Source organism: Lindgomyces ingoldianus (genome assembly GCF_010093535.1).
Source record: "Lindgomyces ingoldianus strain ATCC 200398 unplaced genomic scaffold BDR25scaffold_19, whole genome shotgun sequence".
In the NCBI taxonomy this organism is placed as follows: domain Eukaryota; kingdom Fungi; phylum Ascomycota; class Dothideomycetes; order Pleosporales; family Lindgomycetaceae; genus Lindgomyces; species Lindgomyces ingoldianus.
Window position 1 is genome coordinate 921,331 of NW_022985180.1, and position 62,430 is coordinate 983,760.

Sequence of the window (62,430 nt, forward strand, 5' to 3'; positions counted from 1 at the left end):
TATAGCGTTATTATATATTATTATTATATATATTATAGTTGTTTAAATTATAGTAATTACTTGTTAATTTTTTTTCAGCTTATATAGTTTTTTTTAATAAAAAAGCTTTATATATTACTAGGGACATAAGAATTATTATATACTATTATAATAATTATTACTTTTACTACTTAAAATCTTTTTCTATAAAATATCTATTTATAGAAATAGTAATTACTACGTACCTCTAGTAATAGTAATTACTATTACTAGAAAAATAGTAATTACTATAGCAATTACTAGGCGCTTCTAGTAATAGTAATTACTATTACTAAAAAGTGGCAACCCTGGGTTGCCTAAAACATTAGCTATCTAGCCTATATGTTAGAAGCTATGTGTACTTAAAAGCCCTCTTTTTTTATATAAAAAAAGAGAGCAGTAGTTAATACTAAAAAGATCTTTACCTGCTTACCTCTTAGTACGCCTCTTAGGCGTACGTTTGTTTAATTAAACGTAGGTCAACTAACACTTTAGTTAATAAAAAGTCTCTAAAATTTTATTTATAAACTAAATAGTTTAATATAATAACGTACTTCACAGGCAAGTTGCTTACACACCTAAGTTGCTTACTTTTACTAAGACCCTACTACACTACTTTTCTTACACTAATGTATTTCTAATAACACTACTTAGATATGTTAAAGGAATGTTAAATGCAGCTTACACTTTAAGCTTTTAAATAAAATATAACACTTATTAAGTAACATGCTGCAGCTATTTATAAAGTCTTTTAAAAAAAATAATAAGTAACTAACATACTAGACAACTTTTTTAAGCTAATTATATAGCTAACTTATAAAAGCTAGATAATAATAAAAAGTAGGTAATTATTTAGCATATACTTAAGCTAAATACATAAGAATTTCCTCTCTAGCTAGTAGCTATAGCTAATATAGCTAATTTTTTACACACTAAGTATAATATAAGCTATATTAGTATAAACTAGCTTAATATATTTATTAAGTGCTACTTAAAGCTTAAAGTAAAGTTTAAGTGTAAGTATAACTATAAAAAAGCTTTTTATAAAAATTTTATAGTAATTTAAAGCTAGTTTAACTTTATAAAAATATTAAAGCTAAGTATAGTATCTAAGATAATAACATGTATAACTTTAATAAAATAAGTGTTAAATAGGCTCTAATAGCTAGCTACTTATAGTATAAGCACTTAAGTAGTAAGAGTAAGAGTAGTGTATAGTGCGCACAGTGTATAAGGTAAGTAAAGTAAAAGTAATATGTTTCTAGTTCTATTACTCTTATCTTTTCTTTATATAGAGGAAAAGAGGGATATCTAGATGTTTGCGCACAGAGGTTTGCGCATAAGCATTATGTAACATAGATACATAATCCTGCTTATGCGTAATTACTTATATCTAGGCTGTAACGCTGCTGCTGTATACAGACACTAGCAACTTTTTTTTTTATCTAAAAAGTTACTGTTTATATATATTACTTTTCTTTTATTTATGTAAGTTTATCTAATTATATTCTGCCTTTACTTTACTTTATTTGTTAGGACTTGCCTTAGTAATGCTGTATATTAAGATAGGCTAGTTACACTATATAAATAACTTTATAAATAGTGTAAAGTGTTTTAGGCTATTATTATCTAGCCTTTATATACTTACCTTATAAGTAATTTAGTAGTGTATAAACTACTTTATGCAGAGTTTTGTGCTAGAATAGTGTAGAATCTTTTTATAGGCAGGTGCATAAAAAGGTGTATATAATAAGGTCTTTTTTTTTCTTTACTTTTTCTTTTTTATCTTTTACTTTTTAAGCTCTACTATATAATTCCTTAGCTCTTTTCTCTTTTTATATAGTGCTAACAGTAACAGATACTCCCGCCTGCACACACACACATAGATACAGAGAGATGTCTCTCTAGCCTTCCTCCTCTACTACTAGCGCTGTTAGTGTGGGCGTCTTTAACGTCCTTATGCAGTCTAGCAGCTTAGGGCGTATTTATGTTACCTTTTTAACTAGTTCTGCTACTAATTAGTAGTTTATTTAGTGTTTTAGCATAAATATATAAATTCTTTAGCTTTTCTACTTCTTTCTTATATAAAATGCTAATTATAGATAGGCTAAAAAGCAGTATGTAGTAGCTTTACTATTTTATAATATTAATATTATTTTACCTACTAGCACTAATCTGCAGCTATAGGCAGTAAAGGTTGTGTATTATAAAGAGTACTTCTATGTAGTCTTAGTCTAGAGTTGCAGTTAGGTCTTAGTAACTTTATGTGCTTATTATTATAGCAGCACTACTAGTGCTTTTTTTTTTATTAAGTGTTATATGTTAGCTAACTTCTAGGCTAATGCCTACACCTTATATGTATAGTAGAGCTGTAGTCTGCATTATAACTACTATATATAAGGGGTAGTAGCTTTTTTTTCTCTATATACTAGACAAATAAACTGTCTTTTTTATATATCCTTTTTTTCTCATCTTATAATAAGAAAAATAAGTGCGTATAATAAAAAAATAAAAGAGATAAGCTTTATATAAAAGTGTTATTAGTTTAGTTAGTTTAAAGCATCTTTGCGCACAGAATCTAGCTAGTCTACAGATGCTTCTATCTAGATAGAGAGGTAGTTAGTTAGGACTAATAATTAAAAAGCTTAGTTTAGTGTTTTCTTTATATATACATCTACTAAGTTGTTTTTACTATTAATTTACTTTATCTTAGTAATTTCCCTTTTCTTATATAATTTATAAAGTAACATAATATTAATTATAAGTTGCTTTTTACTAGTAGTGCCTAGCTTAATAAGGTAATTATATAAAAACTTTAAATTTATATAAATTACTACTAAGATTAGTAGTAGTTTAAGTGTTTATATAATTTACTATAAAGTTATACTAAAGGTAATTATGTTATTAAACCTTTTAACTATTTTATATAGTTTGCTAGTAAGGACACTCCTAGTTACTCTTTTACACTTAGTAGAATTCTAGTGTATAATGTTGCCTAGTATTTTAAAGTAGTTACTTTACTTTATATAGTTTTTATTACTTAATATAATTAAAATTTTTAGCTATAAGCTAAAGTTCTTATTATTAGTAAATAATTTATTTATAAAAATAAACAGCTTTGCACTATTAAGCTGTAATAGTAGAAAGGTAAGACTATACTTACTATTATCTATCTACTATTAAATTTATGCGTTAAGTGCATTAATGTTATTATGCAAAGGGTCTGTAGTTTATGCAGCAATAAAAAAGTTAAATGCTACTTTTAGTTAACACATAAATGCAATGTATACCTTTTTTTATATGTTACTTAACATATTATTATACAGCATCTTTATCTTTTAGGTTAATTATATAAAGGTAGCTTACTTATTCCTTTTAAGTAAAAACTACTATGTTATATGTAAGTTTAATTTTTTACCTATTAAACTTAATAAGCTGCTTCTTTACTAAGATAGTTTTACCTTTTATGTAAAACTTTACCTTTTATAGTTTTTTTTCTTCTCTTTATGTAAAATTTTTTATTATAATGCTTAAAGTGTTATCTATTTATAAGCTAGTAATACTAAAAGTGTGCTTTTTTTTATTAGTAATTAAAAAGTAGGGGTTGTATAAAAAGATGTGTATACGCAGCTTTTTTTTATAGTAGTTATAGTATGTCTTAAACTAATACAGTTCTAATTTAGCAGCTTTATATAAGGGTTGTACAACCTAGAGTATTGTATTTAGTAGAAATCTCTAGCGCATCTTTTTTAGTAGCTTTGTATATAGCGTGCGTATAAGCTTATCTATTAATTAGATGTATACTTATATAATATTACATAGTTTAAAATGTATTTTATATGTAGCTTTTAAGCTTACTTTTATAGCTAAAAGTAGTTTTTAGCTTATTCTTAAATAGTTAGTAACTAAGTAAAAATTTCTCTCTTTTTTTTATTTAAGTAGCTAGTAAACACTAGGTAGGATTTTTTATATAGTTAAGTTATTTTCCCTTTTACTTTTTATATAAGGCAAAGGTTAAAAATCTAACTTTTATGCTTTATTAAGTTATACACTATAACCTTAAAAGTGCTATTAGTAATTAAAGTGTCTATTTTTATAGAGTCTAATTTCTTAAATAGTTTTTTAAGTGTAGTAATTACACTGTCTATATAAAGCTGAATAAATAAGGCTTAATTATTATTTTTTCTAGGTTAAGAATACCTAGTCTAGACTTTATGCAGGTTTCTTTTACTTTTTACTTCTTCTAGTATCTATATCTTTTTTTTGCACTAGTGCAGCATTGCTATCCTAAGGGGCTTAGTCTGTAGTAGGCTTTAGTTCTGCCTCTATAATATTTTTATAAAGCTGTTTTTTTTTTCTTTTCTTTAGAGAATCTCTTTATACAGAGATTAGTTTATTTAGGTTATTTATTATAAGTAAGTTATCTTTTTTTATAGTATAGTTTAACCTATATATATTAGAGCTTTAGTAGGCTATTTTTTCTCTTAATAATAATGTTTCTTCTTTTAATGCTTTTAATTTTGTATAGGCTAGTCTAGCCTTTTTTCTCTCTTTATGCTATAATTTTTAAGCTAAAAGGGAGATTAAAAACTTTATATGTTATAAAGCTATTATAAGTGTTAATTACATAATTAATATTTACTTTTACATAGTTCTTTTAAAGTATCTTTATTACTTTTTATACAGCGCTTGCTTATGTAATAATGTTTAGTAATAGTAGAAAGTCTAGGTTAATTCTTAGGTATGCTTTAAAGACTAGCAGCGTAGGTACTAGACTGTGCAGGCTAGCTATGTTGTTTAAAGCCTTAACTGCTATCTATAAAATAGCCTTATTATTTATACAGTTACCTAGCTTAGTCTTTAGAATGTTAAACACTTATTAAAAAAGTGTGTGCGCGCGCTAAACTTTTCTAACTACTTAATATGCTTCTATAGGCATCTGCCTACATATAGCTTCTATAATCTTTGCATAAGCTTAGAAATTCTCTAAAGTAAAGTTTATACTAGAGTTATGCATAATGTAGTCTAAAGGTTCTTAATAAGTGTTAATCTAGCATTTGCACAGTGCATCCTAGGTATCTTGTGTAGACATAGATTTTAGGAATATAGTAGCCTAAAATAATGTGTCTATATTAATAACATATATGTTACGGCCAACAGTCAGACTGTAATAACCCAACTGGCTGTCCCACACAGCCCGAACGACGTCGGATGGAAGACGCTTAGCCCCGCGCTGAGCGAATCACGTGACAGGACGGATGAGGAATGGCTCCGGCTTTTAGACAAAAGCCTAGCAGAACGCATTATCTAATAAGACATGCAGGCTTGCAGGCCTGCAGGCTATGCAGGCTATATAGAAAACAGCATGCAAGCATGCAAAGCATGCAAACCCTATGTATATAGTCTTAATCACAGCTATAGTTAGAGGGCTATAATTACTGTTTAGTTTATTATCTACCCTTACTTATTTAATAAACTAAGAAGTAGTAAAACTTTTATAAAGAGGACATTACTAACTTGTATATCTTGCACTATATATACCTCCCTTTCTATCCCTACAGATTAGGTTTACTGGCTCTCTATACAGCTGCTAGGTTAAACTATAAGCCTGCCTACTCTACCCTCTCTACATCCTGTACTCTGCTTAACAGACTGTACACCTAATCTAGCTAAGTTCTTCCCTCTCTGCTAACATACTCTAATAGGCTGATGTACTCCTAAAAATACTATTTCTCTAGAGTAAGAATTATAATAGTAATTACTACCCCCTGCAAAGTATAGCTACTACTACCTTAGACATTAGCATAACAGGTGCTTTAGCTGCTAGCACTGGCTAGACCCCTACAGCAACTAAGGAAGCACAGAATTAGTAAATACTTTATTTTTAAAATAAGCTTAAACAGCTTAAACAACACCTCTAGCTTTAAGCATAATAAGGACCCTTAAACATCTACTAGATCTAGGCCCTTTAGCTAAAAGTAGCTAACCTTAGAAACATTACCTAAGAAAAAACTAGTATTAAATTAAAAAAAACCCTACACCTAGCCCCCTCTAAAGCATTTAATAGTTCTGCTAAGAACTTAAAACCTTTCTTTACTAAATGCCACCTTTACATGTAATATAACAAAGGCGCTTTTAAAACAGATAAAGAAATAATTTTATAAATAGGCCTACACTTAGAAGAGTTACCTGCCCTTTAGTTCTAACTTTATACTAATAATTAGATAAACTATAAGGCTAATAGCAAACTTTTACTACTAGAAACATAAAAAATCTTTAATAGTATTAATTTATTTAAGGCAGCCCTAACTATAATCTATAGGCTAGTTAACAAAGAAAAATAAGCAGTTAATAAAATAGATGCTCTCTAATAAGGCAATAGCTTTGTCTAACAATACGCAGCCTACTTTAGGGAGCTGCTAGCTATCTGCAGATAGACAGATAAGAAAGCTATAAAATAAATGTTCTATAAAGGGCTCTTAGACACTATTAAGAATAAATTTACTTATAATAAAAAGCCTAAGTGCTTTAAGGATTACATTAAAAAAGCACTTACCTACAACAAAAGACATGCTAAATAACATAGTAAAAAAGAGAAAGGCTAGACAACTATAAAACCTAACTAGTTTTAGAAAAAGAAAGAAGTTCTATAAACTAACACTAAACCTATAGATCTTAGTTACGCTAAACATATGCATAGTTTCTCTAAGAAAAAAAGCAACACCTCTAAAAGTGTAAGGCCACCTCTAAATAAAGAATAAAAGAAATAGCTTAAAAAAAGGCATGCCTTAACTACAGAAAAGTAAGCTACTTTTATTAGAAATGCCTAGACTCTAAACAACTAGAAAATAAAGATAGTAGACTAACTATAAAAGTAATGCATATAGAATAGGGCCTAACAGAACAAGAGATCCTAGACTAGCTAGACAAACACCTCTGCTAGTAATGCAGAGACAATTACAAATCTAAAGGATGCCTAATAGAATACTAGGAAGTTAAGGTACAAGACACTAACAAAGTCTTTAAGGCACTAGAACAGGCAGCTACTTACAAAGGATAGTAAGGTTACACCTAAGCAGCAACATATATTATAAATGTTAAAGAAAGGAAAGAAAAGTTTTCTTTAAAACAACTAATAACAGGAATCTCTACTTAAGAGCTAAGGTATTAATTTACCTACAAAGACTGCTAGAAATGCAGTAACACACACTAATAAAAAGACTGCAAAAAATTAATGTACAAAGTACACATTAATAATAATGTTAAAACTTATAGTATACTAAAAGAAATTGCTAAGACACATTACGCAGTTATAAATAAAAAAAATAATAGAAAATGTTTAAAAAAATTCTTAATAAAAAAAAAGGCCCTAACTAGTAATACACGCTACTAATAACACCTAAACTATGTTAAGAACAAACTAACACACCTCTCCTAGCGTTAGCTATTACCTGCAAAGACTTAGAAATTTAACAGGATAAAGGATACTGCATTCTTTGTAAAAGCAGATAACATAATAAGTTCTAATGTATTTACTAAAGTCACCTGTTGCAAATTGTTAGAACTAAAGAATACCTTAGATAGACACAAGTTTAACTAATACTAGTACAAAACAACCTTAGGGAATGTCCCTATACCTAGTACCTATGCAGTAATAAGTATTGCATTAAACACTAGCCAACTAAGCACAGGACTAGCTAGTAGCCTTGCAGAACATAAGAAAACACAATTAATAACAACACACTAACTAGCACAACATCTACTTATAAAATGCCACATTGCTTCTACTATTAGAACAGCACAAGCTATAAACAAAAACTATAGACAGAATGTAACAACAAATTAGCATGTACATTCTATTATTTTTAATAGAAGGCACACTAATAAAACAACTAGATGCTATACTACTATAAGATAAAAAATGCTTAGTGTACTGTACTAGAATGTATAATACTAGGACACTAAGAATATAAAGTATAATTAGACTAAACTATAGAATATAAAAACGCAGCTAAAGCTATTAATAAAGACAATAGAATAAATTACAAAGAAACACTTTATAAGCTCTGCGTTCTTATTACAGTAAGATAAAGACTAAGTTAAAGCCTAATAACTAAGATTACCCTCTAATAACTAGGCTAGAAATAGAAAGGACTTGCCCTAATTAACAGTAGATGCACGTTTATAGCAATTAATTTAAGATAGGTTAACTAGAACAATATACCCTTCTAAAAAAAAAGAACTCTTTTAAGGTATCTTTAGCTAATGCCTTATTAATAGAATACAGGGTAGGATAAATCTAACTTAAAACAGAAGAACTTATTACTAAAGCTAAAGAAACTAAGGATTAGATATCCTTTAATATATTACTATTAAAAGGCAAATACTAGGCAATACTAGGCTATAACTAGCTTTATAAACACAATCTAGCAATTAACTAGCAAACTATGTCCCTAACTAGCTAAGATAATATAAAAGCAGCATAATTAGCATCTTATAAAGACCCTAAAAAAACCTACTAACAAAAGCTAAAAATGTTCCCCTGCTAAGAACTAAAAGCCTAGGCTGTCTACCTAATAAAAAAAGAACTAGAAGAAATCTCCTTTAAAGAATTTAAAAAGAAATAAGACTTTAACTAGGTTAAAATCTACTAGATAGCCTAAGAAATAAGCAAACTACTAAAAGAATACTAGAATTACAAAGACATGTTTAAGACTCCTAAAGACCTAGAAGAGCTGCTACTGCATTAGCCCTAGGACTACACTATTAACCTTAAACTAAACCTGTAGTTAAAAACTTATAAGCTACAACCTTTAACAAAAGCCTAAAAAGATGCCTTATAAGAATATGTAAATAGGATGCTAGCTTAGGGACACATTAGAGAAAGCAATAGTCTAATAGCATTAGCAGTAGTCTTTGCTAAGAAAAAGAACAGTAAGGTAAGAGTATGCTAAGATTATTAAACTCTAAATAACAACACTATAAAGAATTAGTATTCTTTACTAATTATTTAAGACATTATAAACTAGCTTAAAGGAACTAAGCACTTTACTAAGTTTAATATCTAGGATAGATTTAATAAGATAAAGATTAAAAAAAGACATAAATAAATAATAGCCTTTTAAACTTTAAGAGGACTATATAAACTTCTTATTATGCTATTTAGACTAACTAATGCCCTAGCAACTTTCTAAAGAGTTATTAACACTACACTTAACCCCTACTTAGATATATTTATACTAGTGTACCTAGACAATGTCCTAATATACACTAAAAATAACTAAACAGATTACATATTTAAAGTAAAACTTATACTTAACTAACTTTAATAATATAGACTTTACTTATAACTAGAAAAATATAAATTTAACATATAAAAAACTAAATATTTAGAATTTATTATTAATAGTAAAGAAATAAAAATAGACTTTACTAAGGTAAATAAGGTACTTAACTAGCTAACACTAATAATAGTAACAGAAATTAAAGGATTCCTAGGCCTTACTAGCTATGTACAAAGGATAATTAAAGACTACTTAAAAATTACGCTCCCTTTTATAGACACTACCTTAAAAGAAAGAGCTACTTAGAAATTCTAATAAACATTAGAAATAGAAGAAGCCTTTTAGAAACTAAAATAGATAATAATAAGCTACTCTGTCCTTACAATGTATAACTCTACGCTAGAAACAAAAGTGCACACTAATGCTTTCTTAAGAGCAGAAGGAGCAGCACTTTTCTAAAAACAAGAAAATAGATAATAGCACCTAGTAGCCTACTACTTAGCAAAATTTGCACTATTAGAGCAAAAATATACTATTCCTAATAAGAAATTAAAAGCTATAGTAAATGCATGTAAGAACTAGAAAGTTAAGCTCTAAGGCTTTAGTTAGTAATTTATAATTCTTACTAATTATATAAACCTTGTTACCTTTCTTACTACTAAGAAACTCTTACTAATGCATGTATAATAAGCTATAGAACTTGCTTAATTTAATTTTGTTATTAAACATGTAGCTAAAAGCAGTAATTAGCAGGCTAACGCCTTAAGCAGACGCACTAACTATTTTAAAGAAAATAAAGAAAATTCTAAAAAATTTATAATCTTTAAAAAAACTCTAAAAGGACTAATTTATAAAAGACCTAACTAAGAAGAATTACTATGCTCCTTTATAATAGTTAAACAAGGATAGAAGAATTTAATAAGAGAATATTATAAAGCCCCTATGTTTAGACACCTAGGAATTAGATTATTACAAAAGAAAATTAAAACTGCTATACTTTAAAAAGTACTTTAATTAAAACACTTGTGTACTAAAGTCCTATAGGAATGTAATACCTGTAATAAGAACAACCTACAAAGGCATAAACCTTATAGATTAATCTAGCTAATAACAGCACCTAGCTAACTATAGATAATAGTAACTATAGACTTTATAACTAGGCTACCACCCTTACGCGAGCCTAGCACTAAAAGACTCTGCAATATAATTGCACAGGTTATAGATAAAACTACTAAGTTTATTTATCTATAGCTATTAAAAAAAACTATTATAGCTAAAAAATTTATGTTTAAACTAGAAAAAAATGTTTTTATAACTTATAGCTGCCCTAAGATTATTATCTTAGATTATAACAAAATATTTACTAGCAAATTTTAGACAGCTTTAATTAAACACTTTAGAATTAACTATAGGCTTTCTACTACCTATTATCTACAAACAGACAGACAAACAGAAAGGGTAAACATAGAAGTTAAAAATTTTTTATAAAAATATATCTTATATAAATAAATAAATTAGGCAAAATAGCTACTAATAGCACAGTTTGTTATTAACACCTTAGAATTAGCCACTACTAAGAAGACCCTGTATAAAGCTAATTTTAGTTACCCTCTATAATATAAGCTTTACAGCTTACAATTAACTAATCCTCTAGAAGCTATAGATTGCACTACTAAACTTTTAGAACTACATTAGAAACTTACTAGAGAAGCCTAATTAGCCTAAAAAGCTATAAAAAAAGTAGTAAATTAAAAAAAAGAACCTACACTAAAAATACACCTAATAATTATATATATCTAGACATAAAAGACCTTAAAACACTAAGACTTATAAGAAAGTTAGTAAAGAAACACATAAGACTATACTAAGTTATATAAATATGCCCTAGCATTTGCAAACTTAAGTTACTAAAGGAAATGTAAATACACCCTTAGTTCTATATCTTTAAACTTAAGCTTGTACTTAAGAACATTCTACTTATAACTACAGAATAAAAAGAGAAAGAAAAAGAATATAAAGTAGAAAGAATTTTAAACTATAAAGAAAGTAAATACTTAGTAAAGTAGAAAAAATAGCTTACTAGTAAAAACACTTAAAAACTTATTAAAAGCTTGTTAAACACTCTTTAGGCTCTTTATAAATACTTAGAATCCTTTTTAAATAAAACTACCTAGAAGAAAGCTTTCTAGACTAGAAGACACTATTATTAGTTAAAACTACAGCAGCATTAGCTAGCTGCAATATAGAAAGTCTGTAACCCTTTAACATAGGTTAAGGAGGAGGAAGACTAGCTGCTTTTGCCTTAAGCGCTTTAAGCTTATCTAGTAACAAAAGGTTTTTTTTAGATACTTTACCTTTTAATTCTTTAACACTTTTAATTGCTTTTAAGCTCTCTTTTTATAAGAAATAATTAATTAAAGATGTTTTACTAATTTTTTCTTTTTGCGCATTCTCTTTTTTTAAGCTGCCTCTGCCTCTGCTAACAGTCTTTTACGCTCCTGCTTTAAATAATTCTAAGCTGTGTCTAACATAAAAGCATTGCAGCAGCTGCCCTTTTGCACACACTTAACACACTTATCTAATAATAAGGATATTATGTAAGAGGACCTGCTTAAACAGCATGCACTATAAGGACGCATCTTTGTACAACAAAAAGGATCTAGATAAGTAATAGTACAAAGGCAACAAACAACAGCAGAAGAACAAGAAGCCTAGCAAGGCATAGTTAAAAAGGATAGACATAGGATTAGCTTTTAAAGAAAAAAACGCACTAGCTAAAAAGAAAATCTAACACTTATAATAAAAAGAACATAACAGTAAGAACGCTAACTAGGAGGGAAGCCTGCGTGTTATAGCTAATAGTTAGACTGTAATAACCTAACTAGCTGTCCTACACAGCCTAAACAACGTCAGATAGAAGACGCTTAGCCCTGCGCTAAGCAAATTACGTAACAGGACAGATAAAGAATAGCTCTAGCTTTTAGACAAAAGCCTAGCAGAACGCATTATCTAATAAGACATGCAGGCTTGCAGGCCTGCAGGCTATGCAGGCTATATAGAAAACAGCATGCAAGCATGCAAAGCATGTAAACCCTATGTATATAGTCTTAATTACAGCTATAGTTAGAGGGCTGTAATTACTATTTAGTTTATTATCTACCCTTACTTATTTAATAAACTAAGAAGCAGTAAAACTTTTATAAAAAAGACATTACTAACTTATATATTTTACACTATATATACCTCCCTTTTTATTTCTATAGATTAGGTTTACTGGCTCTCTATACAGCTGCTAGGTTAAACTATAAGCCTGCCTACTTTACCCTCTCTACATCCTGTACTCTGCTCGACAGACTGTACACCTAATCCAGCTAAGTTCTTCCCTCTCCGCTAACATACCCTAATAGGCCGACGTACTCCCGAAAATACCATTTCTCCGGAGTAAGGATTGTAACAATATAAAACATCCTTATTATTAATTTATACAACATTAATAATAACTTTATAGTTAAAGTATGTGTTATTTTTAATTATAAACTTAAATCTTTACAGAGCCTAGTTATATAATTAGTAAAAGTAGTAAAACTTCTTAATCTTTTCTAATACTATAGCATTAATGTTATAGCTAGCGCTAGTTAGCATCTTTTAGAGTCTCTTTATACAGGGGTGTCTAAATTAGTAGTAGAGGCAGTAGAGTTCTAATTTAGTAAAAAAGAACATAAACTTTTCTTTACTAACATTAAAAAAAGTGTCTTTTTTTTATATAATAAAAATAGTAGTTTTATTTTTACATATAATAATATTTAAAATGTTGTTAAAGTATGCTCTAAGTTAATTAGCATCTACTAGTAATAGTAAAAATAGTGTTAGAGTCTTTAAAATGTAGTATGTAACTAGACTAATTAAGTTCTAGATTTATATAGTACTAATTAATCTTTTTAGTGTTTAGCTTTTAAAGCTAATATTTATTTAGCTAGGTGTTTAATTAATTTTTATATATAACGTACTTCATAGGCGAGTTGCTCACACACCTGAGTCGCTTACTTTTGCCAAGACCCCACCCTAACAAACTCTATTATAGCCCATAACAACCCGCTCTAGCACTATATAGTACAGTACAGCCTAGAATATTATTTAGATACTACTTTTACTTCTTGCTTACACATTTGTGTGTTATGCTTAGTCTAATTACACTATCTGCAGCGCCTTTAGAATAGCTTACTTACTTTAGCTTACACTTACTTCTTTGCCTTTTTTCTATTACTACGCGCCTTAAACTTTTTTAGAGCTATTAAGTGTAAGCTTTTTTAAATTATTAAAGTTTTTTCTGCCTTAATCTACTTTCTTTTATGTAATTTATATTATGTGGCAGCCTTATTAGCTGCTTAAAGCTTAGTAATTTTCTATTATATTAACACTAGCTTATATATAATTATTACTGCCCCTTTTAAGACTTTTTTAAACACTTTAACTATAAAAGTTAGTAAACTATTTATATGCTTTTAAATTTTTATTTTTATAAGTATTAATTATAACTTAAGTTCTAAAGTATTACTTAAAGTTTATAACTACTAAAGCTTATTATATATAAGTAGTAGTAGTAATAAAGTGCATAACTTTACATTAAGGCTTATTATAACTTATTATAGGTTAAAAGAAACTAATCTAGCGCTTTAAAACTTTTCTTAAATATTACTAAAAGTAATTATAGCATTATAAGCTACTTTAAAGCATAGTAAAAACTTTATTTTTATAATATAAATAATTTAGTTATGCATAAAGTTTTTAGCTTAGCACTTATACACTTTTTTTAAAAAAGTAAAATAACCTACATTAAGTAGCTATAAAAAGTGTAATAAGTAAAAAAGTATATAAATAGTAATAATCTTATTATCTTTATAGTATTACTAAAAATAAAGTAAGTTATAGCTTTTATAGCTATTAATAACTAGTAAACAGTAGCTGCTAACAGTATACTTTTTTATATATACATTAAAGTGCTTTAACTAGTCTAGACTAAGCTAATTAGTAGTTTAGCTATGCTTAAAAATTATAATAACTTAATTTTAAAGTAAAATTTTTTTTATACTAGTTTAAAAAGTAGTTGCTACTCTAAAAAATAATAAAAAGTAGAATAGCCTACTTTTTAGTATTAATGCTCTAGATAGCTGTTATCTACTTCTAGTTACTTAGCTAGACTGCTTTTAGCTATTTTTATCTCTTTTAACTTATAATAACTACTTTAGTAGATATTTAGCCTATTATAAACTTTATTTTATTAAAGTTATATATGTTGTTATTTTAGATGCTATACTTAGCTTTAATATTTTTATAAGGTTAAACTAGCTTTAAATTACTATAAAATTTTTATAAAAAGCTTTTTTATAGTTATAGTTATACTTAAACTTTACTTTAAGCTTTAAGTAACACTTAATAAATATATTAAGCTAGTTTATACTAATATAGCCTATATTATGCTTAGTGTGTAAAGAATTAGCTATATTAGCTATAGCTACTAGCTAAGAGAGAAATTTTTACGCATTTAGCTTAAGTATGTGCTAAATAATTACTTACTTTTTATTATTATCTAGCTTTTATAAGTTAGCTATATAATTAGCTTAAAAAAGTTATTTAGCATGTTAGTTACTTATTATTTTTTAAAGGACTTTATAAATAGCTATAGTGTGTTAGTTAAAAAGTATTATATTTTATTTAAAAGCTTAAAGTGTAAGCTATATCTAATATTTTTTTAACATATTTAAGTAGTGTTGTTAGAAATGCATTAGTGTAGAAAAAGTAGTGTAGTAAGGTCTTAGTAAAAGTAAGTAACTTAGGTGTGTAAGCAACTTGCCTATAAAGTATGTTAAGTTTTTTTATATATACACCTTAAGTTAGAACTTGCTAATAGTAGAGATTTTTACTGCGCCTATGTCTTATAGTTTGCCTTAGTATACTATATAGTATTAGTTATTAAGGATAAACTGCTTAGCATACTTTTTAGGTTTAATGCTATAGATGTCCTCTTCTATTGCACAGTGTAAATAAGCAGTAAAGGTAAAATAGTTAATAGCTTTTTTAGCATCTTTACTCTCTTATTTTATTTTTTTTATATTATGTAAATTTTTTTTTTCTTAGAGTAACTTTTAAAGTCTTAGATGTACAAAGTAATAGCTTTATTGTAAAGATGGGATAGTAAGTAGCACGGATAGCACTGAGAGCAAGCTTTCGGAGAAAGATAGGAGTGTATTGTAAGAGAGACGAATCGCTGCCAAGCTTCGCTTGTCAGGATTCATGCTTATATACGAAGCACAGGTCATACGACCTCGAAACAGGTCAGGTGAGGCCATACTGGCCCGTTCTAGGACATCCGGCCTTACATTTATATAATAAAGTCTTATTATAAAATTTTTTATATAAGGTAATGTACTAACGTACTTTATAGGCGAGTTGCTTACACACTTAAGTTACTTACTTTAACTAAGACCTTACTATACTACTTTTTTTACACTAATATATTCCTAACAACACTACTTAAATATGTTAAAAAAATGTTAAATATAGCTTACACTTTAATCTTTTAAATAAAAAATAATACTTTTTAACTAACACACTATAGCTATTTATAAAGTTTTTTAAAAAATAATAAGTAACTAACATACTAAACAACTTTTCTAAGCTAATTATATAGCTAACTTATAAAAGCTAAATAATAATAAAAAGTAGGTAATTATTTAGCATATACTTAAGCTAAATATGTAAAGATTTTTTTTTTAGCTAGTAGCTATAGCTAATATAGCTAATTCTTTACACACTAAGTATAATATAAGCTATATTAGCATAAACTAGCTTAATATATTTATTAAGTATTACTTAAAGCTTAAAGTAAAGTTTAAGTATAACTATAACTATAAAAAAGCTTTTTATAAAATTTTTATAGTAATTTAAAGCTAGTTTAACTTTATAAAAAATATTAAAGCTAAGTATAGTATCTAAAATAATAATATATATAACTTTAATAAAATAAAGTTTATAATAGGCTAAATATCTACTAAAGTAGTTGTTATAAGTTTAAAGAAATAAGAATAGCTAAAAGCAGTCTAGCTAGGTAACTAAAAGTAAATAACAGCTATTTAGAGCATTAATGCTAAAAAGTAGGCTATTTTACTTTTTATTATTTTCTAAAGTAGTAACTACTTTTTAAACTAGTATAAAAAAATCTACTTTAAAATTAAGTTATTATAATTTTTAAGCATAGCTAAACTACTAATTAGCTTAGTTTAGACTAGTTAAAGCACTTTAACATGTATATAAAAAAGTGTACTATTAGTAGCTACTATTTACTAGTTATTAATAGCTATAAAAGCTATAACTTACTTTATTTTTAGTAATACTATAAAAATAATAAGATTATTACTATTTATATGCTTTTTTACTTAGTATACTTTTTATAGCTACTTAATATAAGTTATTTTACTCTTTTAAAAAAAGTATATAAGCGCTAAGCTAAAAACTTTATACATAACTAAATTACTTATATTATAAAAATAAAGTTTCTACTATGCTTTAAAGTAGCCTATAATGCTATAACGTACCTAACGGGTTAGCCGGCCACTTTTGCCAAGCCCCCACCAAAACCACCCTATTCTCTCGCAAAACAGCCCACTTTGGCCCTGTATAGAGTAATACAACACAAGATATTATTTAGAGTCTACTTCTGCTACTTACTTACATGTACGCAAGTTATGCCTAGTCTAATTGCACTGCCTGCATTGCCTTTAACTTAGCTTACCTCCTTTAGCGCGCACCTGCGTCTTTAGCTTCTTCCTATTACTACACGCTCTAAACTCCTTTAGAGCAGTTAGACAAGCCCTATCCTTAACTATTAAGGTCTCTTCTACCTAAATCTACTTCCTTTTATGTAATCTATGTTATGTGGCAGCCTTATTTGCTGCTTAAAGCTCTATAATCTTATAGCCCACTCTATTACATTAATGCTCTAGATAACTGTTGTCTACTTCTTATTACTTTACTATATTACCTTTAGCTGTCCTTGTCTCTCTAAAGCTATAACAACTACTCTAGTTAATATCTAGCCTATTATAAAGCCTAACTTGTTAAAGTTATACCTATCTTTATCCTAGATACTATACTTAGCTTTTATGTTAGCTATAAGGCAAAACTAGCCCTAGATAACCTCTAGATCCTTGCAGAGCGCTCTTTTATAATTATACTTATAATTAAACTTTATTATAAACTTAGGGCAGTGCTTAACCCACATACTAGTCTAGTTTAAGGTAACCTGGCCTAGATTACGCTCTGCAGGCAAGGAATTAGCTATATTAGCTACAGCTGCAAGCCTAAAGGGAAATCCGCGCGTAATAAGCTTAAGTATATACTTAACAACTACCTCTTTCTTAAGCTTAGTTAGATTCCTTAATTTAGGCCAGCATTCTGCTTGTAAAGGCTGTCTAGCGCGTTAATTGCTTAGTGTTATATAAAAGACATTATAGATAGCTGCAGCGCGTTGTAAGGAGAGTTTTAAGTCTTATTTAAGAGCCTAAAGAGCAAGCTGTATTTAACGTTCTTTAGAAGATTTAATCTAGTGTTGTTGTTAAGGCATTATGTAGATAGGTAGAGTTTAGTAGGGGCTTGGCAAAAGTGGCCGGCCAACCCGTGTGGCCGGCCAACCTGTTAGGTACGTTAATTACTTTTAGTAATATTTAAGAAGAGTTTTAAAGTGCTAAATTAGTTTCTTTTAACCTATAATAAGTTATAATAGGCCTTAATATAAAGTTGCGCACTTTATTACTACTACTACTTATATATAATAAGCCCTAGTAGTTATAAACCCTAAGTAATACTTTAAAACTTAAGTTATAATTAATGCTTATAAAAATAAAAATTTAAAAGCATATAAATAGTTTACTAACTTTTATAGTTAAAGTGTTTAAAAAGGTCTTAAAGAGGGCAGTAATAATTATATATAAGCTAGTATTAGTGTAATAGAAAATTACTAAGCTTTAAGCAGCTAATAAGGCTACTATATAATATAAATTATATAAAAAAAAGTAAATTAAAGTAAAAAAGACTTTAATAATTTAACAAAGCTTATGCTTAATAGCTTTAAAGAAGTTTAGAGCGCGCAGTAATAAGAAAAAGGCAAAGAAGTAAGTGTAAGCTAAAGTAGATAAGCTATTCTAAAGGCGCTATAGATAGTGTAATTAGACTAGGCATAACATGTAAATGTGTAAGTAAGAAGTAGAAGTAGTATCTAAATAATATTCTAGGCTGTACTGTACTATATAGTGCTAGAGCAGGTTGTTATAGGCTATAATAGAGTTTGTTAGGGTGGGGTCTTGGCAAAAGTAAGCGACTTAGGTGTGTAAGCAACTTGCCTATAAAGTATGTTAGTTCTTTACTTATATATAGTTATTATAAGGGTAGTTTAATAACTAACATTTTTTTATAGTAAATAAAGCACTTCTTTATCTATGTGTGTTTATCTTTAGATTATAGCCTAAACTTAGATAAAGATTTTCTATGTTATTTTTTTTTACACAGAGAGAAGCTTTCTTCTTATTATGCAGACTTTTATTATGCAGAGTTATATTAGTAGTTTATGTAGTATGCATTAGGTAGTTTCTAAAGGTATTAGTTTACTCTTTAGTCTATAGTAACTTAAAGTAATGCCTATAAGTTACTAAATAAAGCTTTATATAAGAGCTTAATAGTAAACATAGCATGTTCTAGTTCTAGTTATTCTTAATAAGCTTATATAATAGTAGTGTGTAGTAAAACATCTTTTTAAAATTTAGTTTTTAGTGCTCTTTATATAAGTGTAAGCTTGTTAATTATTGCTTTAAAAACTTTATATAAACTTTTATTAAAGTTTTTTTATTAGTATTATATAAAAGTTATTATTGTCTAGTTTATCTAGTACTAGCTATAGTTTACATTAGTATTAAAGTAACTACTTAAGGTGTTATATAAATGCTTCTAGTTATATCTAGAGCTTATGTTATGTATATAGTACATATTTACTTAACCTTTTAAAATATCTAGAAAGATGTCTATGTACTAAGTTTTTTAAATATCTAGCTATTAATATAAATTAATAAAGATTTTTATTTTATTTATAAAAATATTATATAGTTAACTTATATAGTTATTATTTTGTTATGCTTTTTAAAATTATATAATCTTATTTACTAGAAGTTTTTCTTTAGTAGTTTCTCTTTAAAGTAAAAGTTTATACAAGTTGTAATGTAGTATAGATTATGCAGGTAGTATTAGTAGTGCGTATACTACTACAGGCGGTAGTGTGTACAATTAAGGGTGTGGAGCAGGCGTTAGGTAGAGTAGCATGTATTGTTTATATAGTAATTAGTGTAGTGCTAGCTAAAGTGTAGGAGTAAGTAATGCTAGTATATTTAGTATTAATAGTAGCATTATATTTAGTCTGCTTTTATGCAAAGCCTTATATAGTAATAAAAGTTATATATAAAGCCTTTTTAGTGTAATTACTTTTTTTTATGCTATATTATATAGCTTTTAGGCTTAGGTACCTTTATTACCTAGCTATAGTGTAATTCTCTTGTTTTTTAGCACTTATATAAGCTCTTTTTTAAACATGCAGCTAAGTGCTAAAAAGTTTTATAGTGTTTATTTTTTAAAATTTTTTATATATAAACTTAGAAAAGTAGCGCTTTTCTAAGTTATTATACATAAATTAGTAATTATATAACTTATGTATAATTAAGTCTATAGGCTTGTTAAAGCTTTTAACATGTTAATTTTATTATTCTAGTACTTTAGGCTAGTCTTATTTTATAGTGTTACCTCTAATATCTCTATGTTCTTTATAAGTTATTTATATAATAAAAATTATTCTTTATTTTTTATTATTATTACATAGAGTTATTAGTTTCTAGTAGGATTTTATTATAATAGTATAGTTTATTACTTTTCCAGTAGATTACACAGGTACTGCTATTATCTAGCTGCTAGGTTATGCAGCTTTAATAGCTTTAGTGTGCACTTTACACTATCTCTTCTTTACTTTATATAGTAGTAGAGCTTGCTGTATAATGTAAAGAATTAATCTACTATTTTAAAGAATAAGTAACTAAATAAAGTACTTTATAAAGTGTAAATGCTTTATTATTACTTTTCCTAAAAGATAAGTAATAAAATAAAGTGCCTTATAAAGTGTAAAGTTAATTACTTATGCAGTAGATTGCACAGGTACTGCTGTTGTCTAGCTACTAGGTTGTGCAGCTTTAATAGCTTTAGTATATGTCTTACACTATTTTCTTTTTGCTTTATACAGTAGTAGGGCTTACTATATAATGTAAAAGATTAATCTGCTATTCTAAGAGATAAGTAACTAAATAAAGTACTTTATAAGGTGTAAGTGCTTTATTATTACTCTTTCTAGAAAATAAGTAATAAAATAAAGTACTTTATAAAGTGTAAGTACTCTATTATTACTCTTGCTAATTTATAGTTAATTAAATTAACTACTAATTAGTGTTAAATAGGCTCTAACAGCTAGCTACTTATAGTATAAGCACTTAAGTAGTAAGAGTAAGAGTAGTGTATAGTGTGCACAGTGTATAAAGTAGGTAAAGTAAAGGCAACATGTTTCTAGTTTTATTACTCTTGTCTTTCCTCTGTACAGAGGAAAAGGGGGATATCTAGATGTTCGCGCACAGAGGTTCGCGCACAAGCATTATGTGACATAGATACGTGATCCTGCTCGTGCGCGATCGCTTGTATCTAGGCCGTGACGCTGCTGCTGCGTACGGACAATAAGGTTTATAATAAGCTAGATATTTACTAGAGTAGTTATTATAAGTTTAAAAAGATAAAGATAGCTAAAAGCAGTCTAGCTAGGTAACTAGAAGAAGATAACAGCTATCTAAAGCATTAATGCTAAAAAGTAGGCTATTTTACTTTTTATTATTTTCTAGAGTAGTAACTACTTTTTAAACTAGTATAAAAAAAATCTACTTTAAAATTAAGTTATTATAATCTTTAAGTGTAGCTAGACTACTAATTAGCTTGGTCTAGACTAGTTAGAGCACTTTAATATGTATATAAAAAAGTGTACTATTAGCAGCTACTATTTACTAGTTATTAATAGCTATAAAAGCTATAACTTACTTTATTTTTAGTAATACTATAAAGATAATAAGATTATTACTATTTATATACTTTTTTACTTATTACACTTTTTATAGCTACTTAATGTAGGTTGTTTTACTTTTTTAAAGAAAGTGTATAAGTGCTAAGCTAAAAACCTTATGCGTAACTAGATTACTTATATTATAAAAATAAAGTTTTTACTATACTTTAAAGTAGCTTATAATGCTATAATTACTTTTAGTAATATTTAAGAAAAGTTTTAAAGCGCTAAATTAGTTTCTTTTAACCTATAATAAGTTATAATAGGCCTTAATGTAAAGTTATGCACTTTATTACTACTACTACTTATATATAATAAGCCTTAGTAGTTGTAAACTCTAAGTAATACTTTAAAACATAAGTTATAATTAATGCTTATAAAAATAAAAATTTAAAAGTATATAAATAGTTTACTAACTTTTATAGTTAAAGTATTTAAAAAAGTCTTAAAAAGAGTAGTAATAATTATACATAAGCTAGTATTAGCGTAATAAAAAATTACTAAGCTTTAAGTAGCTAATAAGGCTACTACATAATATAAATTACATAAAAAAAAGTAAATTAAAGTAAAAAAAACTTTAATAATTTAAAAAGCTTACACTTAAAAGCTTTAAAGAAGTTTAGAGCGCGTAGTAATAAAAAAAGGCAAAAAAGTAAGTGTAAGCTAAAGTAGGTAAGCTATTCTAAAGGCGCTATAGATAGTGTAATTAGACTAGGCATAACGCGCAAATGTGTAAGCAAGAAGCAGAAGTAGTATCTAAATAATATTCTAGGCTGTACTGTACTATATAGTGCTAGAGCGGGTTATTATAGGCCATAATAGAGTTTGTTGGGGTGGGGTCTTGGCAAAAGTAAGCGACTCGGGTGTGTGAGCAACTCGCCTGTGAAGTACGTTAGTGTATAAGTATTATAACCGAAACTAAATTAGACGCGTTTTAGGCTTAGATATAGTTAAATAAATAATTAGTATAATATTATTAATAAAGCTATTACTAGTAAAAGTAAGTTTTTTAATATAATATAACAGCACAGGCAAGATAATAGGTGTCACGGTATCCTCCCTAGATCCCAGACATAACTGTATTAGACGCGTACTAGAGTATTATTAGTGCATGTCTAACACAAACACAACATAACACAGACATAAACTTAAGCATAAACTGCCTTAACACTAACTAAACCTAAAATAGGCTTAATTTATACTTAAAGCACTTAGACTTTTAAGCTAAGTATTTAATTACTAATTTTTTTTTAAACCTTTCTATTTCTTATATAACATTTTATACCTACTATAATACCTTACGTAGTAATTAAACTAGACTTTTATAAAGCTTTATAACCTTACTTGTACATAATTATAACATTACATTATGTTAAAACTCTAGCTAAGAATAGCCTTTAAATCTAATTTAATAAGCTTAGTACTTACATAACTTTAAGCTATTAAAGTAAGCTAAAAAGCTTTTTAAAAAGTGCTTACTTTATAAGAAAGTTACTATATTATAAGCTTTAAAGCTTTTTAAAAAAACTTTAAAAAATAGCTTTATGTTATTAAGTAGTCTATTTCTGCTTTAACTTTTATTATAGTAGTAGGAACTAAGAACTTACTAGCTTTAAAGCTTACTTAGAAGTCTAAAGATAGCTTAACTTTCTTTTACTTAACACTACTTATAACCTATAACTTTTTTAACTTAGTAATAAAATCTAACTAACTCTTTAATCCCCTACTGTTTAATAGAAAATAAAAAGACTTACTTTTCTTTTTATATAAGCTTTAATATAAACTTAAAAGAAATATAGACTAATTTCTTTTTAAACACTTTTAGTTACTATATGCCTACTTTTAACTTAACTATAACATAACAGCCTTAATTAACTTACTAATAGATAAGAATATTATTAACCTAGATTAATTTATAGTGTTTTTATAAGTAACTTATAAAGACTTAAATAAAAAGTTAACAGCCTTAAGTTGCCTAAACACTTTATAATAAAAAAAAAAAGCTTTACTTTACACTTTACTAAGTTCTGCTAACTTACATTTAATATAAGCCTAAATAAGATAGGTTTAATTACAGCCTTATATAACTCCCTTTTAACTAAACTATAACATGCTATAGTAGAAGAACCTCTTCTAAACAACCTTAATGTGTATGTAAACCTAATTGCTACCTATAATAATAACATAAGGTTCCTTCTTATATAAGCCTTAATACGCCCCTAAACTAGCGCAGTTGTAAATAAGAACTTTAATATAATAAAAATTAATTTAAATTATGCTCTAGTTAGTTCTAGAAAGTGTAAAAATTATAAAAAAAAAGTTAATACTTTAAGTATAGTAAGTATAGTTATATTTTTTAAAACTACTTTATTTCTTTTTCTTAAGTCTATGTAAGTAGCGCTGCTAGCACTTATTAAAGATTTTTACTATTTTATTTTTATTTTTATAAGGGCTTTAATTTATATTTAAGCTCTAATCTTTCTTACTACTTTTAACATAGCTACAGCTATAGCAGTAAAAGCCTATAAAAAGGCTTATTTTAGAGCTAAGTTGCCCTTTAGAACTAATTTAACACTAAATCTTTGCTAACTTATAGGCTAAGTCTTCTACTAATAACTAGAAGTACTAAGTTAATATTTCTATATATTTATAATAAAGAACTATATTAGCTCTAATATAAGCTTTTATTAACTTAGGAGTAAATAGTATAAGTTACATTAATAAAAAACTAGCGTGTAAACTAAATTTTTAATTAACACTACTTACCTAAATAATTTACCTAACTAGATTTAATAGAAAATAACTTAAAAAAGGTTTTATCTTTTATACTATAACTATTATAATTACTTACTAACACTATAAGAAGTAGATTAAGCTCTATATAATAAACACAGAATATTATAACCTAATTCTAGAATAACTATAGCTGTATTAGCATAAAGTTGCTTTTAATTACTAAAAGTAAGTTCTAAACTTTAACTCTTTTTAATGCTAAGATATATACTTACACTTACACTTAAATAATACTTAAATAGCACTTAATATAGAAGGTTTTTAGACTTACTTTTTAATAACTTAAAAAAGAACTACTTAAGTAAGGCTAATAAGCTAAGCCTTTTATTAAAATAAGCTATGTAAAATAATTTAATAACTACTTAAACTTAAAAAAAAAAAGCTTTTAAAAAACTTTTACTTACCTAATTTAAACATAAACTAGAACTTAAATAGTAGATAGACATCTACTATATAAAACCTACCTTATTTATAACCCTAGCTTAATAACTAGATTATAAAATCTATGTAGTTATAATTTTTAATATAGACTAAGCTTTAGCTCTTTAAAAATATACTAACTTAAGAATAATAGTTTTTTAAGACTACTATAACTTATTATATGTCTTTTTTTAAGATAAGTTTAATAAGCTTTTAATATAACATCTATATAATTACTAAATAACTTTTAAGCCTAGTAAACAACCTAGTTATAGGCTACTATATAAGATGTTACTAAATAAATTAAAAGTGCTTTAAAAATACTTTAATAAAAACCTAAAAAAAAAGTTTATTTAAGCTAGCTTCTTACTAGTAGTGTTACTTATACTATTTATAAAAAAACCTAAAAGTAAGCTTTAATTCTATGTTAACTACTAAAGACTAAACACTATTACTATTAAAAACTAATACTTAATTCTTTTTTTATAAAAAACTTTAAGCTAACTAAGTAAAGCAAAGTATTTTATAAAGTTAGATATTATTACTGCCTTTAATAAGCTAAAAATAGTAAAGGGTAATAAGTAGCTAACAGTGTTTTAGACTTAATATAGACTATTTAAGTACTTAGTAATGCCCTTTAGCTTAGCTAACACGCCTAGTACTTTTTAATATTTTGTAAATAACTTACTCTAACCCTACCTAGATGTGTTCTGCACTATATATATTAATAATATTCTAATCTACAGTAATAGCCTTTTAGAGCATAAATAGCATGTACGCCTAGTGCTAAAGGCTATAGAAAAAGCAGGTTTATAACTTAATATAGATAAATGTAAGTTCTACTAATTAAAGGTTATATATTTAAGATATGTAATCTTTATAAATAGCATTTAAATAGACCTTATTAAGGTTTAGACTATACTAGATTAGTAATACTTAAAAAACATAAAGAATGTTTAAGCTTTTATTAGATTTACTAACTTTTACTAATAATTTATTAATAACTTTTTATAGCTAGTAAGCCTTATAATTACACTTACTAAGAAAGAGGTTTAATTTAACTTTAACTTAAATTACTAATAGTTTTTTAACTAGCTAAAGAAAGCCTTTACTAAAGCTTTAATACTCTGCTACTTTAACTTTAAACTACTAATACTTATAAAAGCTAATGCCTTAGACTATGTAGTAGTAGGAGTTCTTTTCTAGACTAAGCTAGATAGAACTATTAGGCCTATTACATACTTTTTAAAAAAAATAAGTCCTGCAGAAGGTAATTATAAGATTTATAATAAAAAATTACTTACTATAGTATACTGCTTTAAATAATAGCAACCTAAACTAGAAGGTGTAGCGTATCTAATATAGGTTCTATCTAACTATAAGAACTTACAGTACTTTATAACTATAAAATAACTTAGCTACTAATAAGCTTATTAGTTTAAATATTTATTTTATTTTAATTTTAAGATTACTTATTATTTTAGTTAAGATAGAAGGAAACTAGATGCTTTTATAAGGTAATTCTAAGACATCTTTACTTAGAAAGAAGTGTAAAAGGCTTAACACTAAACTTTACTTTAACTTAAGCTATTTTTAGACTTTAACTTAAATAAAATAAATTAAATAATTAATTAAATTATTACTAATAAGTATTTAAATAATAAATTTATCTAAGAAACTTTAGACTTACTCTAAAACAGCGCTAGTTAGTTAAAGAAAGTAATACTAGCTAACTATAAAAACTAAAATAGTAAGCTGTATTACTATAACTAACTTATAATTTTTAATTTTAATAAACTAAAAATTAAACTACTTTAAATTATACATAACTTGCCTATTAGAGAACACCTAGGCAGAGGAAAGACTTTTAACCTACTACAAAGAGAGTACTACTAGCCCTGCATGTTCTATACTATACGCTAATATGTATTATGTTGCTATACTTACTATAAAGTAAAGGCTTTTTAAAAAAAGTATAATAGCCTACTTAAACTACTTCTAATCTCTAAATAAGCTTAAAAAGATATATTAATTAATTTTATTATAGACCTACTCTTATCTAAAAAGTATATAAATATTATAGTAGTTATTAATTACTTAACTAAGTATTAACACTTAATACTATATTCCTCTATAACTGCCTTTAATATAGCCTAGTTATTTTACTAATACATATAGGTTTACTATAGCCTACTTAACATAATTATATTAGACAAAGGTACATAGTTTGTCTTAGCCTTCTAGAATAAACTCTATAAATAGCTCTAAATTATCTTTTATCTATCTATAGCTTTTTACTTAGAGACTAATAGCTAGACTAAGAACATAAACACTATAATAAAATAAGTTCTATAAGTGTATATAAACTACTAGTAGGATAACTAGGTAAAATAGTTAGCTATAGCATAGTTTAAAGCTAATAACATAATATTTAAATTAACATAAGTATCTTTATTCTTAGCAAACTATAAATACTACTCTTAAATAAAATTTAAACTACTTATAAATACTCTCTAACTAACTTATTAATTAGTATAAGTAATAGATGTAAATAGACTTATTAATAAAATCTAAAATATATTTAAATATGTTTATAAAAAGCTTACATAGGCTTAAGCTTTTTAATAAGAGTATATAAACTAATCTTAAACCTCTGCCCCTGCGTATGCAGCTGGCAAGAAGGTCTAGCTAGACGCTAGAAATATCTAAATAAACTAATAATTAAAGAAACTTAATTAGAAAAACCTTAGCTTTTTTATAGTAGCCTATATAGTCTTATTACACGCTTACTAATTAATCCTACCTAACAGCATAAAGATACACCCTGTGTTCCACGTATTGTTGCTGCGCTAAGCAGCCTTTAAATCTAACTATCTACCTAGACAGCTAAACCTGCTACCTAAACCTATTATTATAAATAATAAACTAGAATATGTTATAGAAGATGTTAAATAGATCTAGTTTAATAAGAAAAAATGTATCTATAAATACTTTATAAAATAGACTAGATACAACAAACTGTTGTAGGAACCTGTAGAAGCTTTGTAAGAGAACTCTGCAGTAACCTAATTCTACGCCTAATACCTATCTAAACTAAACCTGTACCCTAATAAAGACAACCTAATGCTAGAACTACTAATGTAAAGGATTCCCTTCCTAATAAGAGGGGGGGTACTGTTACAGTATCCTCCCTAGATCCTAGACATAACTGTATTAGACGTGTACTAGAGTATTATTAGTGCACGTCTAACATAAACATAACATAATATAGACATAAACTTAAGTATAAACTGCCTTAACACTAACTAAACCTAGAATAGGCTTAATTTATACCTAAAGCGCTTAGACTTCTAAGCTAAGTATTTAATTGCTAATTTCCTCCTAAACTTTCCTGTTCCTCACACAATGTCTTGTACCTACCATGATACCTCACGTAGTAATTGAACTAGACCTCTGTGAAGCTCTATAACCTTACTCGTGCACAATCGTGACAATAGGTCTAAATGCAGTAGGAATCTACTTAGAGGCAGATAGAAGTGCGTAGGGACTTATAACCTAGGAACTCTATTAACACCTATAGGCCTTGTACAAAGGATATTAGAAAACTACTAAGCTAGCTACAGAAGAGAGGTGTAACTAAATATATAGAGAAATAAAAGTAATAGCAGAGGGTAGAGCAGAGTTAGAGCTAGGTTAAGTTAGGGTTAGAGCTAATATAGAGACCCTTTAGAGAGGTTCTAGGCAATCTAAGATAGAACAATTTATAAGAATTAAGTTAGGGTTAGAGCTAATACAGGGACCCTTTGGATAGGTTCAAGGCGACCTGAGATGGAACGGTTTATAAGAATCGTTACAACAGTGCTCTCACAATAAGCTATTCTGAAGGCGCTGCAGATAGTGCAATTAGACTAGGCATAACACACAAATGTGTAAGCAAGAAGCAGAAGTAGTATCTAAATAATATTCTAGGCTGTACTGTACTATATAGTTGTCAGATTTGCGCACCTACTGTCAAGACAGGAGGAACGCTTGACGAAAGCTGCTACATAGTACGAGCAATAAGCTCGAACAGTATGTTGCTGCAAATTGCAGCATTTTGCAGCATTTTGCAGCATGTTGCAGCAGTTTGCAGCAAATTGCAGCAAATTGCAGCATGTTGCAGCAAATTGCAGCAAATTGCAGCAAATTGCAGCATGTTGCAGCAGTTTGCAGCAAATTGCAGAAAATTGCAGCATTTTGCAAGCTGGTCGCGCATAGGGCTAGTGCGCGAGCAACACGAGTAGAGCAGAAAAAAGGATCGATAAATCAACACAATGAAGACAATCAATAAATCATCCCATACATCATATCTAAACCCATCATTCATCTCAGGAAGCCCAGAAACAGTGCTTCAATCTGACAATAGTGCTAGAGCAGGTTGTTATAGGCTATAATAGAGTTTGTTAGGGTGTAGTCTTGGCAAAAGTAGGCGACTTAGGTGTGTGAGCAACTCGCCTGTAAAGTACGTTATATAGCTTTAAATTTAGAACTAGTAAAAAGTAACATTAAGGCGAGGATTTATTTAAGCAGCGTAGGGCTAAGCCTTGCTTAGTGTGTTAGGTCTAGATATTGATCTTTAGAAGCTTATTAATTCTATCAGCGTACGTCAAGATATTCTGCATGTGGCGTTGTGACGAGCATGAACATGCAAGTGTATAATGCTGATGTTCATATAATTATGACCGGATGGATATTCTGGTTCTGAAGTGACGGTGCAATATCCACGGGGAACGAATTTCGGATGATCCGCACGTGGGGTTGCCGATTTTCAAACGCCAAGGGGGAGGGGTTCCTGTTTGGCGTAATTTGATCAGGCGCAGGCTACTCGATTGCACCACCACCGCACTCTTCCCCTCTTCACATTTTCACATGGATATCTGCCTATCGCACTCATTAGACCACGCATTCACTAAGCGCCTGAACTACGCCGCATACATAAATCGCTTGGCTGTCGCCGCTCACCGAAGAAGTAAACATTACATCCCGGATGTGCCTTCGGGAAATGGCCTCTCGCATATCCACACCGCGCTCACGCTCACGCTCTCGTTCTTCGACGGCCAGCAGCGGCTGCTCTGATACAACAATGCTCGACGCCCCGCCTCTAGCCCCTGCTCAACCCCGTCCAGCATCTCACAACAACCCCTCGGCCTCCTCCCAAATGTCCCCAAAAGACCCTGCATTTTCGTTGCTACTCTCCCTTCCACGGGAATTGCGCGACCGCATCTACACCTCCGCTCTCGTCTCCTCGGTCCCTTTCTGGTGGCCGACGCCTTCGTCCCCCAAACACGACGTCGCTCTCGGCCTCTTGACCGTCTCCCGTCAGGTCCACCATGAAGCAACACCGGTCCTATACGCCGCCAACAAATTCCTCTTCACACACCCCTCAGACTGCAACATATTTCGCATCATCTCATCACCCTATTCCAGCCTCATAACCTCAGCTTGCTTCCGTATCCGCGAGAAGGATCTCCGACTGTGGACCTCATATCTAGGATCGAAGACGCAGGACCGTTCCCTCAAGGCCGACTTGCCCAAACTCAAGAGCCTGTGGATCTTCCTGCGATGTGGGAATATTGGCCCGCCGGGCTTGATTACACAGTTGGGAGCGGGACAGCCAGGTCTCGCAAATTTCCCGCCTGCGGTCCAGGCACAGGTCCAGGCGGTACAGAATGCATTGCAGCAACAACTTAACTTGTTGCAGCAACAGCAAGGCAATTTAATCCCACAACAGCAGTGGCCTGTTCAGCAGCTCGGAGTGGGTGTCGTGCAGGCTCCTGTGCAGGTTCACTTGCCCTCTGGTGTGAATGTCAATGGAATTGGAAATGGAAATAACAATATCCCACCCCCTCCTCCCCCACCGCCAGCAATCCCCTTCCAAGCCTTCGCAGCGAACCTCCAGCAACAACATGCTGCCCAACAAGGACTACAGGCACTCCACAACGTCGCACACCACCACCCTCATCCACCTCCGCCTATGGGTCACATCCATGTCAACCCCCAAATCCCGCAACCTCAACCCCACCTCGCAAACCAAGCTCAAACCCAAACCCAAAACAACCCACTTCAACACTCTCCCGCCCTGCCGCAAATCCCCCAGCATCCGACAGCCTTCTACGCGCACTTTCTACGCTGGGAGCGTGAACTCGGCCTCGAATCCCTGTGTCTGTCTCTCCAAGAAACGCGGCCTGCCGATGCGGATGTCAAGATTGTGTGTATTATGCGATGTCCTAGACCAGAGGTTGGGCGCATGGTGGCAAGATATCCACAGGAGTTGAGTGTGGATCGGAATGGGGATGCCAGGACTAGGTTTCGGAGGCTTTGGGGGACTGAGGTTAGTTTAGAGATTGCCGGGTATGATGTTGCGTAGGTGGGAGGATGGAGGAGGGTAGTAGAAATGGAGAAGAAATCGACTTGCTTGATACCAGATACTCATACCCTCGTTTTTGTGCTGGGATTGCATCGGAGCGTGGATGGGGTGGGGTGGAATGAACAGTTTGACTGGGTTAGATTCGCCTGTGAATGGTGATTTCGAGGCTAACTTAAGCTTGGATCAAGGAACCTTGGATCAAGATAGGTCTCGCTATTTACCCCTTTACTCTATTTGTTTTCTATCCACTACCCTTAGATGAAAGGTACCATAGCGATTCCCAATGACCTTCCATGGGGTTTATTCTGTAAGTCTCTATCTAGTCTCCAAACTCATTGCAATTTCAATGTTGAAGATCGATACTTGAGCTGGTGCAGCTATTTGAGAGCCTAGAAATATGTTTCACAAACATTCTAAACATGTTCTGCGTTATCTTCCGGCGTCTTTCATTCTGTCGAGAGCTATATACGCCAGTCTCTTTTAGCCTTAGAGCTTCTGCATTCAATCGCAAGACCTTATATGTGGAAAGTCCTCAGTCCTTAAATCTCCCAACATAGACCCTCTTTAATGTCGGTCCTCCCACGTCCGCTATGTAAAGATGGGATGGTAGGTAGCACGGATAGCACTGAGAGCAAGCTTTTGGAGAAAGATAGGAGTGTACGAGCAGATTATCCTTCCTTTCCAGGAAGAAAGTGGCTAGTCCCGATTAGGAAGGATAACGGGCTTTGCTTAGAAGGTCTTGGCAGTGCCAATTATATTTAGAGGGAAAAACCACGCAGCAGAAGTGATTTTAACACCCCTAACCACATTATCTTTAATTATAATAAGGAAAAAAGAAGGCTAGATTAAGCATGTAGCAGAGCAGAATAATTACTTAAAGCTTAAAAACGTAGAACAACAAAGCTTTTTAGTTATTTGATTTTCTACCAATCAGATTAATAACCGGCTTATATCCAGACCAATAGGAGAGAGGGCTTGGCGGTAGAGATAGTGTATTATTTGATTGTAAGAGAGACGAATCGCTGCCAAGCCTCGCTTGTCAGCATTCATGCTTATATACGAAGCACAGGTCAGGTGAGGCCATACTGGCCCGTTCTGGGACATCCGGCCTTACACACTAGCAGTAAGTCCCACTCCTCTATGTGTCTTGTGTTACGAATCAATAGCAATAGCTGCGGCAAACCAAGAAGATGTCGCTGGAAGGATGCAAAGGCTTGAAGGGCTGGCATGATGGGAACAGGACGATGCGCGGGGCAGCTTATGTCACAGTCACGTGACGGGAAAACGGATGCAGCTGAAAGAGTAGATGCAAGCTTAGCGTTGCGGCCGCACAGCTTAGCAGCAGCCAGACTAAGACACAGAGGGATATCTAAGGACTATAGATCTTCTACCTAGATTATCTCTTTATAGTTATTGCACTTAAATGCACTAGATACTCTATCACTATTGTAACGGCACAGGCAAGACAATAGGTCTGAATGCGGTGGAAATCCACTCAGAGGCATATGGGAGTGCGTGGGGACTCAGAACCTAGGAATTTCCATTAACACCTATAGGCCTTGTACAAAGGATATTAGAAAACTACTAAGCTAGCTAAGAGGAAAGGTGTGTCACGGTATCCTCCCTAGATCCCAGACATAACTGTATTAGACGCGTACTAGAGTATTATTAGTGCACGTCTAACATAAACACAACACAACACAGACATAAACTTAAGCATAAACTGCCTTAACACTAACTAAACCTAAAACAGGCTTAATTTATACCTAAAGCGCTTAGACTTTTAAGCTAAGTATTTAATTACTAATTTTTTTTAAACTTTCTTATTTCTTACATAATGTCTTATACTTACTATAATACCTTATATAGTAATTAAACTAGACCTCTGTAAAGCTCTATAACCTTACTTATGCATAATTATAACATTATATTATGTTAAAACTTTAGCTAAGAATAGCCTTTAAATTTAATCTAATAAGCTTAGTACTTATATAACTTTAAGCTATTAAAGTAAGCTAAAAAGCTTTTTAAAAAGCACTTACTTTATAAAAAAGCTACTATGTTATAAGCTTTAAAGCTTTTTAAAAGAACTTTAAAAAATAGCTTTATATTATTAAGTAGTTTATTTTTACCTTAACTTTTGTTATAGTAGTAGGAACTAAGAACTTACTAGCTTTAAAGCTTACTTAAAAGTCTAAAGATAGCTTAACTTTTTTCTGCTTAACACTGCCTATAACTTATAACTTTTTTAACTTAGTAATAAAATCTAACTAACTCTCTAATCCCCTACTATTTAATAGAAAATAAAAAGACTTACCTTTTTTTTTATATAAGCTTTAATATAAACTTAAAGGAAATATAGACTAATTTCTCTTTAAACACTTCTAGTTACTATACACTTACTTTTAACTTAACTATAATATAATAGCCTTAATTAACTTACTAATAGATAAGAATATTATTAACTTAAATTAATTTATAGCATTTTTATAAGTAACTTATAAAAACTTAAATAAAAAGTTAATAGCCTTAAGTTACTTAAATACTTTATAATAAAAAAAAAAGCTTTACTTTACACTTTACTAAGTTCTACTAACTTACATTTAATATAGGCCTAAATAAGATAAGTCTAATTATAGCCCTATATAACTTCCTCTTAACTAAACTGTAACGCGCTATAGTAGAAAAACCCCTTCTAAACAACCTTAATATGTATGTAAACTTAATTACTACTTATAATAATAATATAAGGTTCCTTTTTATATAAGCTCTAATACACCTCTAAACTAGCGCAGTTATAAATAAAAACTTTAATGTAATAAAAATTAATTTAAATTATGCTTTAGTTAGTTTTAAAAAGTGTAAAAATTATAAAAAAAAAAGTTAATGCTTTAAGTGTAGTAAGCATAGTTATATTTTTTAAAACTACTTTATTTCTTTTTTTTAAGTCTATATAAGTAGTGCTGCTAGCACTTATTAAAGATTTTTACTATTTTATTTTTATTTTTATAAGGGCTTTAACTTATATTTAAGCTTTAATTCTTTTTGCTACTTTTAACATAGCTGCAGCTATAGTAGTAGAAGCTTATAAAAAGGCTTGTTTTAGAGCTAAGTTACTCTCTAGGACTAATTTAACACTAAATTTTTACTAACTTATAGGCTAAGTCTTCTACTAATAACTAAAAGTACTAAGTTAATATTTTTATATATTTATAATAAAAAACTATATTTGTTGAATAGACTCTCTGCTAGCTAGCACTTGGTGTTAGCAAACGCGTACAAGACGGAGAGGTTTGCACAGTGTAAACATTGCATAGGGGTGTTAGGTAACTAGTGTTAATTACTTCTTATTTTTCCTTTGTACAGAGGAAAAGGGGGATATCTAGATGTTTGCGCACAGAGGTTCGCGCACAAGCATTATGTAACATAGATACGTGATCCTGCTTGTGCGTGATCGCTTATATCTAGGCTGCGACGCTGCTGCTATGTACAGACACTAGCAACTTTTCTTTTTATCTAAAGAGTTGCCTTCTGTACGCGTTACCTCCCTTTTATTTATATAGGTCTATTTAATTATGTTCTGCCTTTACTTTACCCTATTTATTAGGACTTGCCTTAGTAATGCTGTGTGTTAGAATAGGCTAGTTATGCTATATAAATAGCTTTTTTTTTTTATATTCTTTACTTTCTAAGCCCTACTATATAATTCCTTAGCTCTTTTCTTTTTTTGTATAGTGCTAACAGTAACAGATCCTTATAATAAAAAAGATAAGTGCGTATAATATAAAAAAAAAAAAAATAAAGAGAAATAGGCTTTATATAAAGGCATTATTAGTCTAGTTAGTCTAAAGCATCCTTGCGCACAAGATTTAGCTAGTCTACAGATGCTTCTATCTAGACAGAGAGGCAGTTAGTTAGGACTAATAATTAAAAAGCCTAGTTTAGTGTTTTCTTTATACATACATCTACTAGGTTATCTTTACTATTAATTTACTTTATTTTAGTAATTTCCCTTTTTTTATATAATTTATAGAGTAACATAATATTAATTATAAGTTACTTTTTACTAGTAGTGCCTAGCTTAATAAAGTAATTATATAAAAACCTTAAATCTATATAAATTACTATTAAGATTAGTAGTAGTTTAAGTGTTTATATAATTTACTATAAAGTTATACTAAAAGTAATTACATTATTAAACTTTCTAACTATTCTATATAGTTTACTAGTAAGAACACTTCTAGTTACTCTTTTACACTTAGTAGAATTCTAGTGTATAATATTACCTAGTATTTTAAAGTAGTTACTTTGCTTTATATAGTTTTTATTACTTAATATAATTAAGAATTTTAGCTGTAAGCTAAAGTTCTTATTATTAGTAAATAATTTATCTATAAAGATAAACAGCTTTGCATAATTAAGCTATAATAGTAAGAAGGTAAAACTGCGCTTACTATTATCTATCTACTATTAGATTTATGTGTTAAGTATGTTAATATTATTATATAAAGGGTCTATAGTTTATATAGTAATAGACAGGTTAAATGCTGCCTCTAGTTAACACATAAATATAATGTATACCTTTTTTACATGTTGCTTAACATATTATTATGCAGCATCTTTATTTTTTAGGTTAATTATATAAAAGTAGCTTACTTATTTCTTTTAAGTAAAAGCTACTATGTTATATATAAGTTTAATTCTTCTACTGTTAAACTTAATAGGCTGCTTTTTTACTAAAATAGTTTTACCCTTTATATAAAACTTTACTTTTTATAGTTTTTTTTTTTTTTTTATATAAAATCTTTTGTTATAATGCTTAAAGTGTTATCTGTTTATAGGCTAGTAATACTAAAAGTGTGCTCTCTTTTATTAGTAATTAAAAGGTAGGGGTTGTATAAAAAGATGTGCATACATAGCTTTTTTTTATAGTAGTTATAATATGTTTTAAACTAATATAGTCCTAATTTAGCAGCTCTATACAAGAGTTGTACAACCTAGAGTATTGTATTTAGTAGAAAGCTCTAGCGCATCTTCTTTAGTAGCTTTGTGTACAGTGTGCGCATAAGCTTATCTATTAATTAGATGTATACTTATGTAATATTACATAGTTTAAAATATATTCTATATATAGCTCTTAAGCTTGCTTTTATAGCTAGAAGTAGTCTTTAGCTTATTCTCTAAATAGTTAGTAACTAGGTAAGGATTTCTCTCTTCTTTTTATCTAAGTAGCTAGCAAACACTAGGCAGAATTTTTTATATAGTTAAGTTATTTTACCTTTTACTTTTTATATAAAGCAGAGGTTAAAAATCTAACTTTTATGCCTTATTAAGTTATACACTATAACTTTAAAAGTGCTATTAGTAATTAAAGTGTTTATCTTTATGTAGTCTAATTTCTTAAATAGTTTTTTAAGTATAGTAATTACACTATCTATATAAAGCTTAATAAATAAGGCTTAATTATTCTTCTTTTTCTAGGTTAGGAATACCTAGTTTAGACTTTATGCAAGTTTCTTTTACCTTTTACTTCTTCTAGTATCTATATCTTCCCTTTGCACTAGTGCAGCATTACTATTCTAAGGGGCTTAGTCTGTAGTAGGCTTTAGTTCTGCCTTTATAACATTTTTATAAGGCTGTTTTTTTTTTTCTTTTTTAGAAAATCTTTTTATATAGAGATTAGTTTATCTAGGTTATCTATTATAGGTAAGTTATCTTTCTTTTTTTCTTTATAGTATAGTTTAACCTGTGTATATTAAAGCTTTAGTAGGCTATTTTTTTTTTAATAATAATGTCTTTTCTTTTAATGCTTTTAATCTTATATAGGCTAGTCTAGCCTTTCTTCTCCCTTTATACTATAATCTTTAAGCTAAGGAGGAGGTTAAGAACTTTATGTGTTATAGGGCTATTATAAGTGTTAATTACATAATTAATGTTTACTTTTATATAGTCTTTTTAAAGTATTTTTATTACCTTTTATACAGCGCTTACTTGTGTAATAATGTCTAGTAATAGTAAAAAGTCTAGGTTAATTCTTAGGTATACTTTAAAAACTAGCAGCGTGGGTACTAGACTATGTAGGCTAGCTGTGTTGTTTAGAGCCTTAACTGCTATCTGCAGGATAGCCTTATTATCTGTACAGTCACCTAGCTTAGTCTTTAGGATGTTAAACACTTATTAAAGAGGTGTGTGCACACGCTTAACCTTTCTAACTACCTAATGTGCTTCTATAGGCATCTGCCTATATGTAGCTCTTATAATCTTTACATAAGCTTAAAAATCCTCTAAAGCAAAGTTTGTACTAGGGTTATACACAATATAGTTTAGGGGTTCTTAATAGGTGTTAATCTAGCATTTACACAGTGCATTCTAGGTATCTTATGTAGACATAGATTTTAGGAATGTAGCAGCCTAAAATAATATGTTTACATTAATAACATGTAGAACATCCTTATTATTAATTTATATAATATTAATAATAACTTTATAGTTAAAGTAAGTGTTATTTTTAATTATAAACTTAAATCTTTATAAAGCCTAGTTATATAATTAGTAGAGGTAGCAAAACTTCTTAATCTTTTCTAGCACTACAGCATTAATGTTATAGCTAGCGCTAGTTAGCATCTTCTAGAGTCTCTCTGTGCAGGGGTGTCTAAATTAGTAGTAAAGGCAGTAGAGTTTTAATTTAGTAAAGAAAGACATAAATTTTTCTTTACTAATATTAAAAAAAAAGTGTTTTTATTTTTATATAATAAGGACAGTAGTTTTATCTTTATATATAATAATATTTAAAATGTTGTTAAAGTATGCTCTAAGTTAGTTAGCATCTACTAGTAATAGCAGAAATAGTGTTAGAGTCTCTAAGATGTAATATGTTATGTTACTAACTAAGTTAGTAATTTATATAGTACTAATTAATTCTGTTAATTTTTATTTTTTAAAGCTAATACTTTTCTTCTTTAGTGTTTAGTCTACTTTTATATAAGGGAATTTTTATAAGTATGCTTTAAGTTATAACTTCTTTATAGTAGAGATCCTTACTGCGCTAGTATTCTATAGTTTACCTTAGTATACTATATAGTATTAATTTTTAAGAATAAACTGTTCTGCGTATCCTTTAGGTTCTAGGCTGTAGATGTCCTCTACAGTTGCGCAGTAGAGAAATGTAGCATTAGTAAAGTAGTTAATAATCTTCTTACTTTTCTTTTTATTTAAGTTGTTATTATTGTGCAACTTTTCTTCTTTCTACTTTAGTTTACCTTTAAACTCTTAAATGTACACATTTACCTTTTTATGTGTTAGTGTCTTATTATAAAATTTTTTATATAAAGAGATATATTAGCGTTTTGCATAAAATTAATTTATGTAAGAATAATTTATTAACTAACATTTTTTTTTATAATAAATAAAGCATTACTTTAATTATATAAAGAACTATAGTCTAAATAATCCTTTATATCCCTTTAAGCTTCTTCTATGTTATTAATAGCTATGTGTATGTAGTAAGCTATATTGCCTATTAGTGTAGTACATGTTTTAGGATTTATTTATAAATGCATTATTTTATTAATTAATTATAACCTAAAGTGCTAAACAAAGGTTACTATATAGTGCCTTACATATAGGCTTAATTAAGAACATTACTTATTTAAGTTTAAGTTGCCCTTAGCATGCTTATATAATAGTAGTATAAAGCAGTATCTTGCCTTAAAATTATAGACTAAGAGCTTTTTATATAAAAGTAAGTTTATTAATTATAGCTTTAAAAGCTTTATATAAAGTTTTTATAAAGTTTTTTTATTTACTTTATGTAAAGCTTATTATTATTTAATTTATCTAATACTAGTTATAGTTTATGTTAGTATTAAAGTAATTACTAAGCTGCTTATATAGTAACTTTTATAATTATTCTAGACTAATATTATAAAAGTAGAACATGTGTGCGCGCTTTTTAAGGATATTAGGAAAGATGCTTATATATAATGCCTTAGAGATAGCAAGGTGTTAGTAGAGCTTAATAAATACTATAGCCTTATTAGCTAAGATATTATATAGTTACTTTATATAGTTATTCTTCTTTCTTTATGCCTTCTAGAATTATATAACTTTCTTAGGTGTAAGGTTCTCTGCTGTAATATCTTATATAAGTAAAAGTTAGTATAAATTGTATAGTAATTAAATTATATACAGTAAGTACAAGCTTTAAGGAATCTTATGTAGAGCTGTGGCTACAGGAACATGTAGCTGCCTAGTTGTGCTCTTGTATAGTAAGCTATTACAAGGTAGTTATACTAATTACAGAGAAAGTATTAAGTCTATAGGTAATTTATATAGAAATATCCTCTGTTATGTTAAGACTAGCAATAGTAGTAATAGTTTTATATAATGCTCTAGTAAAATAGTAAATGTGTGTTCTTCTTTTATAAGTCTATATAGTGTAGTAGCTTCTATTATGTTTTTCTTAAAGCTAATGCTCTTATTCTATAAAGTAGTAATTAGTTTTTATAAGAATAGTTAGCTAAGATCTCTAAAGTGTATAAGCTTCTACTTTATAAAGTTATTCTAAAAGTTCTTAAGTGTACATATGTTTATTATACTTAACATGTAGAGTTTTATAATTAAGTTAGCTATATATAAATTAAGCTTATTCTTAGGTGTGTTATTTAATAGTTTAATTTTATTTACTTAATTTTTAATGTTTATCTACTCTGCTAGGGTCTTTACTAAGATGCCTATAAAAGGTATGTATTAGTTATATGTTAATATGTTATGCTAGCTAGTTATAGATAGAGCTAGCGTTGCTTATTACTCTATAGTAGTTAGTTATGCGTTGTCGCGCGCTGTCTTACTTCTTGTTATACACTGCCTCTAAACAGCCTTATGCAAAAAGATAAAACAGACCTCCTAGCATTAAATAAGCACTACTATTTATATAATACCTTTAAATAGTATTATACAGACAGGTTTCTTGCTTTTACTTAGGTAACTAAATAGAGATTTACAGCTACTTACATATAAATTAGACTCTATCTTTACTCTTACTAATTTATAGTTAAAGTAGTAAAGAAAAGAATTCTTCTTATACATAAACTTTTAAATAAAAAGGTATAAAAAAAGCTTTTTCTTTTATAGTATTTAAACTACTAATTAGTGTTAAATAGACTCTCTACTAGCTAGCACTTAGTGTTAGTAAACGCGTATAAGACAGAGAGGTTTGCACAGTGTAAACATTGCATAGGGGTGTTAGGTAACTAGTGTTAATTGCTTCTTGTTTTTCCTCTGTACAGAGGAAAAGGGGGATATCTAGATGTTCGCGCACAGAGGTTCGCGCACGAGCATCATGTGACATAGATACGTGATCCTGCTCGTGCGTGATCGCTTGTATCCAGGCCGCGACGCTGCTGCTGCGTACAGACAATATTAGCTTTAATATAAGCTTTTATTAACTTAAAAGTAAATAGTATAAGTTATATTAACAAAAAACTAGCATATAAACTAAATTTTTAATTAATACTACTTACTTAAATAATTTACTTAACTAAATTTAATAAAAAATAACTTAAAAAAGGTTCTATCTTTTATACTATAACTATTATAATTACCTACTAATACTATAAGAAGCAGATTAAGCTCTATGTAATAAACATAAAATGTTATAACCTAATTCTAGAATAACTATAGCTGTATTAGCATAAAGTTACTTTTAATTACTAAAAGTAAGTCTTAAACTTTAACTTTTTTTAATGCTAAAATGTATGCTTACACTTACACCTAAATAACACTTAAGTAGCACTTAATATAGAAGGTTTCTAAACTTACTTTTTAATAACTTAAAAAAAAACTACTTAAGTAAGGCTAATAAGCTAGGCCTTTTACTAAAATAAGCTATATAAAATAATTTAATAACTACTTAAACTTAAAAAAAAAAAGCTTTTAAAAAAGCTTTACTTACTTAATTTAAATATAAACTAGGACTTAAATAATAAATAAACATCTGCTATATAGAACCTACTTTATTTATAACTCTAGCTTAATAACTAGATTATAAAATCTACATAGTTATAATTTCTAATATAGACTAAGCTTTAGCTTTTTAAAAATACACTAACTTAAAGATAATAGTCTCTTAAGACTACTATAACTTGTTATATATCTTTTTTTAAAATAAGTCTAATAAGCTTTTAATATAATGTTTATATAATTACTAAATAACTTTTAAGCCTAGTAAATAACTTAGTTATAAGCTACTATATAAAATGTTACTAAATAAATTAAAAGTGCTCTAAAAATACTTTAATAAAAACTTAAAAAAAAAGTTTATTTAAGCTAGCTCCTTACTAGTAGTGTTACTTATACTATTTATAAAGAAACTTAAAGGTAGGCTTTAATTTTATGTTAACTACTAAAGACTAAATACTATTACTATTAAAAACTAATACTTAATTCTTTTTTTATAAAAAACTCTAAGCTAACTAAGTAAAGTAAAGTATTTTATAAAGTTAGATATTATTACTGCTTTTAATAAGCTAAAAATAATAAAGGGTAATAAGTAGCTAACAGCATTTTAGACTTAATATAGACTATTTAAGTACTTAGTAATGCTCTTTAGCTTAGCTAACACACCTAGTACTTTTTAACATTTTATAAACAACTTACTCTAACCCTACCTAGACATGTTCTGCACTATATATATTAATAATATTCTAATCTACAGTAATAGCCTTTTAGAGCATAAATAGCATGTACACTTAGTGCTAAAAGCTATACAAGAAGTAGGTCTATAACTTAATGTAGACAAATATAAGTTCTACTAATTAAAAGTTACATATTTAAGATATGTAATTTTTATAAATAGCATCTAAATAAACTCTATTAAAGTTTAGACTATACTAGATTAGTAATACTTAAAAGACATAAAAAATATTTAAGCTTTTATAAAATTTACTAACTTTTACTAATAATTTATTAACAACTTTTTATAGTAAGTAAGCCTTATAATTACACTTACTAAGAAAAAAATCTAATTTAACTTTAACTTAAATTACTAATAGTCTTTTAACTAGCTAAAGAAAGCCTTTACTAAAGCCTTAATACTCTACTACTTTAACTTTAAACTACTAATACTTGTAGAAGCTAATGCCTTAGACTACATAGTAGTAGGAGTTCTTTTCTAGACTAAGCTAGATAGGACTATTAGGCCTATTACATACTTTTTAAAAAGAATAAGTCTTGCAGAAGGTAATTATAAAATCTATAACAAAAAATTACTTACTATAGTATACTGCTTTAAATAATAGCAACTTAAACTAAAAAGTGCAGCGCATCTAATATAGGTTTTATCTAACTATAAAAACTTATAGTACTTTGCAACTATAAAATAACTTAGCTACTAATAAGCCTATTAGTCTAAATACTTATCTTATTTTAATTTTAAAATTACTTATTATTCTAGTTAAAACAGAGGGAAACTAGATGCTTTTATAAAGTAATTCTAAAACATCTTTACTTAAAAAAAAGTGTAAAAGGCTTAACACTAAACTTTACTTTAACTTAAGCTATTTTTAGACCTTAACTTAAATAAAATAAATTAGATAATTAATTAAATTATTATTAATAAGTATTTAAATAATAAATTTATTTAAGAAACTTTAGACTTACTCTAAAACAGCACTAGTTAGTTAAAAAAGGTAACACTAGCTAACTATAAAAACTAAAATAGTAAGCTATATTACTATAACTAACTTATAATTTTTAATTTTAATAAACTAAGAATTAAACTACTCTAAATTATACATAACTTGCCTGTTAAAGAACACCTAGGCAGAGAAAAGACTCTTAACCTACTATAAAGAGAGTACTACTAGCCCTGCATGTTCTATACTGTACACTAATATGTATTATGTTGCTATACTTACTATAAAGTAAAAGCCTTTTAAAAAAAGTATAATAGCCTACTTAAACTACTTCTAATCTTTAAATAAGCTTAGAAAAACATATTAATTAATTTTATTATAAACCTACTTCTATTTAAAGAGTATATAAATATTATAGTAGTTGTTAATTACTTAACTAAGTATTAACACTTAATATTATATTTTTTTATAACTGCCTCTAATATAGCCTAGTTATTCTACTAATACATATAAGTTTACTATAGCCTGCCTAACATAATTATATTAGATAGAGGTACACAGTTTGTCTTAGCCTTCTAGAATAAACTTTATAAATAGCTCTAAATTATCTTTTATTTATCTATAGCTTTTTACCTAAAGACTAATAGCTAGACTAAGAATATAAACACTATAATAAAATAAGTCTTATAAGTGTACATAAACTACTAGTAGGACAACTAAGTAAAATAGTTAGCTATAGCATAGTTTAAAGCTAATAACATAATATCTAAATTAACATAAGTATCTCTGTTTTTAGTAAACTATAAATACTACTTTTAAATAAAATTTAAACTACTTTTAAATACCCCCTAACTAACTTATTAATTTATATAAGTAATAAACATAAATAGACTTATTAATAAGATTTAAAATATATCTAAATATGTTTATAAAAAGCTTACATAGGCTTAAGCTTTTTAATAAAAGTACATAAACTAATTCTAAACCTCTACCCCTACATATGCAGCTAGTAAGAAGGTCTAGCTAGACACTAGAAAAATCTAAATAAACTAATAATTAAAGAAACTTAATTAAAAGAACTTTAGCCCCTTTATAGTAGCCTATATAGTCTTATTATATGCTTACTAATTAATCCTACCTAACAGCATAAAGATACACCCTGTGTTCTACGTATTATTGCTGCGCTAAGTAGCTTCTAAATTTAACTATCTACCTAGACAGCTAAACCTGCTACCTAAACTTATTATTATAAATAATAAACTAGAATATGTTATAGAAAATGTTAAATAGATTTAGTTTAATAAGAAAAAATGTATCTATAAATACTTTATAAAATAGACTAGATATAACAAACTGTTATAGAAACCTGCAGAAGCCTTATAAAAGAACTCTACAGTAACTTAATTCTATACTTAATACCTATCTAAACTAAACTTATACTCTAATAAAAATAACCTAATGCTAAAACTACTAATGTAAAGGATTCTCTTCTTAATAAGGGGGAGAGTACTGTTACAGTATCCTCCCTAGATCCTAGACATAACTATATTAGACGTGTACTAGAGTATTATTAGTGCACATCTAACATAAACATAACACAACATAGACATAAACTTAAGCATAAACTGCTTTAACACTAACTAAACCTAAAATAGGCTTAATTTATACTTAAAGCGCTTAGACTTTTAAGCTAAGTATTTAATTACTAATTTCTTTTTAAACCTTCCTGTTCCTTACACAACGTCTTGTACCTACTATAATACCTTACGTAGTAATTAAACTAGACCTCTGTGAAGCTCTATAACCTTACTCGTGCACAATCGTGACAAGGTGCGACTAAATACATAAGGGAATAGAGTAGGTTAGAGCTAGGTTAGGGTTAGGGCTGATACAGGGTTAGGGCTATTACAGGGGCCTTCTAGGCCATCTAAGATAGAACAATTTATAAGGATTGTTACACTACCCCCCCTCTGTAGACTAATAGTCCCTATTAGTAGTAATTATAGTATAAAGTATTGCTATTATGTTCTCTGTGACGACAAGCACTGTCTCTACTACCGTATGGAGCTGGGGAAGCAAGGTAGAGTAGGTCGGCTCTATTTCAGCTAAACTAGGATGGGGAGTAGAGGAGGCGAAGGGTTTTCGCGAGAGAAAAGCTTGCGCAGCGCCAAGGCGCTAGCGCGCTCGCTTAACCCTTAGCGAGATCATGTGACTAGCAGCGGAGCTTGACAAGCAGCACCGTCACATTCTCTGCCTTCTTAAACTAAAACTAGTCTAATTTAGCTAGGTGTCCTTGCTCTAAAATATTCCTTTGCAATGCTAGCAGTGTCCTCTAACTAAACGCTATGTGTGCGCGCTAGCTCTAATAGTAATCTATATTAATATCTAGCCTATTAATAATAAAGGCTTACTATTATTTTTTGCTATCTATGCAGTTATTAATTTTAAGCGTGCGTTTAGTAAAGTAGCATTAAGTATTATTAAAGGTGCCTAAAAAGTCTTTTGCTACTAGAGCAGTAGAGGTAATTTAAAGTATTATTAGTAGTAATTTAGTAGTTAGCAGGGGTTAACTAGCAGTCTTAGCTAGATTAGCTGCTAGAGATTAACTTTAAATTAGGTAGGTCTAGCTTTAGGTTCTATAGACGTAGGTTTCGCTGTTAATAGAGTAGTAGTTAGTAGTTAAAAGTTAGGCATTAGCAGTTATCTCTAATTCTAATAAGTTATTAGTAGTCTTTAAGTTTCTACTTTAGTATATTCTTTATAACTTTTCTAAAGGTAATTCTAATTATAGAGGATAGAAAGTTCTAAACCTAAAGGCTTAGTTAATAGAAGGTCTCTAAGATTCTATCTATAGACTAAATAGTTTAATATAACAGTGTGTAAGTATTATAACCTAAACTAAATTAGACACGTCTTAGGCTTAGACATAGTTAAACAAATAATTAGTGTAATATTATAATAAGGCTGTTACTAGCAAAAGTAAGTTTTTTAATATAATGTAACACTATAGGCAAGACAATAGGTCTAAATGCGGTGGAAATCTACTTAGAGGCATATAGGAGTGCGTAGGGACTTAGAACCTAGGAATTTCTATTAACACCTATAGGCCTTGTACAAAGGATATTAGAAAACTACTAAGCTAGCTAAGGGGAGAGGTGCGACTAAATACATGAGGGAATAGAGGTAACAGCAGGAGTCGGGGCCAGGTCGGAGTCGGGGCCGATACAGGGGCCTTCCGGGCCATCCGAGATGGAACAATTCATGAGGATCGTTACAACTATATGTATTTAACAACGCCTTCTTATAAGCTCGTTCTTACATGCTACACAGCTAAGTATAGAACAACCCTGTTGTCTATATATTACTCTATCCCTTAGACTAGTTCCTGTACTAGCTTCCCCTATTGCTGTTACAGCTAAGCAAAGAATAAACAATAGAAGTTAAAAAGATATAACGTATTCTATAAGCAAGTTGCTTACACACCTAAGTTACTTACTTTTACTAAGGCTATACTTAACTACTTTTTCTATACTAATGCATTTTTAATAACACTACTTAAATGTGTTAAAAGATTGTTAAATACAGCTTATACTTTAGGTTTTTAAATAAAATATAACGTACTCTACAGGCAAGTTACTTACACAGCTAAGTTACTTACTTTTACTAAGACTCTACTAAACTACTCTTCTTACACTAATATATTTCTAATAACACTACTTAGATATGCTAAAAGAACATTAAATACAGCTTACACTTTAAACTTTTAAATAAAATATAACACGCTTAAAGTAATATGCTATAGCTATATATAACGTACTTTACAGGCGAGTTGCTTACACACCTAAGTTGCTTACTTTTGCTAAGACCACACCCTAACAAACTCTATTATAGTCTATAATAACCCGCTCTAGCACTATATAGTATAGTATAGTATAAAATATTATTTAGATACTACTTCTACTTCTTACTTACACATTTATGCGTTATGCTTAGTCTAATTACACTGTCTGCAGCGCCTTTAGAATAGCTTACTTACTTTAGCTTACACTTGCTTTTTTACTTTTTTTTATTACTACGCGCTTTAAACTTCTTTAGAGCTGTTAAGTGTAAGCTTTTTTAAATTATTAAAGTCTTTTTTACTTTAATTTACTTTCGTTTATATAATTTATATTATGTAGTAGTGTTAAATAGGCTCTGTTAGCTAGCTGCTTATAGTATAAGCACTTTAGTAGCAAGAGTAAGAGTAGTGTACAGTGTGCACAGTGTACAGAGTAGGTAAGGTAAGGGCAACATGTTTCTAGTTCTATTACTCTTGTCTTTCCTCTATATAGAGAAAAAGGGGGATATTTAGATGTTTACGCACAGAGGTTTACGCACAAGTATTATGTAACATAGATATGTAATCCTGCTTATGCGCAATAGCTTATATCTAAACTGTAACACTACTGCTATGTATAAACACTAGCAACTTTTTCTTTTTGTCTAAAGAGTTACCTTCTGTATGTGTTACTTTTCTTTTGTCTGTGTAAGTCTATCTAATTATGTTCTGCCTATACTCTACCCTATTTGTTAGGACTTGCCCTAGTAATGCTGTGCGTTAGGATAGGCTAGTTGCACTATGTAAATAGCTCTTCTCTTCTTTATCCTTTACTTTCTAAGCTCTGCTGTATAATCCTCTAGCTCTTTTCTCTTTTTGTACAGTGCTAGCAGTGACAGATCCTTATAATAAGAAAAATAAGTGTGTATAATACAAAAAAAAGAAAATAAGCCTTATATAAAAGCGTTGTTAGTCTAGTTAGTCTAGGGCATCTTTGCGCACAGGATCTAGCTAGTCCACAGATGCTTCTATCTAGACAGAGAGGCAGTTAGTTAGAACTAATAATTAAAGAGCCTAATTTAGTGTTTTCTTTATACATGCATTTACTAAGTTGTCTTTACTATTAATCTACCTAATTTTAGTAGTTTCTCTCTTCTTGTATAATTTGCAGAGTAACATAACGTACTTTACAGGCAAGTTGCTTACACATCTAAGTTGCTTACTTTTGCTAGAACCCTACTAAACTACTTTTCTTACACTAATGCATTTCTAATAACACTACTTAGATGTGCTAAAAGAATATTAGATACAGCTTACACTTTAAGCTTTTAAATAAAACATAAAACTCTTAAAAAAACATACTATAGCTATATATAAAGTCTTTTAAAAAATAATAAATAATAATAGCACTAAGTAATTTTTATAAGCTAATTCTACAGCTAATTTATAAAGGCTAGGTAATAATAAGAAGTAGGTAATTATTAAGACTATACTTAAGCTATATGTGTAAGAATTTTCCTCTTAGATAGCATTTATAGCTAATATAGCTAATTCCTTACACGCTAAGCGTAATCTAAGCGCTGTTAGCATAAACTAGCCTAGTATGTTTATAAAGCATTATTTAAAGCTTAAAGTAAAGTTTTAAATGTAAGTATAGTTAATAAATATTTAGCCTATAATAAAGTCTATTTTACTAAAGTTATATGTATTATTATTCTAGATGCTATACTTAGCTTTAATATTCTTTATAAGGCTAAACCTACTTTAAATTACTTTAGAACTTTTATAAAAAGCTCTTTTATAGTTATACTATGCTTAAATGTTACTTTAAGGTCTAGATAATGCTTTCTAAACATACTAGGCTAGTTTATGCTAACATAGCCTAGATTACACTTAGCGCGTAAAAAATTAGCTATATTAGCTATATATGCTATCTAAGGGGAAAATTCTTACACATATAGCTTAAGTATAGTCTTAATAATTACCTACTTCTTGTTATTCCCTAGCCTTTATAAGTTAGCTATAGAATTAGCTTATAAAAGTTATCTAGTGCTATAGTTATTTATTATTTTTTAAAAGACTTTATACATAGCTATAGTATAATTCTTTAAAAGTTTGATGTTTTATTTAAAAGCTTAAAGTGTAAGCTATATCTAACATTTTTTTAGCATATTTAAGTAGTGTTGTTAGAAATGCATTAGTGTAAAAAAAGTAGTTTAGTAGGGTCTTAGTAAAAGTAAGCAACTTAGGTGTGTAAGCAACTTAGGTGTGTAAGCAACTTAGGTGTGTAAGCAACTTGCCTGTAAAGTACGTTAATGTTAATTATAAGTTGCTTTTTGCTAGTAGTGCTTATCTTAATAAGGTAATTATACAAAAACTTTAAATCTATGCAGATTACTACTAAAATTAGTAGTAGTTTAAGTGTTTATATAATTTACTATAAAGTTATACTAAGAGTAATTACATTATTAAACTTTTTAACTATTTTATATAGTTTACTAGCAAGAACACTCCTTGTTACTCTTTTACACTTAGTAGAATTTTAATGTATAATATTACCTAGTATTTTAAAGTAGTTACTTTGCTTTATATAGTCTTTATTATTTAATATAATTAAGAATCTTAGCTATAAGCTAAGGTTCTTATTATTAGTAAATAATCTATTTATAAAGATAAACAGCTTTGCATAATTAAGCTGTAGTAGTAGAAAGGTAAGACTACACTTACTATTATCTATCTACTATTAGATTTGTGTGTTAAGTGCTTAAATATTATTATGCAAAAGGTCTATAGTTTATGTAGTAATAGCCAAGTTAAATGCTGCCTTTAGTTAACACATAAATATAATGTATGCCCCTTTTACACACTACTTAACATATTGTTGTGTAGCATCCTTATCCTCTAGGTTAATTATATAAAGGTAGCTTACTTATTCTTTTTAAGTAAAAACTAATATGTTGCGTGTAAGTTTAATTCTTTTACTATTAAACTTAATAGGCTGCTTCTCTACTAGAATAGTTTTACTTTTTATGTAAAACTTTACCTTTTACAGTTTTTTCTTTTCTCTTTATATAAAATTTTTTATTATAATGCTTAAAGTATTGTCTGTCTATAAGCTAGTAATACTAAAAGTGTGCTCTTTTTTATTAGTAATTAAGAGGTAAGGGTTATATAAAAAGATGTGCATACGCAGCTTTTTTTTTATAGTAGTTATAGTATGTTTTAAACTAATATAGTCCTAATTTAGCAGCTTTATATAAGGGTTATACAACCTAGAGTATTATATTTAGTAGAAAGCTCTAGCGTATCTCTTTTAGTAGCTTTATGTATAGTGTGCGCATAAGCTTATTTATTAATTAAATGTATACTTATATAATATTATATAGTTTAAAATGCATTTTATATATAGCTTTTAAGCTTACTTTTATAGTTAAAAGTAGTTTCTAGCTTATTTTTTTAAATAGTTAGTAATTAAATAAGAATTTCTTTCTTTTTTTTATCTAAGTAGCTAGTAAACACTAGGCAGAATTTTTTATATAGTTAGGTTGTTTTGCTTTTTACTTTTTATATAAAGCAAAGGTTAAAAATCTAACTTTTATTCTTTATTAAGTTATACACTATAACTTTAAAAGTGCTATTAGTAATTAGAGTGTTTATGTTTATATAGTCTAATTCTTTAAATAGTTTTTTAGGTGTAGTAATTACACTATTTATATAAACCTTAATAAATAAGGCCTAATTATTCTTTTTTTTAAGTTAGAAATACCTAGTTTAGGCTTTATACAAGTTTTCTTTGCTTTTTACTTCTTTTAGTATCTATATCTTCTCTTTACACTAGTGCAGCATTGCTATTCTAAGGGGCTTAGTCTATAGTAGGCTTTAGTTCTACCTCTGCAGCATTTTTATAAGGCTATTCTCTTTTCCTCTTCTTTAGAGAATCTTTTTATACAAAGATTAGTTTATTTAGGTTATCTATTATAAGTAAGTTATTTTTTTTCTTTATATTATAGTTTAACCTGTGTATATTAGAGCTTTAGTAGGCTATTTTTTTTAATAATAAAGTTTTTTTTAATGCTTTTAATTTTATATAGCCTAGTCTAGCCTTTCTTCTCTCTTTATACTATAATCTTTAAGCTAAGAGGGAAGTTAAGAACTTTATATATTATAAAGCTATTATAAGTATTAATTATATAATTAATGTTTACTTTTAAATATTTTTTTAAAGTATCTTTATTACCTTTTATACTGCGCTTGCTTATGCAATAATGTCTAGTAATAGTAGAGAGTTTAGGTTAATTCTTAGGTATACTCTAAAGACTAGTAGTATTATTTAGAGCCTTAACTACTATCTGCAGAATAGCCTTATTCTCTGTACAGTCACCTAGCTTAGTCTTTAAGATGTTAAACATTTATTAAAAAGGTATGTGTGTGTGCTTAACTTTTCTAACTGCTTAATATGCTTTTATAAGCATCTACTTATATGTAGCTTTTATAATTTTTACATAAGCTTAAAAATTCTCTAAGGCAAAGTTTATACTAGAGTTATACATAATATAGTCTAGAAGTTCTTAATAGGTGTTAATCTAGCATTTGCACAGTGCATCTTAGGTATCTTATGCAGACATAGATTTTAGGAATGTAGTAGCCTAAAATAATATGTTTATATTAATAACATATAAAACATTCTTATTATTAATTTATATAACATTAATAATAACTTTATAGTTAAAGTAAGTGTTATTTTTAATTATAAACTTAACTCTTTATAAGGCCTAGTTATATAATTAGTAAAAGTAGTAAAACTTCTTAATCTTTTCTAATACTATAGCATTAATGTTATAGCTAGCGCTAGTTAGCATCTTTTAGAGTCTCTTTATACAGGGGTGTCTAAATTAGTAGTAGAGGCAGTAGAGTTCTAATTTAGTAAAAAAGGACATAAACTTTTCTTTACTAACATTAAAAAAAAGTGTCTTTATTTTTATATAATAAAAATAGTAGTTTTATTTTTACATATAATAACATTTAAAACATTATTAAAGTATATCTTAAGTTAGTTAGTATTTACTAGTAATAGTAAAAATAGTGTTAGAGTTTTTAAAATATAGTATGTAACTAGACTAATTAAGTTCTAAATTTATATAGTACTAATTAATCTTTTTAGTATCTAGCTTTTAAAGCTAATATTTATTTAGCTAAGTGTTTAATTAATTTTTATATATAAGTTTTTTTATATATACGCCTTAAGTTAAGACTTACTAATAGTAGAGATTTTTACTACACCTATATTTTATAGTTTACCTTAGTATACTGTATAGTATTAGTTATTAAGAATAAACTACTTAGCATACTTTTTAAGTTTAATGCTGTAGATCTCCTCTTCTATTACATAGTGTAAGTAGGTAGTAAAAGTAAAGTAGTTAATAGCTTTTTTAGCTTTTTTACTTTTTTATTTTATTTTTTTTATATTATGTAAATTATTTTTTTAGAGTAACTTTTAAAGTTTTAGATGTATAAAGTAATAGCTTTATATAATAAGGTCTTATTATAAAAATTTTTATATAAAGTAACATATTAGTTCTTTGCTTATGTATAGTTCTTATAAAGGTAGTTTAATAACTAACATTTTTTATAGTAGATAAAGTACTTCTTTATCTACATATAGTTATCTGTAGATTATAGCCTAAACTTAAATAAAAAAAATTATGTTATTTTTTTTATGTAAAGAGAAGCTTCTTTTTTATTATGTAGAGTTATATTAGTAGTTTATGTAGTATGCATTAAGCAGTTTTTAGAGGTATTAGTTTACTCTTTAGTTTATAGTAACTTAGAGTAATGCCTATAAGTTACTAAATAAGGCTTTATATAAAAGCTTAATAGTAAACATAGCATGTTCTAGTTCTAGTTATCCTTAATAGGCTTATATAATAGTAGTGTGTAGTAAAACTTTTTTTAAAATTTTATTTTTAGTGCTCTTTATATAAGTATAAGCTTATTAATTATTTTAAAAACTTTATGTAAACTTTTATTAAAGTTTTTTTATTAGTATTATATAAAAGTTATTATTATTTTCTTAGTCTAGTACTAGCTATAGTTTATATTAGTGTTAAAGTAACTACTTAAGATGTGATATAATTGCTTCTAGTTATATCTAGAGCCTATGTTATACATATAGTACATATTTGCATAACTTTTTAGAATATCTAGAAAGATGTTTATATACTAAGTTTTCTAAATATCTAGCTATTAATATAGATTAATAAAAAAATTAATTTATTTATAAAAATGTTATATAGTTAACTTACATAGTTATTATTTTTTTATACTTTTTAAAATTATATAATTTTATTTACTAAAAGTTTTTCTTTAGTAGTTTCTTTTTAAAGTAGAAATTTATATAAGTTATAATGTAGTATAGATTATATAAGTAGTATTAGTAGTGTATACACTACTGTAGGCAGTAGTGCGTATAATTAAGAGTGTAGAGCAGGTGTTAGGTAGAGTAGCATGTATTATTTATACAGTAATTAGTGTAGTGCTAGCTAAAGTATAGAAGCAGGTAATGCTAGTACATTTAGTGTTATTAGCAGCATTATGTTTAGTCTGCTTCTATGTAGAGCCTTATATAGTAATAAAAGTTATGTATAAAGCTTTTTTAGTATAATTACTTTTTTTATACTATATTATATAGCTTCTAAGCTTAGGTACCTTTATTACTTAGCTATAGTATAATTTTTTTATTTTTTAGCACTTATATAAGCTTTTTATTAAACACATAGCTAAGTGCTAAAAAGTTTTATAGTATTTATTTTTTAAAATCTTTTATGTATAAACTTAAAAAAGTAGCGCCTTTTTAAGTTATTATATATAAATTAGTAATTTTATAACTTATATATAATTAAGTTTATTAGCAGAGCTTGCTTTGCTTATTATATTTAGGTTTGCAGAACAAAAAGTTGAGCAGAATCTCCTCTTTTAGACGCGCTAGTTAGTTAGAATTTCTTTAGATAAACCCTAGTAACGCTATTTCTCTGTTACCTTATGTATTTCTTATATTCTTTTTTTAAAAAAATGTATACCTAATATAGGTGCACCTTTCTGTTAATTTGCATGCAGTTTACTCTAGCATGCGTTGTGTAAAACATGTTTACATTATAGATAGTTGCGTCTGTTCCACCTCTCTAGCCACATCAGTGTGTCGGGGATTGGCATCAGCTACATTGGTGTGTCAGAGATTAGCATTAGCTGCATTAGTGTGTCGGGGATTAGCATTAGCCGCATTGGTGTGTTAGGGATTGGTAGTTGCTTACACACCTGAGTTGCTTACTTTTGCCAAGACCACACCACAACAAACTTTATAACAACCCGCTCTAGCACTATAGAGTAGAGTACAGCTTAGAATATTATTTAGATACTACTTCTACTTCTTGCTTACATGTTTGCGCGTTATGCCTAGTCTAATTGCACTGTCTGCAGCGCCTTTAGGATTGCTTACCTACTTTAGCTTACACTTACTTCTTTACCTTCTTCCTGTCACTACGCGCCTTAACCTTCTTTAGAGCTGTTAAGCACAGGCCTTTCTAAATGTAGCTGCCTTATTAGCTGCTTAAAGCTTAGTAATTTCCTATTATGCTAACACTAGCTTATGCATAATTATTGCTATCCTTTTTAAGGCTTTTTTTCTAGAGACATTACCCCTATATAACCCTCTCTATACGTAGAGCTACTTGTAACACAACTAATATCTACTAGGGATTGCTGCCTGCTGCTGTAATCTACTGCATTTTGCTGCAATTTGCTATAGTTTGCTGTAATTTGCCGTAGTTTGCCGCAATTTGCTATAGTTTACCGCAATTTGCTGTAGTTTGCTGCAATTTGCTGTAGTTTGCTGCAATTTGCTGTAGTTTGCTGCAATTTACTGCAATTTACTTTATGCATTTCTTAACTCTAGTAGGTAATCTCTTACTAACATCTCTAGGCATTAGCCTATTATATTTAAACAGTAGTTAAAGAAGCTAAACTAGTAGTTATGTAAGCAAAATAGCTTGTTAAGGTATTACATATACTACATTAATCTTTGCGGCGATAGAGAGGCAGAGGCAGAGGCAGAGGCAGCGCTAGAGCTCCCTAGCACTCTAAGAAATTCCTGCAGAGGCAACAAACTACACAAGCTGCAGCTCTACAACTAAGGCTTTAATGCTAAAACAATTAAATTAAAGATATTAGGTAGCAGTATTTAGCATAGCGTGGCAGTATTAGGCGGTGAAAGGAACAGGCGCAATGTGTAACAAGGTAGGCACAGTCAACCACGTGGCCTTCTCTCGCTTATAGAGGTTTAGGCTAGACTAGAGACAACCGCTAGTGCTAGTGCTAGCCCTAGCATTATCTATATATATATTATACTATGCGAGAATACTTAGCTTAAGTATTCTCGTGCGTACCTTTTAGTATAGTAGGGAAAGTTGCATAGTATTAGCTTAGCAGGCGGGGCGTCTACCTTATTACACAACGCTAGAGACTGCAAGGTGCAAAGGGGAGGATGTAAGAGGTATTAAGCAGGAAACACAGGTTACAGAGAGGGAATGCAGGATAGGGGGGTAACAAGAGAGAGTAAACCTTAGGGTTAGAGGCAGAGGTACAGAGGCCAAGGAGCCTATATACCTCGTGCTAAGCCCTTAGGGTACTCAGGGGTTAGATAGCTGTAACATAACTGTGACAAAGGAAGACTATTGCAAGGGCAGGAACGCGTTAAGAGCTAGAGCTAGGTATTATTTACTTTTTTAGCTATATTAGTGTGTTAGTGATTATGTGAAGCTATGTAAGGCACTAGAGACATGAGGAACTGCATTAAATGTATTACTAGAAGAGTCCTTTACAGGAGTCTATATATATGCGAAATAATTAGGTGGGCCTTAGCAACAGACTGTGCTAAATTGCATACAACTATAGTGCCGACACATCTGACTATTGTGTGACAACACATCTAACTATTGTGCGACTATAGTGACAACACATCTAAGTGTCACCACTGCAAACAGATTAGTTACATGCTATAGTTAAATGTTGTTATTATATGTCTATTACCTATTTAATACTACTTTGCTAAGCATTATACTGTAACTATTTTTTAACCTAGATAACCTACTTTAATACGCTAACTATTACTGTTGCGTAAGAAGAGCACAGGGACCTAGCGTCGCGCACATAGGCCTGGTGTCGCGCCTGTGTTTCAGACAAGCAGCCTAAGACACTTAGCGCCTAAGCTCTCTATAAGCCTCTTATAGTTAATAGACTTGCTTCTTATTGCTCTCTAATTAGTAGTTGCGACAATTACTCTAAGCAAGCTTTGCTTTTATAGATTATTTATAAACTGTAGTAGTATTTTAAGCTTATTAGAGCTTTTAATATATTAATTTTATTATTTTAGTACTCTAGGCTAGTCTTATTTTATAGTGTTACCTTTAATATATTTATGTTCTTTATAAGTTATTTATATAATAAGAACTATTTCTTATTCTTTTTATTATTACATAAAGTTATTAGTTACTAGTAGAATTTTATTATAGTAGTATAGTTAATTGCTTTTCTAGTAAATTATATAAGTACTGCTGTTATCTAGCTCCTAGGTTGTGTAGCTTTAATAGCTTTAGTATGTGTCTTACACTATTTTCTTCTTACTTTGTACAGTAGCAGAGCTTGCTATATAATGTAAAAAATTAATCTACTATCTTTAAAAATAAATAATAAAATAAAGTACTTTATAAAGTATAAGTACTTTATTATTACTTTTACTAATTTATAGTTAATTAAATTAACTACTAATTAGTGTTAAATAGGCTCTGTTAGCTAGCTGCTTATAGTATAAGCACTTAAGTAGTAAAAGTAAAAGTAGTGTATAGTGTGCACAGTGTATAAAGTAGATAAGGTAAGAGTAATATATTTCTAGTTTTATTACTCTTGTCTTTTCTCTGTATAGAGAAGAAGGAGGATATCTAGATGTTTACGCACAGAGGTTTGCGCACAAGCATCATGTGACATAGATACGTGATCCTGCTCGTGCGCGATAGCTTGTATCTAAACCGTGACGCTGCTGCTGCGTACAGACAAGTAGCTTTATTAGCTGCTTAAAGCTTAGTAATTTTTTATTATGCTAATACTAGCTTATATATAATTATTACTACTCTTTTTAAAACTTTTTTTAAACAGTTTAAATATAAAAGTTAGTAAACTATTTGTCGCGTAGACTAAGAGCCTTGGCTGGGGCTCAGAGCCTGGGACGCAGCTTGGGATCTGGAGATATTATGTTCTAAAGCTTAGTGTATATAAGGAGAGCCTTTAGCTCTCTTAGATAGCAGAGTTACTTTATCTAATCTTCTAAACAGCTACTGCTAGGCTATTTTATCCTCTACAGTTATAGGCCTAGCGTTTTAAGAACCTAGGACAATTCTCCCTGTATAACTATAGCACTAGTAAAAGCTGTTTAAAAGCTCTCTTATTTTTATTACTTTTAAAGCCTATGTTATAGCTAATTAAGATGCTTCTTTTTTAATAAGAGTGTACTAGCTTAAGGACTATATAAGCTAGCCTCTTTAGTTTATCTAGCTCTAGTTCTATGCTCTTAGCAAAAACCTATAAGACATAATTAATCTAGATAGACTAGACGCTCTAAATCCTATAGACAGCGCTCTAGAGATGCCTACACTTAAAGTAATTACTACTAAGAACCTACTAAAAAAAGCTAATGTATAGTACTAGACTAATATTACTAAGTACTAAGCTTAATTAAGTAACTAGGCTTTTTAAATAACATATTTTTAGATAATCTAGAACTAAGTTAATGTAACTGTTGCACTCGAGCTTCTTAGACTTATAATAATGCAGCTTATATTAGAGAACTAATCTACTTTATAAGCACTTATATAAGCCTTAAAATAAAAGCTAGCACTAATAAACATAAGCATAAAAAATTTTATATAAGTAAAGTATAGCACTATAACTTTAAAAGCTTAGTACTAGGGTTGCTGTTTACTATAGTAATTACTATAGTAATCTAGTAATTACTATTTACTAAAAATAGTATAAAAGTATAACATAAGTCTTAATTAGCTATTTAAAATTTATAGCACTTTTAACTTTATTTTTCTTATTTTACTTAGACTACTATATTTAGATAAACTTAGTAAACTAAGTAAAATAATTTAACTAAATAAACTAATCTAACTAAATAATTTAAATAATCTAAATAAAGAAAATAACTTAAGTAAACTAAGTAACTTAAATAAACTAAGTAACTTAAATAAACTAAGTAACTTAAATAGCTTAAATAAACTAAATAATTTAAATAAACTAAATAACTTAAATAAACTAAATAACTTAAATATAAAAAATAACTAAAGTAAAAGAAATAACTAAAATAAAGAAAATAACTAAATAAATTATGTAACTAAAATAAACTAAATAAATAAAATAAACTAAATAGTTTTAATTTATAGCTTTACTATATATAACTACAAGTAGTACTATTATAACTAGAGACGCTAGTAGTACTTTTATTTTCTAACTCTTTTAACTCTTCTTTATCTTCTAGATTTATTATTTGTTTTTGTTTTCCTTTAGAACCACTAGGTAAAGTATAATTATAAAAAAGTTGCTTTTTACTATAAGAATAGAAATAGCAATTATAAAAATATCTACTAACTAAATATAGTATAAAATATATATCTTTTTAACATTAATTTTTTTACTAAAACTAAAATTATAATATAATATAAATAAAGTTAGTAATATTAATAAGTAGAATAACTTTAGTAAAGTAAATATATATGTTAAATAGTATTATATATATTATAGTTGTTTAAATTATAGTAATTACTTGTTAATTTTTTTTAGCTTATATAGTTTTTTTTTTAATAAAAAAGCTTTATATATTACTAGAGACATAAGAATTGTTATAACGTACTTTATAGGCAAGTTGCTTACACACCTAAGTTGCTTACTTTTGCTAAGACCCTACTACACTACCCTTCCTATACTAACGTACTTTATAGGCGAGTTGCTCACACACCCGAGTCGCTTACTTTTGCCAAGACCCCACTAAACCACCCTTCCTACACTAATGCATTCCCCACAACACCACTTAGACGCGCTAAAAGAATGTTAGATACAGCTTGCGCTCTAAGCTTTTAAATAAGACATAAAACTCTTAAAGAAATGTGCTGTAGCTATGTGCAGAGTCCTATAAAAGACAATAAATAACTACAGCGCTAGATAACCTTTATAAGCTAATTCTACAGCTAAATCACAAAGGCTAGGCAATAAAAAGGAGTAGGTAATTGTTAAGACTATACTTAAGCTATATGCGCAAGGAATTTCCCCTTAGATAGCATTTGTGGCTAATATAGCTAATTCTTTGCGCGCTAAGCGTAATCTAGGCTATGTTTGCATAAACTGGCCTAGTACGTTTGTAAAGCGTTATTTAGAGCTTAAAGTGAAGTTCTAAGCGTAAGTATAGTTAAAAGATATCTAGCTAATTATAAACCTTATCTTGCTAAAGTTGTACGTGTTATTATCCTAGATGCTATACTTAGCTTTAATATTCTCTACAAGGCTAAACCTGCCCTAAATTACCCTAGGACTCTTATAAAGGGCTCTCTTATAGTTGTACTTACGCTTAAATGTTACTTTAAGCTCTAAATAACGCTTTACAAACGTACTAGGCTAGTTTATGCAAACATGGCCTAGATTACGCTTAGCGCGCAAAGAATTAGCTATATTAGCTATAAATGCTATCTAAGGGGAAATTCCTTGCGCATATAGCTTAAGTATAGTCTTAATAATTACCTGCTTCTTTTTATTGCCTAGCCTCTATAATTTAGCTGTAGAATTAGCTTGTAAAGGTTGTCTAGTGCTATAGTTATTTGTTGTCTTTTATAAGACTTTACACATAGCTACAGCACATTTTTTTAAGAGTTTTATGCCTTATTTAAAAGCTTAGAGCGTAAGCTGTATCTAACATTCTTTTAGCGCGTCTAAGTAGTGTTGTGGGGAATGCATTGGTGTAGGAAGGGTGGTTTGGTGGGGTCTTGGCAAAAGTGAGCGACTCGGGTGTGTGAGCAACTCGCCCATGAAGTACGTTAATGCATTCTTAATAACACTACTTAAATGTGTTAAAGAAACATTAAATATAGCTTGTGCTCTAAGCTTTTAAATAAGACATAACACTTTTTAACTAACATGCTGCAGCTATCTATAAGGTCTCTTAAAAGATAATAAGTAACTAACACACTAGATAACTTTTCTAAGCTAATTATATAGCTAACTTATAAAAGCTAGATAATAATAAAAAGTAGGTAATTATTTAGCACATACTTAAGCTAGATGCGCAAGGATTTCCCCTCTAGCTAGCAGCTGTAGCTAATATAGCTAATTCTTTACACACTAAGCATAATATAGGCTATGTTAGCATAAACTAGCTTAATATATTTATTAAGTGTTACCTAAAGCTTAAAGTAAAGTTTAAGTTTAAGTATAACTATAAAAAAGCTTTTTATAAAGATCTTATAGTAATTTAAAGCTAGTTTAACTTTATAGAAAATATTAAAGCTAAGTATAGCATCTAAAATAACAACACATACAACTTTAACAAGATAAAGTTTATAATAGGCTAGATATCTACTAGAGTAGTTATTACAAGTTTAGAGAAATAATAACAGCTAAAAGTAGTCTAGCTAGGTAACTAGAAGTAGACAATAGCTATCTAGAGCATTAATGCTAAAAGGTAGGCTATTTTACTTTTTATTATTTTTTAAAGTAGCAACTACTTTTTAAACTAGTATAAAAAAGAAAATTTACCTTAAAATTAAGTTATTATAATCTCTAAGCGCAGCTAGACTACTAATTAGCTTAGTCTAGACTAGTTAAAGCACTTTAACGTGCATATAAAAAAGTGTACTATTAGCAGCTACTGTCTGCTAGTTATTAATAGCTATAAGAGCTACAACTTACTTTATTTTTAGTAATACTGTAAAAATAATAAAATTATTACTATTTACATGCTTTTTTACTTATTACACCTTTTATAGCTACTTAATGTGGGTTATTTTACTCTTTTAAAAAAGGTGTATAGGCGCTAAGCTAAAAACCTTATACATAACTAAATTACTTATATTATAAAGATAAAGTTCTTACTATGCTTTAAAGTAGCCTATAATGCTGTAATTACTTTTAGTAATATCTAAGAAAGGTTCTAAGGCGCTAGATTAGTTCTTTTTAACTTATAATAAGTTATAATAGGCCTTAATGTAAAGTTGCGCACTCTATTACTACTACTACCTATATATAACAAGCCTTAGTAGTTATAAACCCTAAGCAATACTCTAGAACTTAGGTTATAATTAATGCTTATAAAAATAAGGATTTAAAAGCATATAAATAGTTTACTAACTTTTATAGTTAAGGTGTTTAAGAAGGTCTTAAAAAAAGTAGTAATAATTACATATAAGCTAGTGTTAGTGTAATAGAAAATTACTAAGCTTTAAGTAGCTAATAAAGCTGCTACATAATATAAATTACATAAAAAAAAAGTAAATTAAGGCAGAAAGAACCTTAATAATTTAAAAAAGCTTACGCTTAACAGCTTTAAAGGAGTTTAAAGCGCGCAGTAATAGAAAAAAGGCAAAGAAGCAGGTGTAAGCTAAAGTAGGTAAGCTATTCTAAAGGCGCTATAGACAGTGCAATTAGACTAGGCATAACACGTAAATGTGTAAGTAAGAAGTAGAAGTAGTATCTAAATAATATTCTAGGCTATACTATACTATATAGTGCTAGAGCGGGTTGTTATAGGCCATAATAGAGTTTGTTAGGGTGGGGTCTTGGCAAAAGTGAGCGACTCGGGTGTGTGAGCAACTCGCCCATGAAGTACGTTATACTATTATAATAATTATTACTTTTACTACTTAAAATCTTTTTCTATAAAATATCTATTTATAAAAATAGTAATTACTAGCACTTAGTAATTACTAAGTAATTACTATTACTAAAAAGTGGCAACCCTGATAATTACATATAAGCTAGTATTAGTATAATAAGAAATTACTAAGCTTTAAGTAGCTAATAAGGCTACTACATAATATAAATTATATAAAAGAAAGTAGATTAAAGTAAAAAAAACTTTAATAATTTAAAAAAGCTTACACTTAATAGCTTTAAAAAAGTTTACAGCGCATAGTAATAAAAAGAAGGTAAAGAAGTAAGTGTAAGCAAAAGTAAGTAAGCTATTCTAAAGGCACTATAAATAGTGCAATTAGACTAGGCATAACATACAAACATATAAGCAAGAAGTAGAAGTAGTATCTAAATAATATTCTAGGCTGTACTGTACTATATAGTGCTAGAGCAGGTTGTTATAGGCTATAATAAAGTTTGTTAGGGTGGGGTCTTAGCAAAAGTAAGCAACTTAGGTGTGTAAGCAACTTGCTTGTAAAGTACGTTATATTTTATTTAAATTAATTTTAAATTAGTTTTAAATATTTCTTACACACTATAAATAAAGACTATTAGCTTATAAAAAAGAAAGTAGTGTAATAAGTCTTATTGTAACGATTCTACAAATCGTTCCATATCGGGTCGCTCGGATCCTATCCGAAGGGTCCCCGTATCGGCCCCGACCATGACTCGACCCAGCCCCCCGCAGTTACCCCTATTCCCTCATGTATTTAGTCGCACCTTGCCCCTGTAGCTAGCTCGGTAGTTTTCTGATATCCTACATACAAGGCCTATAGGTGTCATTGGTATTCCCAGGTCTCTGAGTCCCCACGCACTCCCATATGCCTCTGAGTGGATTCATACCGCATTCGGACCCATTGTCTTGCCTGCGC

General features: G+C 28.7%; 2 protein-coding genes across 2 annotated transcripts; one reads left to right on the forward strand and one right to left on the reverse strand.

The window, feature by feature from the left end:
• Positions 1-29,824: 29,824 nt before the first annotated feature.
• Positions 29,825-31,108, forward strand: BDR25DRAFT_227308 (uncharacterized protein; the record flags this gene model as incomplete). The annotated part of the gene is made up of 2 exons (XM_033685242.1): positions 29,825-30,481; positions 30,671-31,108. 2 exons carry the CDS (start codon positions 29,825-29,827, stop codon positions 31,106-31,108), a joined length of 1,095 nt encoding a protein of 364 aa, XP_033546726.1.
• A 332-nt stretch (positions 31,109-31,440) lies between these two features.
• On the reverse strand, positions 31,441-32,652 carry BDR25DRAFT_356154 (uncharacterized protein; the record flags this gene model as incomplete). The annotated part of the gene is made up of 10 exons (XM_033695583.1): positions 31,441-31,476; positions 31,515-31,551; positions 31,623-31,670; positions 31,726-31,804; positions 32,036-32,139; positions 32,176-32,193; positions 32,265-32,330; positions 32,387-32,458; positions 32,553-32,582; positions 32,639-32,652. 10 exons carry the CDS (start codon positions 32,650-32,652, stop codon positions 31,441-31,443), a joined length of 504 nt encoding a protein of 167 aa, XP_033546727.1.
• Between the last annotated feature and the right edge of the window lie 29,778 nt (positions 32,653-62,430).